At 41.5% G+C, this 72,089-nt stretch overlaps 2 protein-coding genes across 2 annotated transcripts; one reads left to right on the top strand and one right to left on the bottom strand.

Annotated features, from left to right (window-relative positions):
- The first annotated feature begins 22,929 nt into the window (after positions 1–22,929).
- On the top strand, positions 22,930–23,497 carry LOC131251662 (uncharacterized). The gene has a single exon (XM_058252525.1). It carries the CDS (start codon positions 22,972–22,974, stop codon positions 23,392–23,394), a length of 423 nt encoding a protein of 140 aa, XP_058108508.1. The 5' UTR covers positions 22,930–22,971; the 3' UTR covers positions 23,395–23,497.
- Positions 23,498–25,139: 1,642 nt separating this feature from the next.
- On the bottom strand, positions 25,140–45,802 carry LOC131251661 (DNA (cytosine-5)-methyltransferase CMT3-like). The gene is made up of 21 exons (XM_058252524.1): positions 45,391–45,802; positions 42,317–42,342; positions 40,933–41,032; positions 38,941–39,048; positions 38,732–38,848; positions 38,542–38,641; positions 38,212–38,429; positions 37,619–37,684; positions 37,263–37,505; positions 34,935–34,993; positions 34,769–34,835; positions 34,302–34,631; positions 34,163–34,231; positions 33,994–34,080; positions 33,831–33,918; positions 27,039–27,160; positions 26,825–26,929; positions 26,352–26,395; positions 26,200–26,269; positions 26,003–26,106; positions 25,140–25,602 (listed from the first exon to the last, which is right to left on the bottom strand). Exons 1-21 carry the CDS (start codon positions 45,688–45,690, stop codon positions 25,416–25,418), a joined length of 2,610 nt encoding a protein of 869 aa, XP_058108507.1. The 5' UTR covers positions 45,691–45,802; the 3' UTR covers positions 25,140–25,415.
- Positions 45,803–72,089: the final 26,287 nt, after the last annotated feature.

The following is a 72,089-nucleotide window of genomic DNA, read 5'->3' as shown; positions in this document are numbered from 1 at the left end:
TTGCTGCAGCAGATCAGGGCCTTTATAGCTCGGTACATCTTCTTGTTCCATTTCTCCTGCTTCCCTTGGTTCCTTGCTTGGGTTTCCTTAATCTCTGTCACCTCTGCCTTAAGCGCATCCAAGCGCTCACGTATGTCTAGGTGGTAAGTGGCTCCCTGCCAGCTCTGTTGATCTCGTCGACTCTTACCGCCTCTTCGCTTGATCCTCGCTATCATACTCATCACTTCCGTCACTATCCTCTTCTCCTTCAACAGGATCCCCATATTGGTCTATGTGGGCCTGTTTTTGTTTGGGTCCCACTCTCATAGAGTTTAGTAGCTTGTCCCCTAGGATTTTCGTTGGTACGGGGTCCCCATCTGATCCACCTATCCCATACTGTCTAGCTATGTAGCTGGCCAGTCGACCAAATGGGAGAGCCACGTCCTTCCATACTGAGTTTGCGGCCTTCATAATTTGGTAGAGCACGGTGCTAGGAGCGCACACATTCACTCCTAGGCCCACCTGATACAAGAACTCCACCATGTAACAGGAACATTCACTGCGGTTCTTCAACCTCGGGTATATATTGTGGGTTGCAATGCGATGGAGTATCCGAAATTAGGGGGCCAGGGACGTTGCGTACAGGCGGACATCCCGCGTCTATTGGGCAGCTTGACCACATAAAAGGCGAGTGCGCACATCACGGGCTTGACCCGATTCCAATTCCTTCTCATCGATTTGCACCTCCCCTAATGGCACTCCCATAAATTCAGTAATTTCTTCAACCCCCAAGTGGATGTTTTCGCCACGTACTAATATGTCAAATCCCAGGGGCTCGAATTTGGGGTTTCTAATTCGAGTGTAAAATGCCCTAGCCTGTACCACATCGGCCTCCTCGCTTTCATAAAACATAGGGCCCCAATCCTTCTTCATAAGTCGGTCGAGTAAGGGGTGGTTACCTAGCAAATGTTCTTCCATAGAGGCTTCAAAGGCAACTTGGCGCACGCGGAAATTTCCCAGATCTGCAACGAGCACTTCATCTCTTTGGGAATCATTCCGCCTCTTGGATCGAACCTCTGGGCAAGCTCTTGGCTCAGCCCCGCTCCCTCAGGAGCTACCCTTTTCTTCCCATGAGGGAAAGGATCATCGGAATAGTGAAGAATGAGACAATGGTGGCAAAGAATGCCATCACACTAGGAAAAGGGTAATGGGTCTTTAGAATCGGTTGTAGCTTGGGTTTTGAGGATGGATTTGTGGATGGATAGATGAATGTGAGTTGGGTATGAATTTGAAGGAGAAATGAACTTGAATAAATGGGTTTGAGGATGGGGTTTTTAAGGTTGTATTTAAGAATGGAATTTGAGATGGTGTTGGGGATGGGAGTTGAGAAATGGGGTTTGGAGTAAATAAATGAATGAGAGATTAGAGTGGAGGTTGGTGAAGTGGAAGAAGATGGGTTGGAGAGATGGAATGTAGTGATGGGATTGAGGAGGTAAAGAGTTGTGGGAATGAGTTTTCAAGAAGGGTTTGAGGTTGGGGGATGGAATTAATGAAGGGATTGAAGGAGTGTTGAGAGGAGATGTAGAAGTTGGAGGTTGTTAGTGATGGGTTTTTTTTTTTTGAAGAGGATTGAGTTGTTGAAGGAAGGGAAATAGGAAGGGAGTTAAGAGATTTGAGGTTTTGTGGGGTATGAGAGAGAGAGAGAGGGTCCCTTAAGTGTACAAGGCAGTGGGACCCACCCAAATTTCAAAAATTTTACAAGTAGGGCCAAGAAGGTGGCCCGGCGAGGTGACCACGCCGATTCGGCAGGGGCCACGCGCTCCGCTAGATGTGTGGCGGGGTGAGCACGCCGCTGGCGGGGGGAGCATGCTGGTTTGACGGGGTGGGCACGCCGCTGGCGGGGGGAGCATGCTAGTTCGGCGGGGTGGGCATGCCGCTGGCCGGGTGAGCACACCGGCTCGGCGGGGTGGCCACGCCAATTGGCAGGGTCCACTTTGAATCCCCTTTTCGGGGTGCTGGTGCGGCCCCCCGAGAGGTGTCATATATGATTTTGGGGTAGAAGGAGCTGATCTACGCAATGGGCCTAGTGGTTTCATGTGATTCCAGTTAGGATCAAAAATCCAATTTTTCCTCATTTCTCTCTATTTATGGTAAAATTTCATTTATGCTTACCTAATAACCCCCAAACGGGTCGGAACTAGCATGCTCGACCTAACATTAGTTCATTTAGACTTAGACGAGGGCTCCTACGGTCAAATCTTTCAGTCTAAGGCTCGTTTCTAACAATATACGGGGAAGTTCGAGAATAGAGCGATGACGATGAATATCTTAAGAAGATATATTGGAAAAGAATTTCGATCTTTGGCCTGCTTGGCTAGTGACCTTAAGTTGTACTAATTAGGATGGCCATGTTAATCCCAACTCGAGATTGGGAATGACATGCCTGGAATGAGTGTGGGACGGGATTTCCTAATTAATTGAATCGTTTCGTGCCGTCAAGTTCCCAACTCCTTGTTTGGGAATGGGGTGGTTCCTAATATTTTTGTGGTTTCTATTGCGTAACCTCTCAAGTCAGCAGACACGTTAGTGAGTTCATGACCCATGGCCTAATTGATTCCAAACTATTGCGCTCTGATACCAACTTGTAACACCCTGAAATTTGGGAGTGGTGCATGCACTCAACTCCCAAGTTCCCGAGAGTCACTTATAACCGACTTTCATTAATGAGTATTTAATCCGGTTTAATTTGTGCAGCCTGGAGTTTCCTGGAACATGAACATAACCATACAAGTCTACTGAGATGAAAAAGATCTATCATATATACAGGTCCAAAATATAAATGGGTCGCACAAGCATTGCCCAACCAAAACAACAAAAGAATATTATGCCCAAAAATAATACAGTTGAGCCCACAGCCCAGCAATCCCGATCCTACCCATCAATTGAAAATAAGATAGCTCGTCCTCCTCGTCGACGCTCGCCTCGCCAGGCTCCTCCAATCCTGAGTCACCTGCATCTATAAACGGGTCTGGTTAGTGTTTTAAAACACCGTCCCAGAGTGGGAGTGAGTGATCAACTCAGTGGGTGCTATTAATCTTAAGTTATCACAGGCATCAATGATAATATGACCTCAATGAAAAACAGTCAAGCATAAACGTCTAATTAATGTTATTGGTGCGCATGCACGCAGGATGATATGATGCATGCCCTCACCACAACGCTCCATCGAGCGACTCCATCTAACGATCACAAATGACAACACTCCCTCAGTGTGACCTCGACTGCCGAGTCGCCAACCTAACTAGTGCGATGTAATGCAATCGTGTTAGCCGAGTTATTAGTTAGGTCCATTCATCCAGCTGATTGGAGAATCTGGTCACTCCACGTATCAACGCCCTAAACGGCTTGCAGGCCAAGGCCCCCCAATATGTGAGGCCGAGACCCCGCGGTCCGTGATCCCGTCGGGTTCCTCATCCCCGACTTTGAGCACATAAGGAGTGCCGAGAGAAAGGGATCACTCACGGTCACTTCAGGGAGGCGCGGTACCCCAGCATACACCGACAGCTCGGACACAGTGTCCCATTCCATCATACCCGGCTCATGAGACTGTGGACTAATTACAAGTGGGTTATTGATGAGTTACAATGGTTGTAGGGTGTCCTAGGTTCTATACAAGTGTGAGCAAACATGGTTAACAATCAAGATTGGCCAGTGAGTAGGCTAGACCGCACGAGTCAAGCGAGCGTGCGACGGACGACATCGAGCGCAAGAGGCCCATGTAGTCGAACTACTGCCGCTCATGCACACTCACCCAAATCTGCGGGTTTAGCCTTAGGGTAGCCCTACCAATGAGGCTACCGTCTCTCCTCATAGTTCCTAACTAACCCAAAGGTTTGAGAACGGATCATTATATACCAACATTAAGGTTATCGACAAGTATAACAGTATCATGTTCACCTATATCACAACATATGATTTAAATACTCCTATCGAGCAAGCTACAATATCATGAATAAGGTGCAAGTGACTAGTGTGGATTAGGGAGGAAGTTAAGCGCATCCTACGCCTCAAGGGATCAAATACTCATGAGCAATGGATCCTACACACTAGGAAGCAAACACATATGAGGAAAATCAACTAAACATGAGTATGAAATCATCCATATACCAAATCATGTGAGAGGCAATATCAATCATCAAATGAGCACCAAACATGCAAATCCATACAATTCCAGCGACATGTCATTCCTAGGTTTCCTCTAGATTCTTTAATACAACATTCCAAACAAACAAAATCATTAAACTCTTACTATAATTGGTGCTAGGCCACCTAAGAGTAATAATCCGCACCTTCAGATTCGTTTAAGGCTTGGGAACGACCTAGGAGCGTGAATTTTTGAGATCGAATTGCTGGAATCCCTAAAGCATACGTTGTATGTTAGAATCTCATGTAAGTCTTTCCTCTACACAAGGGTTTCAAGCAAAAAGGGATGAAGGATCTTACCTAGACGATCAATGGACAATCTTTGGGGTTGTACTGTTGAGTTTTCCCTTTGGAAGAAGGATAGGGAGATGCAAGATTGGCTTCCTTAGCCCCTACCTCGATCTAGGGTCCACCTTGCTATACCTTCTTCTCTCCTGGTGGTTGTAACAATTGAGAGAGAGTTATGAGAGTTAGGGTTTATTCCCTAGACTTGGGCCCTTTGACCTTAAGTTTCCTCAAATTTCCAAAATAGCCTACTAGGACTCGCCTTTGGAGTTGGAGTGGCTCTAACACTCCTTTGGCCATCAAATTTGGTGGGTAGGTGCCCTATGGCCCGATTAGGGGCCATGTAAAATTTGGAAACAAATGGACGAACGGTTTGGGGTTTGAGTTAACGGTTCTAATCTTTAAATGGCCCTATGGGGTCCATTCTGGTGACCCTCTGGCTATGAAATTCATAGGATAGTTGCTCCATGGCCCGATGAAGGGCCGTGTAAAATTTGGGGACGATCGGGTCTGGGGTTTGGTCGTACGGGTCTAATTTGAGATCGACGGTCACCGCTCCACGATCGGGTCCCAAAGTTGGTGGACGGGTGTAGAAAAATTCATTAGACCTCCACCGTAAATGTAGAAGAGATCTGACGGTTGGATAGCCTGGTATTTCGGTTTCATTTGCAAGCGTCAGATTTCGTTCCTGGCATTAGTAGGGTTCATTTAGTCAATGTCAGATCCCACTTCTGGGTGTCCACTCGGTCCGTGGTCCGCGATGGTCCACAAGCGCAGCGAGATTTACAGTTCTCTTTATTTTTAGAATTTTCTGACCTTCCTGTGTCACGGTGTAGCTCATACGGGCTGTCGCTAAGGGCAAATGAGCCATCTGGCTTGGCGGCCCGCACCGGGTCCTGTCATGACCCGACCGGTTTATTTTAATGGGCTAATCCTAGGTTGATTTGCTTGTGGTATTTCACCGCGCATGGTTTAAATGATCGGTCCTGTGAAAAATCCTACGTGAATGCCCCAGGACACTGTACTGGTTGGACGGGTTATTACAGAGAATGAATTCATACACCTCCAACAAGGAGAGATGTCCATGACGCAATATGAAAACCGCTTCACTGAGTTATCGCACTACACTTCCCGAATAGTTGCCGATGAGGAGACCAAGATGCAGCGCTTTACTAAGGGCCTAAGGAGCGGCATCCGCTCCTATATGTGCAGCGCAAACATCGGGCCATTTAGGTTCCTCCTTTGCGGGCAATAGGGCCTGGGCAGCAGTTCTATCGCCCTCCTGTACCTCAAGTTAAGCCACCTCAGCGGCCTATGCAACGACAAAATCATCAATAGTAAGCTCGAGTCCACGCCTTAACTAAAGAGGCCCTGGAAGCAGTCACTCCCACTCCCACAACTTTCGAAGTGACCACCCAGATATAAGGTACCTCCATTTTTCTCTTGATAGACACCAGATCCACTACATCTCTCATATCAAATGCAACTGTCAAGCGTCTAGAGCTGCATTCCACCCCCATTGTAGGAGTAAGGATCATTGTCACTGTCAGGACCTTCTTGGAAGCCAAGGATTGTCATGACTGCCCCATAAATTTGAAAGGCAAGGTGGTGAACGTACCTAATTGCGACAAAGGTCTTCCATTACGACATTATCCTGGGCATGAATTGGTTGGCTGAAGAGAAGGCAGAAATCGATTGTGATGCATGTTCAGTATCGATACACGAAAGTGAAGGCGCCACCTTCATGTTTTCGGTCTAGGTCAGCTACTCACATCAAGTTTTGTGTTATGCTTCATGGAGGAGGGTTACAATGGACCCTTGCTAACATCCACCCCCGTGGTCTAAGATTTCGTAAAAGTGTTCAAACCTATACCTGGACTTCCTCCTCGAAGGGAGATAGATTTCACAATCTACCTGACTTCGGGGGCCACACCCATCTCCTTGCCAACTTACCGCATGCCCCCGTGTGAGATGGAGGAGCTTAGGACTCAAATTGATAACTTGTTAAAGTCATGCTTTATCCGACCTAACATCTCGCCTTGGTGAGCCCCAGTCCTATTTATGAAGAAGAAAGACGACAACTTGCGATTGTGCATAGACTACAGGAGGCTAAACCAAGTGACAATCCGGAACAAATACCCGTTACCTAGAATCGATAACTGGTTCGATCAGCTGAGGGGTGCTCAATACTTCTCAAAGATTGATTTACAATCAGGGTACCACCAGTTGCGAGTCAGGAAGGAGGATGTGCAGAAAACAGCCTTTAGAACTTATTTCGGGCACTACGAGTTCCTAGTCATGCCGTTTAGACTCACCAATGCTCCAGCAGTATTTATGGATCTCATAAACAGAGTCTTCAGGCCTTTCTTGTACAGGTTTGTCATTGTATTCATCGACGATATACCGGTATACTCGAAGAGTCGTGAAGAACACGAGGTACACTTGTGGGCGATCCTCGAAATGCTTAAGCAAAAAAAAAAATCAATTGTATGCGCTGTTTTGAAAATGTGACTTCTGGAATGAAGATGTCAAATTTCTGGATCTTGTGGTGTCCAAAGAAGGCATATCCTTGGACTTTGCAAAGGTAGCGGCTATAAAATATTGGAAGCAACCGGGCTCAGTTACAGAAGTAAGAAGTTTTCTCAGACTTGTAGGCAACTATCGAAGATTCATTAAAGATTTTTCAAAACTAGCCCGACCGTTATCCCAACTTACGCGGAATGACATTAAGTTCGCCTGGAATGAGAAGGCAGAGGCGGCTTTCCAAGAGTTGAAGGATAAACTGACTTCGGCGCCGGTACTCATGTTACCCAAGCAAGGGGTCAAGTACACCATTTACACTAACGCCTCTCGAGTGGGCTTTGGTTGCGTACTCATGCAGAAAGGCAAAGCGATTGCATCTGCCTCTCGGCAACTAAGGAAGCATAAGGAGAACTATCCTACCCAAAACCTCAAATTAGCAGTGGTTGTCCTTGCTTTGGAGATATGGAGATATTATCTATATGGGGAGGAGTTTGAGCTCTTCTGTGATTATAAGAGCCTCAAGTACATCTTCACTTAAAGGGCTCTGAACATGAATCAGCGTCGCTGAATGGAGACGTTGAAGGACTTCAAGTTTGAAGTCTCATACCACCCAGGCAAGGCAATTTGGTGGCAGACGCCTTGAGTTGCAAGAGAGCACTCAAATTTACGGCCCCGTTGATGGTGAAGGAATGGAACATGGTAGCATTTGTATGGGATTTCGACATGAAGTTAACCACGAAAGAACCATACGAGGTCATAGCCCACATTCAAGTCCAGCCGCTAATTATCAGTAAGATCATTGAAGCCCAGGAAGGCGATGAATTCTTGAAAAAGATGAAAGAAAGAGCAGGAAATAATGCGGAATCCGTATGGAGAGTCGATTCTAATGGAGGATTGCGGTACCAAGGCCATCTTTGTGTCCCAAATCTCCATGGATTACGGGTCCTCAATGCCGCCCACAACTCCAAATTGGCAATGCACCCGGGTAGTACCAAGATGTACCGGGACCTAAGGCGAAACTATTGGTGGGACAACATGAAAAGGAAAATAGCAGAGTATATGTCCCGATGCCTCACTTGTCAACAGGTCAAGGCCGAGCACCGCCGACCGCCGGACCTCTTACAACCCATACCCTTGGCTGAATGGAAATGGGACTTCATATCTATGGACTTTTTCTCCGGATTGCCCAAGACTAGGAAGGGTATGACTTAATATGGGTGATTGTGGACCAGTTAACGAAATTAGCCCACTTCCTTCCAATAAGGACTTCTAGCTCCGCTGATGACTTAGCAAAATTGTATATCAAGGAAATAATACGACTTCATGGCGTCCCATTAGAAATTGTTTCGGACCGGGATACTCGATTCATGTCGATTTTCTAGACGTGCATCCAAGAAGATATGGGAGTAAAGCTAAAATTTAGTACCGCCTTCCACCCGCAGACAGATGGGCAAACCGAATAAGTGAACCAAATATTGGAAAACATGTTGCGAGCTTATATGCTGGATTTTCAGGAGAGTTGGGACGACTGCCTCCCCTACGCCGAATTTGCCTATAATAATAGCTTCAAGGCTAGCATTGGCATGGCGCCTTATGAAGCTTTGTATGGGCGCCCGTGCTGGGCCCCACATTACTAGGAAGAAATGGGAGAGAAAGCTTACTAGGGCCGAACTTGGTGCGAATGACGACTGAGAAGATTGAGATTATCCGACACTGCCTCTTAACGGTCCAAAGCAGTTAGAAAAGCTACGCTGACATGATGCGGAGAGACTTGGAATTTGAAGCCGGGGACCATGTATTTCTCAAGATTTTGCCAATGAAGGGGGTTGTGCGCTTTGAAAAGAAGGAAAAACTCACGCCATGATTCATTGGGCCCTTTCAGATCCTAGACCGTGTGGGTCCAGTTGCTTATTGCCTGGCCCAACCCACGCCGCTTGCCGGAGTACACAACGTCTTTCATGTTATAATGTTAAAGAATATATCTCCGACCCTTCGCACATCATCAAGTGGGAACATGTGGAGCTCAAGGAAAATGTCACATATATCCTCCGACCTACATGAATACTGGATAAGAAGAAGCGAGTCTTACGCAACAAAGTTATCCCATTAGTCAAGGTATTATGGACGCACCACGATGAAGAGGAGGTCACTTAGGAGATGGAAGCAGAAGTCCGCAAGCATTAGACAAGCCTTCTCCAACAATACGAATAGGTATAAATTTTGAGGATGAAATTTATTTATAAGAGGGTAGATTGTAATGCCCAACCCATCCAGAATAGTGTCCTGAGGCGTCCACGTGCAAATTACCGCAAGACTGCTCGATTGAACCACTCGTGTGAGGGGTACTGCCAACAAATTAACCTGGGTTATCCCATTAAGGCGGTCAAGTCTGGTTGTGTTCGAACCAAGTGCAAGCCGTTAAGCCGGTTAGTCTGATAGTGATTGGCAACTGTCTGTAGGGGTTGTGCAATGGCCAAGGAAGGTCAGAAAAATCTAAAACTTGGGGAGACCGTGGACCTCACAGGGATTGTGGTCCGTCATGGACTACGGACTTAGAGGACACCTAGAAATTAAGTATTCGCACCATCCTGATAACACTTGCCAAGTGCAACTCACCCTAACCTTAGCCCAGGAATTAAAATTTTAAATCAATGGCCCTTATTTGAAACATAGATATGAGGTATTGCAGCTGTCGGATCTCTTCTAAATTTATGTCTAAGGCCAAAAACATTTTCCCACACCCGTCTACAAAATCTGGACCCCGAACGTGGAACGCTGACCGTTGATCGGAAATCGGACCTTTGCGATAAAACCCTGCATCCATTTGCCTTCAAACTTTACACGGCCCTTTATCGAGCCGTGGGGTACCTATCCTATAAATTTCATGGAAAGGAGGGTATCAGGACAACCCCAACAGTAAAAAAATGGACCCCACAGGGCCATTTAAATATCAGAATCGTACGATAAAACCCCGCGTCCATTTGCCTTTAAATTTTTCGCAGCCCTTCATCGAGCCATAGGACACCTACGCTATAAATTTGGTGGCCAAGGGGGTGTCAGGACAGCCCTAACAGCCAAAGAGGGGTCCTACAGGGCCATTAAAGGAAATTAATGAAACTTAAGTCATTTGGCCAAACATCCATGATATAAGATCCTTTAGCACCTACTCTCACAACTTTTTCAGCAACAAGAAAGAGAGCGAGAGAAGAGAGAAAGAAGAGATCAGGAAGAAGTGAGAGAAGGAGAATGTAGTAGGAGGTGGGGCCCAAGGAAACTTGGAACCTTAGAGAATCTCCTTCCTCTTCCCCATATCCACAACTACAAGCATAACTTTCAACCGATTGGGGAGGTAACCACTCATCTTCTCTAGAAATTTTTTTATTGAGTTAGGCCTTACATGTCATCCTAACATACAAATGCATTTGACTCAAGACCTCGATAAATCGACTAGTGATTTCGGCACCCCTAGGTCGTTTCCTCAAGCTCTCAACGATCCATAGGTGCGGACCATTATTCTTACGTGGCCAAGTACCAATTTTAGAATAATTTAATAATTGTGAATGTTAGAGTGATGTGTATGAGTGATCTGGGAAAAAATTTAGCTAGAAGCCTACATAATAGGTCCACCAACATCCATGCAACGATAAACTGTTGTTTGATTGTTCTTAAACATGTTTGGGCATGAAATTGGTGTTGCATGTTCATCTCACATCTGATTCTTGCATGATCTTCCTTGTAGCATGTATGATTGCATTATTTCTTATTGTAATTATTATGTACTATAAGTGATGCGTTGTCCTTGGTCTCTTAGGTAATTCAGCACCACACACACACACACGTCTAACTTATGATATTAAGAGTAGTTACATTCATTTTAATAACCTAAATTTTTATGCTAGATGTATTGTACGCATGATTCTACCTGTACTTGAAGATAAACTCATAATTGCTAGAAGTGTTATTGAATACAACCCATTTTCTAGGTTGGTCAGGGAACTGAGATGTGTGAAGGTGGTTCCATTGGTTGGACCACCCTGTGACTAAACTGACTGATTGAGGCGGATGTGAATGAGTGACGGTAGTTGGACTACATGGGCTGCTTGCACTCGATGTCGTGTGTTACATGCTCACCTGAACTTGGACGGTCTAATGAAAACTAAAGTAGCTTTCATGATGTTTGAATTAAGTTACTAAAGATGATCACAGTAATTAAACGTGGGATTAAGATTTTATTTGAAGCAATTATCTTACTTAGCTTGACTCTCTAAAAGTATTAATACTCTTGCTATGAATCGTAGATAATCATGTCAAAAAGTGAGCCTAAGAATGAAGTACCCTCAACTCCACCCGTGACGGGAGCTCCTCGACAACTAGATTAGAGTCAAGTTATTGAAGGGATGATGTATATTGTTGCTCAAATCTGGTCAATCATGCCCCACCTCTTGTAAGCCGCTAGGTACCTGCAATTTAATGGAGAACAAGGAGATACTAGGGGCACCGGTTGTGGTCGGGGACCCTTCGATGCCTAAGTCAGGTATATGAACTCATAGTAGGTGCAATAGAATCGGGATCGTTGTGTGTACCTTTTCTTTGAATAGGGCAATGCATTTATAGGTGTCCTTAGGTAATTTTCATATCCGAGTAGATCTATAAGATACATAGGAAGGGCACATATTAGAATCGGAATATGTTCTTAAATATTTCTCCGATTATACCTCGATTGGTATGATCCTCGGCTGAGATCTCGCTGGGCAGCCCTGTCCGTATATGGTGCAAGATTCTCTTTGAATGTTTCTGAGTCCGAGCTTGAGGTAAGCATTCGAGGTCGATATTTGTAATATCCTTGATTTTCACTGATTTGGATTTCCAAAAATCCATCAATTTTTTTTTTTTATTTAATTAACCTAAATATTACTTAATGACCATTAGCACTCAATGTCAGTGTATACAAGGGTGTACCAGTAAAGAACCGCACTAGTCCGATTAATCAGCCGTAGAAAGCCAATGAATCCGCCCAATCACTTGAACATCAGGTGTAGTATAACGTCTCACCCAACCAGAACAGTGTCCTGGGGCGTCCACGTAGGATTTGCCAAAGGACTGTTCATTTAAGCCACTCATAGTGAGGTATCACAAATAAATTAGACCAAGATTAACTCAATTGAATAGACCAGACGAGCCTTGATAGAACCTGGTGCGGGCCTCTAAGCCAGATGGTCGTTTACGCTTAGCAACAGCCCGTGCGGGCTATACCGCGACATAGGAAGGTTAGAAAATTATGAAAATTCAAGGGAGCATAGATCTCACTGGGCTTGGGGACCATCGCGGACCACGGACCCAGTGGACACCCAAAAGTGGAATCTGGCACTTGCCAGATGCGCCCCACCAATGCAAAATTGGAATCTGACTCGAGTAAATAAAATTGAGATTTCAGGCATTTCAGCCGTCGGATTTCTTCTAAATTTACCGTAAAGGTCTAATGTATTTTTCTATGCCCACCCACAAAATTCGGGTCCCAATCGTGGCACGGTGACCGTTGATCGCGAATCAGACCCGTGCGACCAAACCCCATATCTGATCATCCCCAAATTTTGCATGGACCTTCATCGGGCCATGGAGCACTATCCTATAAGTTTCGTAGTCAGAGGGCCACTAAAACTGCCCCGGTTATCCAAAAAAAGCTCTAGACCGCTCGTTGGTGGACCACTAGTTCCAAAACTATAGAATAATGTCCGTCTCATTGCGCTTGACGACCATCGCGGGAATCGGACCTAGGTACGGTCCAGAACCGGTCAACTTGAGCCAAAGGAAGAGTGCATGAGAAGTGCAAATACCCTAAAGGAATGAGTTAAAACTTAAGTGAATTGAGTTGTACACTCTTATGCAAAGTTAAGGATTTCGGACCGTCGATTTGTGACCAAACTTTACCCATGGAGTAAGGATATTTCCCTACTCATATCCGTATAGCCGTGGCCCTAATCGACTATCGGTGACCGTTGAACAGACTTCTTATCATATCTATCGATCGGCGCATCCAAATGGCGGGCCGATCATATCCATACGTAGATCATTATTAGGGCTAGCTATCCTACGGTGTATATTGACTTGTATACCTCATAGTGGACCCTAGAAGCTAGAAAGACCCTCTCATAGGTCTAGTATAGTAAAAACCCAACACTTGGGGCCATTGTCATCAAATCTGGCATTATTAAAGGGCCTCATTTGGGGCACCCCTCTCCCCATACGAATTTACCCTAAAGAAAAGAAAGAGAGAAAGAGAAAAAGAGGAGAAAAGAGGAGAAAGAGAGAAGGAGAGAAGGAAGAAGGGAGAGAAATGTGGGCCCAAGGGAGGTGAGATCTAGAAACCCCTCTTCCCTTTGCTCAAGAAATCCCACATCCACAAATACAAGTGATTTTTATCCGATTGGGGAGGTAAGCACCCATCCTTTTTGTAATCTTTTGTGTTGAGCTAGGATTTGTATGAAATCCTAACATGCAAGTGCATTGTCTTAGGATTCCGGCCGATCAACATCGAGTTTGGCGTTTCTAGGTCATTTTTCAAGATCTCAACGATCCATAGGTGCGGACTATTATCCTTAGGTGGCCAAGCACCAATTATAGTTGGAGTTTACTGATTTTGTTTGCTTGGTATGTTGTATGGAAGAATCTAGAGGAACTTAGGAATGGTATGTTGTTGGATTGTATGGAATAACATATTTAGTTCTCCTTGATGTTAAATCTTGCCTCTCATGATCTAGTGTATGGATGATTACATGCTCATGTTTGTTTGATTTCCTTTTGTCTCATATGTGTTGCTTCTTAGTGTGTTGATTCATTGTTCTTGTGTAATTGATCCCTTGAGGTGTAGGAAGTGCTTAACTTCCTCACCAACCCACACAACACACATACACCTTATTCATGATATTAATAGTCTGATTGCTAGAGAAATTCGAACTGTATGTTGAGCAACATGAGAACATGGTGTTGATTATGCTTGATGTTACATTGGTAGTTGGCATGCTATGAATCACTATTCCTACCCTTGGGTTGGTCAGGAACATGAGGAGAGTGGAGTTGGTTCCGTTGGTAGGACCACCTTGAGGCTAAACCCATGGGTTTGGGCGAGTGCGTGTAGGCGGCAGTAGTTAGACTACATGGGTCACTTGTACCCGATGTCGTTCCACCACATACTTGCCTGGGCTCATGCGGTTTAGTCCACTGGCTGACCCACCTGGTTTGTTAACCTTGTTTGCTCACATATGTATGAAAACTGGAACACCCTACCACCGTTGTAGCCCATCGATACCAGATGGAATATTGATCCACAGTCTCGTGAGCCGGGCATGGTGGAATGGGACACTGTGTCCGAGCTGTCGGCCTACGCTGGGGTGACGCGCCTCTCCGTAGTGACCGCGAGCGATCCCACATTCAGCACCCCCCATGTGCTTGAAGTCGGGGATGGGAGAAACCCGACGGGGTCAAGGATCGCGGGGTCTCGGCCTCACACATTGGGGGGTCTTGACGAGCCAAGTGGTGCGAGCATAGACGAAGAGGATGAGATATCCTACTTCCAGCTTATGGGCAGGTCACCGTAGATCGAGTGGGCTAACCATGCAATTGCTGAGTAGTAGACTCAGCACACTATTCTTTTGGATATCTCATTTTTTTTGTATTTTGTCGGGCGACGCCTCGTGCAGCCCGTTGATATTTTTTTTTGTAGACTCGTATACACTAGTCACTTTCATTTCAGTAAACCAGTTGTAATTGTGGTTTATGTTCCAATCAATTCCATACTGCTCATTAAATTGGATTATATGCAAAACATTAAAATTAAGCTATAAGTGACACCCGGGAACTTGGAGGTCGAGTGTTTGTACGACCCCCAAATTTCGGGGCATTACAAATGACTGCGAATCCCAAAAGTGTAAGAGCAAAAACGAACTCAATAGGAGTTTAAGCCAAATAGGAAAGTTCAGTTTCAAAACAAGTTGGGCATGTTGATTAGCCTTGGTTTTGACATATTGTCGTAGTCGCACGTGCACGCACATGTACTATGCATGGGTCCACACGTGCTGCTTGTGAGAAATCCAATCAGCATTTTATCTTCTTTAGACAATATTGGGTCTTGGGTTCAATTTTGAATTAGATATATTTCCTAAAGTGGGCTGCACGATGATGAGTAGAGAGGTTGATAGCTACCATTGACAAACTTCCTACTCTCTCTCTCTCATTTCCTTCTTTCCTTCCGATTCAATCTTCTTTATGTTCTTATCTTATCTTAATATATTAAAAGAGTAGACGGAAGTGTCTCACATCTTAAACTTTTTAAGGAATATTTTGATTTGTATGTAACCTTTTTTGGTACTGTCCGTTTTAAATCAAATTTCATCGTGGCTTATCGTTTTGCATGCCCTATCAACAGACTAAGTTTGGGTCTTGATCTGTTAAGGATGACTAAGATGCCTATTTAATGGCTTACGCCTATTTATAACTCAAAACAATGTCTACCGACATCCTATATAAAAATTAACTGGTAGTTTTAATGTATACCATATGATCTCCCTAATGAATGGTTCATTTAGACATTTAGATGGCCCAATTGGCAAATCTGTAAGTCAAGTGGCCTCACTAATGGATAGTTTGGATTGATGGCCGTCGAAGTTTAGATGGTTAAAATTTAAAAACAGTGGATGGATGGTGTAGTTTGGTTAGATGACAGTTTGATATGTGGCTGGGACTTTGGGATGGCTGGTGTTAGAAGATTGGCTTGGAGCATATCAATGGGTCCACCTATTGGACAGTTTGGATCATTGGTCCAGATGATGGATAGTGTAGATCCACCACAAAAACGTTTAGATGATGGGTAGTTTAGATTCACTGTAAAAACCGCATTTCAAAAGAAAGGAAGAGTTATAGATAGTATCAATGCGTGTGGCAATGCATCCAATCAAAAGTTGTGTTTTATTTAAATTCTAACTAACTATACACACACACACACGCACACACACAAAAGAGGGAGGGACAAGTGATAGTGTCTAAACACTTTGGGTTCCTTAACTCCTAATATATTCTCAAAATTTTGATCGTCAATAATCATATATTGAACCATCTGATTTGGGTGAAATTTGACATCCTACTTTAGTTTAACGTGCTCTATCTAATGAGCTCAATATTGACTCATGATCTTCAATGATGGGTAAAATGTATTTTAACAGCCCTCACTTACCCATGGTCCTTTAAAAAGTGTGCAAGTCCTATGTATAAACTAAACAAGTGAATTTGAAGGGTACCCCCACGAGCTTTAAATTGAATGGTTTTTTTTTGGTAAATTGGTGAGACAGTTGACGAATATGAGTATGATGTGTGGCTGGATGATTAGATACCATTGAACTAATCAAATGATTAGGACTCTAATTCGTATATAAAGTGATGCACACTCAATTTATTTTTTTTAATGAACACGCACGTAAAACGTGGATTTTAAGGTGGATTTCCACTTATATGCCTAAGCTAATGTAAGTGTATATATTCGGGTGCTTGTGTACACGCACCCAAAACCCTGGGTTGTTACAGGAGTTGTAAACATTAAGGTGTAAATCATAAGAGACATACATCGCCCCTATTAGCTGAAAATCACTAAGGACATACATTGGCCTCATGCTTCAAGAATCCTGTATAATTTTAAGTGTCAAATTATCAAGTTATCTAATCCATATTGAAGTAGTACAACTATGGTTCAAATGAGTATGTTTGTATCCATTCAACATGTACATTTAAGAATGGATTCCACACACTTTTCTTAAATAGATCAGGTCACGATTAAGCCCTTGATGTGGGTAATCCAAATCTACTTGCATCCATTTAAAGGCCATATTAATTCCTCCACAAATACCACACTACTTTTCTCGACATCATAATTCATTCCCCAATCCAACATAAGATTAAAACCACACACAAATGATTTCTAACCCATTAATTCTAACAAAGACAATTTCAATTTCAACATAAATGAATCTAAGTATGCTAGACATGTGGCAACATGAATATTAATGTAAACAATTCTAATAAGAGATGAAAGAGGATCAACATGTTAAAATGAAAACTAAAGTAGCTTTCATGATGTTTGAATTAAGTTACTAAAGATGATCACAGTAATTAAACGTAGGATTAAGATTTTATTTGAAGCAATTATCTTACTTAGCTTGACTCTCTAAAAGTATTAATACTCTTGCTATGAATCGTAGATAATCATGTCAAAAAGTGAGCCTGAGAATGGAGTACCCTCAACTCCACCCGTGACGAGAGCTCCTCGACAACTAGATTAGAGTCAAGTTATTGAAGGGATGATGTATATTGTTGCTCAAATCTGGTCGATCATGCCCCAACTCTTGTAAGCCGCTAGGTACCTGCAATTTAATGGAGAACAAGGAGATACTAGGGGCACCGGTTGTGGTCGGGGACCCTCCGATGCCTAAGTCAGGTACATGAACTCATAGTAGGTGCAATAGAATCAAGATCGTTGTGTGTACCTGTTCTTTAAATAGGGCAATGCATTTATAGGTGTCCTTAGGCAATTTTCATATCCGAGTAGATCTATAAGATACATAGGAAGGACCCATATTAGAATCGGAATATGTTCTTAAATATTTCTCCGATTATACTTCGATTGGTATGATCCTCGGCTGAGATCTCGCTGGGCAGCCCTGTCCGTATATGGTGCAGGATTCTCTTTGAATGTTTCCGAGTCCGAGCTTGAGGTTAACATTCGAGGTCGATATTGGTATCTAACCTTGAGGTCGGCATTCAAGGCCGAAATCATCATCTGAAGAAAAGGTCGAGGTTGGTGATTGTAGTTGAGATCTGTACATCTGTTGATGAGCCTTAATTTTAAACCGATTTAATTGTTTCACCTCGGCCATTGGGTCTTCTTACTTAGCTAATCTTCTCTAACCTCTTGGTAGTTCAAATGGTCCATTCTGATCGTCTTTTTTCAATATGTCTTATACGTCAGGGTAGCTCAATTTTATCCATAACAATTGCCCCTCGCTTTCAAGCTTCGTGCTCATGAGCTCAGGAAGTAAGAGGATTTGAACTGATGTATGAGTGGGAAGTTTTGATCTCCTAATTGGCAGTGGTCGGCATGTTCCATGAGTGTTCCTTGATTTTGTTGCCTAGTAGTTAATGCGGGAATTAGAAAGAGAATGTGCATGTTGTAATGATCAAGGAGGATATTATGATAGTGGTTCTGTATAAGGAGACGTGCACAGAGTGACGAGCGTCGCTTCGCCTTCGGGCAACTCGTAGGCGGACACCTGTCCCTGCTTTATTAATGTGAGCCCTGAGCGAACCCCGTGCTGCCATGTTCAACAAGTAGTCGGTGCATAGTTCAAAAAACACTTTAATTGACCAAGTACTCGATAAATTTTCACGAGTACAAAGATGTTTGACCAAGTACTCGATCAAAATTACAAGGTACTCCGTGAATTTTCACCAATTAAGTATAAAGATATTTGATCGAGTACAGAGATATTTGACCGAGTACTTGGTCAAAATTACAAGCTACTTAGTGAATTTTCACTAGATGTTTGACCGAGTACTCGATCAAAACTTCAACGTATTTACTGAGTACAAAGATGTTTGGCCGAGCACTTGGTCAAAATTATAAGGTACTCAGTGAATTTTCATCAAGTACAGATATGTTTAACCAAGTACTCAGTCAAAATTATAAGGTACTCAGTGAATTTTCACCGTTCAACATTCGAAATCACCATTCACCATCTACTAAACCCTAATCACCATTCAACATTCAAAATCACCATTCCCATTCACCATCCACTAAACCCTAATCACCATTCAACATTTGAAATCATCATTTCCATTTATCATTAAGAATTTTCATTAACCATTAACTGTTAGGAAAAATATCATACCCATGCGTGACTTTTTCAACGGAGGAGTCATCTTCTCCCTCTTCTCACACTTCTCTATCTTATTTCTCTTTAAAATCCTTTGTCAAGGGTTGGGGATGAGATTTGAATGAGGGCTGCCACTTCTCTATATTATTTCTCTTCAAAACCCTTTGTCAAGAGTTGGGGATGAGATTGGAATGAGAGCAACGTCGTTAGAGATCCGCGTAATAGGACTCTTAAGCTTGAGGGTATTTTAATCTGAATAAAAATGATCTATATAGATAGACTTTAGCCGTGGAAAGTAGGAAATTAGAGCTCTACTTTGGCTAGTGAGTTAAAAGTGAAGTCTACATGGAAAATTTTCTCAAAGGATAACAATTTACGCATGACCGTACGCGAAGATCAATCGGCACCGTTCATTCAGTGGGCCGTCTTTACGCATGACCGTACGCGAAGATCAATCGGCACCGTTCATCCAGTGGGCCGTCTTAAATGCCACACTTAAGAACCTATTAAATTCGGAGCATTCGTTTCGGCTCATCTTTTCTGTGCAGACTGAAAACCATGTTTTACCCGTCCGTTTCATGCTCACCGTGATAAACGGCGAGAAAGTCCCATGTAACCACGTGGGCTTTGCTGGGCCCACGGCATCGATTGCCATGATCCACGTTCCACTTTGCAAGTTGAAATAGGTTGTGCCCGCCGGACCCGAAATGCTGTGGGCCCCACTGTGATACGTATATTTTATCCATGCCGTTCATCCGTCTTAGGGCATGAGCCCAAATAGGAGGCAGATCCATGCCGTTCATCTGTTCATCCACACCACAGGAAACAATGACGTCAACTGCCATCAAATCTTTTCGGGTCCAACGCGATGTTTATTTGCTCCAACCTCTTCGTAAAGTCATAGAATTAAGCACTCCAGCCCCTCCACCGTTTCGCATAAATATTGGATATTTGTGAGAAATCCACACCGTCCATTTATTTGTCCATTTCATTTTAGGGCATGGCCCTAAAAAGAATCAACTGAAAGATCAGGTGGGCCAAGCTGCAGGAAGTAGTAGGGATTGAACCGCCACCGTTGACACATCTTGTGACCATCGCGGACACGTCTGAAAATAAGCAGGAGAAACAGATGGACAGGATGAGGCTGAATCAGAGTCCAATCTAGGACACGGATTGCATCCTGTCCCTGCTGGACGGACACTGTGGGGCCACCACGATTCATGGATCTCATTATCACCACTACTTCCTGTGGTGTGGCCCACTCTAAGGATCGAAAATGCCTCACTTTGTGGCTCATGCTCTAAAAATGATCTGTCAACATGGATGGACGGCGTGGATAAAACAGTACATCACGGTGGGCCCCACGGAGCGATACGCCGATACCTAGACAGACGCAATTCGCCCTCCATAAAAAGGGAGCGGTATAGGTGAAACCACGGCCTAATCCAAGAAGGTGCTGCCCTTACCGTGGGGCCCACCTAAATGTATCTATTCTGTATCCATGCCGTCTATAAGTTTTCCCAAATCATTTTATGGCACAAAAATGTAGAAGATCCAAGTCTCATGTTGACCATACGAAACAGTGGTGAATGAATGCCCTGCCATTAAAAACTTCTTAGGGCGTATCTGAATGTTTTATTAGTGTTTAATTTCCATCCAATCCGTTGATAAGTCCACCTAATACTGGATGAAAGGAAAAAAACAAAAATCAGTATGATATAAAACTTTTGAAGCCCACTAATAGTCAATCATAACTCTTTCCTATAGTATGGTCCACTTGATAATTGGATCTGTTTCATTTTATGGATAATGTATTGAAATTATGTTTAAAATATGATGGACGGCGAAGATATAGAATAGATACATCAAGGTGGGCCCCACGTTAAGAGCCGCACCATCCTGGGTGAGGCCAGGGTCTCACTGGCACACGATCCTTCGCGTAACATGCATACCAGACACGTCAAAATCGTACTTCTTACGTGTAGATTAAGAGATAAGGACACGAAGACGACGTTGATATTTTCCACCCAGGAAATATTTATTTCATATAGGCCGGCAGAATGTGATGAATCATACACATGCCTGTCCCAATTACACGTGGCCAGCATATAAATGAATCCGAACCGTCAAAATGGTGTGGTCCACTCTAGATGGTATACGTACCATGATTTTACGTTTAATTTCTGCTTCTGGATGTTTTCTTTTTGAATTCCAAATGGATGATTTCCACGACGACCTTCCACTGGAAGTCCAGGATCAGCAAGTCGTGAATATCCTTTCACTAGAAGGGCTTATGACCACCCGTTCTCAGTGGGACCCACAGTTAAGACTGCTTGAATTAAGACATATGTCCACTACGTGTCCACTGCACGAGCACATGCGCATGGCTCATCACACATGGCAGAGTATAAAAGCTTTCTCCTCAACGGTTGTCCTGTTCTGAGACGTGATACTCCCATCCGTAAAAGTGGATCAATTTCCATGTGATCGAGACCGTTGAACTATTAAGACCCCCAAAATTGACCGTCCGATTTGATATGGATGTATAAGACGTGCCAGCATATCAGACATCACAAACAAATGGTAGGTTTGTCCGAAAACTCCTCTTGTGCTAGTTTTGCACCACCTAAAAAATGCCATAGAGTCACTCTCTTCACATCTGGCCCGGATGTGCAACTATCCACTGGTTGTGGGTCCCGCTGGGAATGGATCGCATCTCTAAAATTTCGCTGACCATGCAATCTTAACCATCCAATTGTTGCTAGAAAGTAAAATGATCCAAATTCAGAGAAAAAATCAGACGTTTAATATCATCTAATCACTGCAAATATTCAATCAGGACCCGTCCCAGTTGCATCAGCTATTTCGATAGTCCAGATTGCCGAACATTTCTCAGGCCTACCGTTGAAGATTCACAACCATTTTTTAAATGGTGTAAGACTAACATAAAAGACTATCAATCCCAGGGATATTTTGGTAATTCTAACCGTGCCGACGGTGGACGCGGATCACAGGTTGGGGAGCGAGACCTGCTGCTCAAGTGACGTCACTAAGTTCTTGGGCCACACTATGATGTATGTGTTGTATCCACACCGTCCATCCATTTGGAGAGATCATTTTAAAGAAGTGACGCCACCGTTGAAACCTTCCTAAGGGTCCTCATGATGTTTATTTGAGATCCAACCTGTTCTTATGTTAATAAAGACGTGGATGAAGGGAAAAATACAAATATCAGCTTGATTGAAAACTTCTGTGGCCCCTGGAAGTTTTTAATGGTAATCGTTCAATATTCACTGCTTTCTGTGGTGGGGACTACTCGAGCTTTGGATATGACCCATTATTTTCATTTTGTCCTAAACTGATCTCTCCAAATAAATGAACGGTGTGGATACAAGACATACATCATGTTCTGGCCCACAGAACTTGGTGACGTAACATCAGTAGCGACTCTCGCCACCCAACTTCACCACATTATGTGAGCCCATCATGATATATTTGTTGCATCCATACCGTCCATCCATTTGGAGAGATCATTTTATAGTATGACCCAAAGAAAGAGGCATATACAAAACTCAAGTGGACCCAGTACAGAAAACAGTGGGGATTACCATTAAAAACTTCTCCAGGCCACGGAAGTTTTCGATCAAGCTGATATTTGTGTTTTCTTAACTTATAAACAGGTCAGATCTCAAATAAACATCACGTTGAGCCCTAGGAAGGTTTCAACGGTGGCCATCACTGTCCCCACTGTTTTCTGTGGCGGGTCCACTTGAGCTTTGGATCTTCCTCATTCTTTGTATTATAACTTAAAATGATATCTCCAAGTAGATGGATGGCGTGGATACAACATATACATCATGGTGGGGCCCAAATAATGTGGTGACGTCACTTTAGTATCCAGACTCGCTACTTTCGGGTTCAGTAGCTAATCCGCGTCCGTGATAAGGCCCGCTCGGCCGCACATCGGATCCTTTAAAAGACGAACATTTCGAGCTTTGGAGGTTGATTAGAGAGAAAGAGAGCGAGAGCGAGAGAGAGAGAGAGAGAGAGAGAGAGAGAGAGAGAGATGGGGATCGTGATATTGGACGGTTCTACGGTACGGGCCTTTGTATCGGACGAATCGGCCTTCAAGAAGAGCGTCGACGAGCAGTTCGCGGCCCTCGATCTCAACGGCGATGGTGTCCTCTCGCGATCAGAGCTCCGTAAGGCCTTCGAATCCTTCCGCCTGATCGAGGCCCACTTCGGTATCGACGTGGCCACCACTCCCGAGCAGCTGACGGCCCTCTACGATTCTATCTTCCAGAAATTCGACCTCGACAACAGCGGGACCATTGATCTCGAAGAATTCCGGTCCGAGATGAAGAAGATCATGCTTGCCGTCGCTGACGGCCTCGGAACATCCCCGATCCAGATTGCAATCGAGGACGATGATCAGAGCTTCTTGAAGAAAGCAGCCGATCTCGAGGCTGCGAAGATCGGAGGGTCCTGAGAGCTCGATCGAGAATGTGAGTAGATTATATCTGTTTTCCTGTTTAAGAAAGGTTTTGGGATTTAAATAAAAAGTACAAGAATAGTAGTAGTTTTGCCTGTCATTAATCTTTTCATCTCACCAATCTGATTGCGAATTGGGACCGTTCAATTTAAAGAAACCCCATTCTATGCGCCTTGGCCCCAAAACTAGCTCGATCCAATGGTTCTAATCATCTGATCAACAGGTTAGCTTTTGGTATGATGGTTTTGACCCTCGATCTCTGAGCTTGTCTTCATTTTGCTCAACAATAGCTGAAGTCGACACAGGAACGGTTCTGATTAATTGTCAACAACATCCAACTTTTTGGGCTGTGGCCCCTTCATAACACAAAGGAAGGTTCTTTGTTTCGAAAGGATGAGCACAGTGAAATAGAAAAATGAGCGATTGATGCCAAAAAAAAAAAAAAAACAGAGAGAGAGTGGGGCCTACATACTTAAATATCATGGCTATTAAAAGCATAGCTTCAAATGAATGACCATTCAAATCACTTACTCAAACTGTGGCAGCAAAACAGATGCAGATAAAAGGTAATATTAACCGTTTAATTTTTCCTTACAAATTTGGACCCATTCATCCCTGTGATAGCCAATATTTGAATGGTTAGGATTTCTTCATCTGGGTGATTTTGGAGATCTGCTCCATTAATAATGAGACCATTCACGGGTGCCGCCAGGACCACACCTGTGGAGGAGGTTGCCATGACCAGTGGCACAAAACTATGTTGTACAATTGTACAAATGCTATTGTATGTTGTATGATTGTACAATATGCAGGCTTAATATGTCCTATCCAAACATTGATCTGTATAAAAAATTGTATACTTGCCTGAACAATTCCTCCTATCCTAACATTGATTAATGGCATGTTGATTTGGATGTATTCTGAAAACCATCCAACGTATACATGAACAGTACCCGGATACAATACAATACACCCTATTACACTAATCCAAACAGGCCCTAATCGGAAAGCAGTTGAATTATCAATTGTACAATGTCCAATTATCATGTGTGTGGTTTTTAAATAATGGAAAGTTGTGGACCCTTGAGAGGTTGCATTCCACATTCGTAAGTATTTTAAATACACAGTTGGATTCATCCACATGTTTCTATGATTAAAATCATTTATATGATCTGACTCTTGATGGATGAAGTAATACCCAACAAATGTCCTTAGATTAGGACTATCTGAGACATTTGATCAGGGCAGCACTCGGGCATAGAAACAGGGAAAAGGCTAGGATTGTTACAGAAAATTTCAACTCTGGCCAACCGCTAAACTGGGGTCCACATCACATTGACCCACACCCCTCCAGCATTTTCCCGCACGCTCCGAAGACTGTTTGGAATACAGGATTAGGTAAATATTGAATTGCATTTGGCAGAATGTAAATTCCATTTGAAGTTATTTCGCAAAGAGATACGGCAGGATTTTGAGTAGATGCTCTACATATGCATGTATTTTATCCATGGCATCCATCCATATACACCCTTTACATGTAACATTCAAGTCACACATGTACATAAGTGACTGGCCTCAATTGTGAAATCTGGTCCATTAATAATAATTCCAAAAAGAAGAATTAAATTCCAAATATGGGATTGGATGGTCAAAATACCATGATATTTCCAAACAGTCCCTGAGAGAAGAACTAAATAATAAACTAAACATACAATCAAAACATTGCTTATCAATTTCACATGTGGCCCACCAAAGAAACCAAACATTTCTAAACAAGAAAACTAAGAAAAAAGAGAGGATTTCAGACTCTCTTCTTGCATTTAACAACAGCGCACATCTTCCACCCGAAATACAACTGACAATGAATTACGTGAGCTAAAATACATGTTCGCCATGAGCCATCAGCTTGAATCATAATCAGTTCAAAACACAAACAACAATTAGAGTTTGAATAAATCACTGCTGTACGCTCTCTATAAGCATACAAGAGCAGCTTAATAACAAATTCTGATAGCCAACTACACAACAACATCCTCTGCTTCGATCTGTGCTGTAGGAGACGAGACTTTCTGGAGACACTGGGGGAACTTCCGCGGGAGCTCCATCAGTGGCTCATCACCGCCCATTCTGCGGGACGCACAACCCAATGCATATCCCAGAGCTCGTGCAACGGGGACAGCAACAGCATTTCCAACTTGAATGTATCTGTAGTTTGTGTATACGATTAGAGTACTCAAACAAGGAGCAAATGTGGACAAGTTATCTAAAACCACAAACATCTGTGCCCATCTGTGGATGTACTGTTAATGGTCCATGTCTTATGTGTATGGCATCCAAGCCATTCAAATGGTGTGCCACTGTGATGGACAGGCACTCAAAAAATGAGGCCAACCCCAACATGAGGTTGGTCGCACCATTGAAAATAATGAAACATGGCCTGCAGAGCATGTACAAAAAATGGGGGCACAACTGATGGATGGACAGCAAGCGATGGGCTAGTAATTTTGTTCAAGACCTAGTTTTTGACCTACGTATGTTGCCTATCAGCAGAGTCTAAATGAACATTTTTGCTTCGATGAAAACTAATTTCATCTAAGGAAATTACCTCTCTTTGACTGGCCCAAACAACTTGTAATAATCAGGAAATCCCTGCAGCCTTGCATTCTCACGGATAGACAGAACTCTATCTTGATTTGGATGCAAGATCGTCTATCAAAAATAAATAAACAAATAAATTCAAGCATGAAAATTTATCCACATCTAAAAACCAAAATTATCCAAAGAAATATGAGCTCATGAAACCTGGTTATGAGGCTCCGCCCTCGTCACAACAGTAGGCACCGTCTCATCATACCATAGCCGACCAAATGGCCTGCATGAAACTCAAACAAGTGAATAAAGGCACAAAAACTAACTCAAGTGATAAAGCACTGCTCACAATGTCAAGGACTCACTTTGAGGACTTCCCTCTCACAAAACTCATTGCATAATCAGGGACCTGCAAAACAAGAACTAACAAGATCAGCGACACACAATCATTGACCTACTAGCTAGATTGATCGCAACCAAATATCCAAATTCCATAATCATGCATCATAGACAAGAATGGTTCATCAAAGATCTTAGCTGATCTGGTGGCTTTCATTGCACTTTGCAAACCCACAACTCATCTACGCTTGACAATATAGGTTATAAAACATCAACTCAACAGAAACCAATCCGACTGGCTTCCCCCAAATCAACCAAAAAAGCAGGCTTGAATGGGTATTTTATGGTTTCACAGCATGCTAGAAATATATTCTGCACAGTGGATGTTTTCAGCCAATTGAAAGACTTTGTTTGCTCCAAACGCATGTTATACATTGAACTAGCACAAGTGGAACATATAATGGTAGAGACATTTCATAATCCCAACCACAAATATTACCAGAGGTTTTCCAGAGGGCAGGTATACTCTCTCAACGCTTTCATCCCATTCCACAGCATTGTCCTCACGGACTCGAACTCCTGGAAGGTGCCGAAAATTCGCACCCTGAAAGAAAAGACACAATAAACTCAATCTGGAGAAAAGTCGCAAAATCCAAATGAATTCATACTCTGTAAAAAAATTCCATGGTAATTTTCCATAAACATTAGCAGACCTTTCTCTTTGGTATCTGGCATACTCGTTGGAAATCGTCTTCATTGAGCTGAAGTGGGCGGTGATCGAACAGCATTGTCTTTTCGGAGCTCTTTGGACCTCGGGTGAATGAATCACCTAGCTCTGCAAATATCATATATTTATTACAAAATAACACAATAGTACTGAATATTTTCCAATCTTACACACATTTAACACCCAATCAATAAGGAAACAACTAAGAAGGATATAAATCAAAGATGTATAGTTATTGTCCACACTGTTAGAGTATGGCGAATTAATCCATTTATCTCATAGCCTAGACCCCACATCTCATGGGTTAGGACCTCGGCCGAACCCCCTTCGTGGGCCCCAAATCACATGGGCCGCCCACCCCAAGGGTATCCCAGCATCCCACAGGCTACGCCAATCGAGCCTAGTATGGACTGTGCATTAATCACCCCCGGTGAGGAGTCTCAAACACGAGACCTCCTCCGTGGGCGGCACCCACCCCAAGTGTACCCCTACATCCCACAAACGACCCCACTCAAACCCAGTGTAAAAATGCCCCTGCATTAGTAACATTAGATAAAATAATTTGTAGCTTCTTGAAAATTATAATAAATGATCTTTCAAAACAACAAATGATATGTCCAATGCATCTTCATTAATAACCATGAACATCAGAAAATTACATGCAAACAATGTATATCTCCCAATATTTACAAGTCCAAAATGTGTATTTCTCATATATAATGGATTTCATGATGTCCAAAACATAGAAATCACAAGTAAACGCATGCAGACATTGTCAAACAAGTGTTACCCAAATTCTAGGGAATGAGCACAATTTAATAGGTTTCTTTTGTGAGGGCTTGTCAACACATTTTGGACACTGAAAAATCAACTAAAAACAGCGCATTGGATATCACACTCCTCCAGCATCAATGTGCCATAGTGGGGCCTGAAAAAGATTTAGTGTTGATTTTCCACTATTCAGGCTAAAAATTTAATACGCTACATCTAAACAGAAACTAATGCAATACACTCTGGTATAACTTAATGTGGTATGTAACCAGTCATACTAGGCCTTCTTAAATCTTAAAAGCACTCTGTATAGCAGGATTTATTGTATCATTTTGGCATTGCAACAAAGAGTTTAACATGCATTCTAGGTAGATATATCTAACTCAAAAGTTAGTTGAAATTGAACATTTAGGGGAAAAGTTTGGAGATTTTTGGGGATGTGAATCACACAACAGTCCATGGAGACACCTAATGAAATCAAGCACACCTCATTGTTAGAATCATAACACATGGATGGAATCCAATATACTTTTTGTTGTCAAGCAGACAAAAGACCCGTAGAGAAGAGACTCAAATTGAGGTCCAGATGCATCTTTCACACATACTTCAGGAAAAACAGGTAATATTGCTAAGAACCTGAATTATCGATGGCTAAAAGAATCTCAAATATTAATAGAATGACTATCCACATGATAGTATTTCAACACTAAACAGTAGTACTAATGGCAAGGAAAAAATCACAGTACAAAGCGACAGAAATCCACTATGAAATAGAAATTACAAGAGAGAGGACTTACCCAATTCAAACAACATCGAATCTCACCCTTACTACACCCTTTGATAACCCTAGAACCCTTTGGGAACTCTTAGAAAACTTTTAGAAAGCTTTAGAATACCTTAGAATAACCCTAAGGTCCCTTATTTATAGTTTATAAAACTTTACTTATGCACCTAGTCCAAAAAAATCCAAAAACTGCCTCAAATTTACGCAGTCTGCGCAGGATCTGCGTAGCCTCGACTAGTTGAGCAACCCGCTCGACCGGTCAAGCTATCCCCTTGACTGGTCGAGCAGCCCGGACACCAAAAAACATATGTCGCTGGACTTTCAGCCGAGCGGGTCTCGACTGGTCAAGTGGACCCTCGACCGGTCAAGCCATGGCCTCGACCAATCAAGCAAACCCTAAAAAATATGTCAAATTTAAGACATTCTTCTAACAACAATCTCCACCATGTCTTTAATTTTCAACCGTGTAGCTTCTTGACCTCTTCTCTTATCTCTTCATCGCATCATAGCTTCAATTAATGCTTCTCGTGCACATTTCGTCCTACTTTTACACCATATCCAAGCCCATATAAGTTGCACAGAACTTGAACTTCTCTTTAAGAACAACCTTGGTGAACATGTCTACTGGATTCACGCTAGTGTGAATCTTTTCTATTATGATGCCTCCTTCCTAAAGCACATGTCGGATAAAATGGTGACAAACATCAATGTGTTTAGTACGTGACTGATAAACAAAATTTTTAGCCAAATTAATAGCGTTCTCGCTATCACAGTTAACTAACATGACCTCCTGTTGAAGTCTCAACTGATTTATTATACCTCTGAGCCAAACACGTTTCGTAAACGCTTCCGTCACTGTCATATATTCTGCTTCGGTCGTGGAACGAGACACCACGGACTGAAGCTTTAACATCCAACTGATTACTCCACTTGATAGTACAAACAAGTATCCTGAAGTAGACTTCCTAAAATTTATACTGCCTGCGTAATCGGAATCCACATACCCTACCAACTTTGTCCATGTTTTCTCAAAAGTTAAGACATAGTCTTTTATACCTCAAATGTATCAAAGTAGACATTTTATTGCTTTCCAATGTTGCTTATCAAGGTTTGACATGTATCTGCTTACAACACCGACTGCCTGTGAAATATCTGGTCTTGTACAGACCATGGCATATATTAAACTGTCAACCACATTCGAATAAGTCACATGAGACATTACCTTTTTTTTCTCATCTGATTTAGAGCATTGTTTTAAGGAAAGCTTAAAGTGTGCCACGTGGGGAACACTCACCGACTTTGCTTAATCCATCCCATACTTGATTAGCACCTTTTCAAGATAATCTGTCTGTGATAACCAAAGTCTCTTCTTCCTATTTCTATAAATATCTATGCCAAGAAACCTCTTTGCAGCCCCCAGATCTTTCATCTCAAATGTCCCTGATAACTTAATATTCAGTACGTTAATTTCATACATATCATGATAGGCGATCAACATATCATCAACATACAGTACTAGGATGATGAATTTTCCATCACTTAGTGTCTCGTAATAGACACAGTGATCATATTCACTCCGAGTAAATTTTTGACTCACCATGAAAGAATCAAATTTTTTATATCACTGCCTAGGCGACTGTTTCAGGCCATACAACGACCTCATTAACCTGCAAACCTTTGTCTCTGCCCCTTTAACTTCGTAGCCCTCTTCATGTAGATCTGCTCTTCCATTTCCCCGTGCAAGAATGTAATCTTCACATCCATCTGTTCCAGCTCGAAATCGTATTGAGCAACCAACGCCAACACAAATCTGATAGATACTTAACCACCGGCATGAATATCTCTATGAAGTCGATTCCTGCTCTCTGAGCAGAACCCTTCGCTACCAACCTTACTTTGTATCTATCCTGTTTGCTTTTTGACCCACGAGAAGCTCCACCAGCTCCCATGTATGATTTTTGTGCAACAAGTCCATCTCATCATCCATAGTCGCCTTCCACTTTGATGCATCAAGCTCATCAAGAGCCTCCTGAATAGTAGACAAGTCCCCATCATCTGTAATGAGGACATATGTAATATTAAAACCATCCCTGTATCTTATCGTAACCTACAATCACGTAGTGGATTCCTTCTCACAAGTGACTGCTCCACCTGATCCTGTACCTTTGTCTTCGCATCTGTCTCTGCCTGAGTATTATCTGTGTCAATCTGGACGTCTACAATCACCCTTTTTGGTTCCTCTTACAAAATAAGGAGCTTTCATCAAATATGACATCACGGCTAGTGATGACCTTACATGTGACCTTGTTGAATAACCTGTAACCTTTCACACCAATGTCATAGCCAACAAAGATATATTTTTTAGCCTTATAGTCTAGCTTATCTCTCTCAACTGACGGTACATGAGAGTAAACCTCACAACCAAATATGCATAGATCTAAGTAGTCAATTTTCTAACCACTCCATACTTCCTCTGAAATTTTACATTCAATTGCCATTGAAGGAGACTGGTTTACCAAATAACAAGCCGTGTTAACAGCCTCAGTCCATAGGCCATTGCCCAATGCAGCATTACTTAACATGCATCTGGCCCTCTCTAGAAGAGTGATTAATTCGCTCAACCACACCATTTTGCTCGGATATGTGGCGCACTGTGTTGTACCTAATGATCTCTTTATCCTTGCAATAATCATTAAATTTAGTGGAAGTAAATTCTCCACCATTGTCAGTCCTTAAAACTTTTATTTTTCGTCCTAACTGTTTTTCCACAATTACCTTCCATTGCTTGAATATAATGAAAACTTCGAATTTACGTTTCATGACGTAAAGTCAAACTTTCCTAAAGTAGTCGTCAATGAATGAAACATATCATGACAACCCCCCAATGAAAACTTCTGGCGATAGCCCCCATACATCAAAATGCACATAATCAAGTACTCCCTTACAAACATGTTTTCCAGATTTAAAAGACGGTCTAAATTGTTTACCATATATACAATGCTCACATATATCTAAATCAGAATTTTTAAAAGCTGGAATCAAACATCAATCTGAAAGTACCTTCATGCCTCGCTCGCTCATGTGGCCCAGACGAGCATACCACATACGTAGAGACGTAAAGTCTGCAATAGCTGCTGCCGCTCCACTTGCCGAAGTGTTCCCAATCAACCTGTAAAGATTTTCATGCCTAACCACGAGTGCCCCTTTCAAAACTTTAAGGGCACCATCAATACCGATGAACTTGCACCCTATAGCCTCGAGTACACCAAGAGAAATTGAACTTTTCTTCATATCAAGAACATGTCTGACATCAATCAGGGTACACTCCATCCCATCAAACATCTTAACACTCACCGTACCAATAACCACAATATTACCGGCATTGTCATTACTCATAAAAATATGTCCACCATCGCATTCTTGTAACTGGCGAACCAACTTCGACGAAAAGTCATGTGATATGACGCTCCTGATTATCGTGAACATGTCTGATCATGGACACAGACAGAACTTCACCACCACTTGTCGCTTCATCAGATGTGACCACATTGGCCTTCTTAGAAGAAGCCACTGAATTTTCTTTTTTCATTTTAAGATTTCTACAATCCTTTTTCATGTGTCCAGACAACCCACAATTCCAACACTTTAATTTTCCTTCGCCTTTGCCCTTGGATTTGGATCTAAGCCTTGAGGATCCTGTACCTCGCTCAAAATCTCTACCCCTCGTAATCAGTGTCTCGGAAGATGCCCTCATGTCGCCGTTTAGCTTTCTCATAGCCTTCCCTTGAAGGGCTAAGATAAGGGTGTCAACACTTTGGATTTTATTTGTAGTGCACATCATGTCCCTGAAAGACTCATATAATGCAAGAAGAGAATTCAACAATATACATGCATATTCCTCATCTTTGACCACTTCCTCCATATCCAGCAATTTGCACATCAATTTATTAAAGTTGCTGATATGGACTTCTAGATCTCCACCCTCTGCCATCTTGAAGTTATAACACTGTAGCTTCAAGTGAAGGCGATTTTCAGAGAACTTCTTTATATAGATATTCTCTAACTTCGCCACAAACTAGCCACAATTTTCTCCCTGAAAACATTATAGAGAACCTCATCCGTGAGACATAAACGGATAGAGGCTAAAGCATTATTATCAAAGTTTTCCCATTCATCATCTTTCATGGTAGATTTCCGCTACTCAAGAGCCTTAATCTTACCTTGCTTGGTTAACAAGTTAATCATTTTAACCTTCCATAACTCAAAATTATTTTTGCCCAAGTACTTCTCAATATCAAGCTTGTTGTTTCCCATTATTATTAATCTTGCAGATTCAGATCTGTGCCCCCTGATACCACTTGTTGGGATTTGTGCTACAGAATCACACAAATCTAAATCTAGAATATCAATCCAAGAGCAACAAGCAATCACAAGAGAACACAAAGATTTAACGTGACCCTTGCGGGAAAAAACCACCGCACAAAGCAACAGAAATCCACTATGAAATAGAAATTACAAGAGAGAGGACTTATCCAATTCAAACAACATCGAATCTCACCCTTGCTACACCCTTTGATAACCTTAGAACCCTTTAAAAACCCTTGGAAAACTTTTAGAAAGCTTTAGGATACCTCGGAATAGCCTTAAGGACCCCTATTTATAGTTTATGAAACTCTACTTATGCACCTAGTCCAAAAAAGTCCGAAAACAGCCTCAAATTTACACAGTCCGCGCAGGATCTGCGTAGCCTCGACTAGTCGAAGGAGGGCCTCGACTGGTCGAGCAACCCGCTCAACCGGTCAAGCAACCCAGACACCAAAAAACATAGGTCGTTGGACTTTGATTCGAGCGGGTCTCGACTGGTCGAACAGACCCTCGACCGGTCGAGCAAACCCCAAAAAACAAATGTGTCAGATTTAAGACATTCTTCTGACAACAAATTAGTGGGCCCATTGAATACAAACAAAATCCCATGTTTTGTTGTGAAGATGGTAGTGTGCATGCATGACAATAGACACTTCAAAACAATGTTTGAAGCAACAGTATCGCTACAAGTTTAGCAAGATGGGGCTATGAAAACAATATTGATATCACTGATAACCGAAAATGCAACTACACCTTGCTCAAAGATCTCAAACTCAAACAAAAAAACAGTATAAGAGGGGAAAAAAATGAATATTATAGACCATGAGGAAGAAGCGAGATTAACTTCCATCAACTCACCATGCCTTTGTAGTCTTATATACTGTTGGAACTCAGTGGTTGGATCCTTCCCATATTGCATCTCATCTCGACCCTCATGATTTGTAACCTGAGAAAAACAACCAATTAGCACAAACCATTCAAAATTCCATTAAAAATCAACGAATACTTAGTAATATCTTACTGGAGGTAGGTCAGAGATTGCATCCCCAAGGAGTAGAGCCTTCTCAAGCTCTCGTGGTTGATCCTCATCAAAAGCAACTACGGACCGCTGTGAATAAGAAGCTAGTGATTCGCATGCTTTAAAAATAACAAAAGGATATTAACCATAACACATCAACCCACATTCATACCTCAAATTCAACAGGAACATTGCCACGCACCACCACATCATGCGTTGGAAGGGGATATTGAGGTAACTTCTACATAAAGAAGTTGGAACATCAAATACTATTCTTTTAAAGACTAGCATATTCAAGAGCACACACATACCTCAGAAGGACAAGCACCCCACAAGAAAACACGCAAGCGGAACTGTGGTAGGCCAAAACAACCAGCAGCCATAATGCCCAACCTCGCTTGATAGCTCATGGATACAAGACGGCTCACAGCATATCGTCCAAGAAAACCACCAGCAAATTTCAGTATGTCCACCACATTTTCCATCAACACATACTTTGGCTTCAAGTAGTCCACAATATCCATGTAAACTACCATCTGCCTGTTCTTAGGGTCCTCTAAGGGTGCGTTGGTATTTCTAAACCTATTAAATCCACTAATACCCTGACACGGTGGTCCTCCACAGATTACATCAACATCACCCTAAGTACATAAATAAACATTAAAAAAATCAATATATGCAAAATTATAGGAAACATTAGAACTACAACTTCTGATGTAAGGTCACCAACCAACTACTTAAATTCAATTTAATATAAATGGAAACAAGAACTACTCACAGGAAGAGGTAAGATACTGGACCTATACCCTCTCGTTACGAATTCCTTTATTCTCTCCTGACATTTACTGATACAAGATTGTTGATTACAAAATTCTTTTAGTATTTAACAATGCTAGGGAAAACAAAAAATAATTCATATATATCAATAAACAAAACTAGCTTACCTTAGACCTTCAATAGGCTCCCATGTGTCTTCACTAGACCCATAACCTTTCCAACGCACCTAAAAAAAAAAAACACATATGAAGAAGAAGGTTGGAAAGTAGTGGAAGTGACAAATTTAGCCAATTAGAGTAGCCTATGCAAAGGCAAATGGTAATATACAATGTTCAAAAATCAAAGCACAAGCCTATGACTTGTGTGGCAATTAATGAATGTGTTTTTTTCCTTTGGGAGGAGATAAATTGTTTAAACCATGCCTTCATTCATATGCCTCACGTATAATAATTGAAACAATGCATTCAATAACCATTTCCACTCATTTGAGGCTAACGACAATTCCCTTTTTGAGCCATGATATTTTTGCATTTGTAGACAACAAATTAAAGAGATTGGGTCAACGAAAATTGTGCAATTGTAGACGGTCCAACCACAATTATGTATCCACAACTTTTTACAACCAATGAGGAAAACGAAAGAGAAAAGAAAGGGAAAGTAGAGCATCATCCGAAAATGAGGCACACTCCATTGGTAACTACACAAGCTTCAATGGTACCAAGCAAAGGTGGGGTCAATTGACCCGCTCGACTAACCCATCTGAATTTTTTTAAAATAATGCAATCCCATACAAACAACATGTAGTCCTACACATGAAGTAATTTCTCAACAATAGAATTATTAGTGCCAATTCCAAATTCACCCTAATGATTTAACAATCAATATATCAAAAACTATTTAACGTGCCATGCTTTTAAAGACATCAAAAACTATAAAAGTCAACCAAACTCGCCGTCTAACAGGGTTGGGTAGACACAGAGACTCGAATGAGGGCTTACTTGACGCATTATGACACGTCTACACGTCAATGTACTCGGGCCAAAAGTGCCATTTATATGCTACTTTACCACTTCATAATGTGACTCCAACCAGATATAAAGGGAAAACACAAATATCATCCTCGTTCAAAATTTGGTGTGCATTAAGAAAGTTTCAATGTTAAGCGTCCACAGCCTCATTGTACTTCATGATACAGCGATCTTGAGTTTCAAATCTGCTTGATTTTTTGGGCCCATGTCCTTAAATGATTTGGTTCAAATTATGGATAGAGAGGAAGTCACGCACAAATTACAAGGGCCCAATAGAGTTCTTTTGTTGAATGGGTTCTATAGAACATTTTGTGGCATGAAATTCTCATCCAACTAAAAGGTGTTGTTGCCCTTGAAATGGAGTAGGAGAGCACAGACATAGAAGCAATCCAACATGCACACAGGCAATTGATGGCAACCGTAGGATGAGGGGCATCCAAACCATTCATTACGAAGGATCCTCTCTTCAAATGAGCCAAATAATAATAATAGGTAAAATAACTTATCAAATGTTCCACAGAGCATTTAAAAAATGGACCAAGAATCAGAGGTTAAGAATGTCAAACCAAACTAATTTTGGTATGAAGGATTCAGAAAAGCTACCCCAAGCATTTGTCCATTTTAGCAAACAATCATATATGATATAACTATTCCAAACAACATCTCACCCTTCCTCAGAAATCCCTACTACTTAATAGCGCAATAAATAGAATCACGTGCACATTGAAATGTATTAAAGTTCAAAACCATGGCAAAACCTTAATTCCCAATTATAAAGTCCATTTTAATTGCATTTGTAATCTGGAATTAGTACAAATAATATAAGAACAAGAGAACAAATTTAACAATGAATTTTATAAAAGACCTAATCCATGCTGCATGTAACAGATTACTTGCATTTAAAAAAACACCAACATACCTCTGGATTTATTATTACCGTAGCATGAAACGAGCCAATGCTAAAAATAGCTTTCTTTTTCTTCTTATTTTTTAAATTATGCCTTCCATTTGCAAATGTGGAGACATTAACACATGTCATCTTAGTGAATAACTTGGATGGCATGTGACGGACAGCCTGGTCAGGTATACTCGACTCAATGTGCCACTTTTTTTTGTTAGACTCACTTCCAGTAATGTTGAGTTGGCTCACCGAATCAGCAAGTTGACAACAATTCAAGGCTGATCAGGCTTACAAACAAGTTTCGCGATGCCTCAACTCAAAATCTTGCCACATTGAGTCAACTCACCCAAGATTCAAGTTGAGTTACTGAGTTTTAGAACAATACTTTTAAATATTGAAAACAGGGAAGATCTTATTGATACTTCTACATCAGTAGGTGGTATGTAATGAGACCAATATATCAAGGTAACAAAAACAAAATGATCAGATAACCACTGGGAAAATTATTAAAAGGGAACGAAAATGAAAGGTATGCACGGGACACTGATTTTTCTGCATAACCATACCTTGAACTTGAGCCCAGGTTTGTCAACATTATCTGTTGGACCAAAACAGATGCCAACAAACTTCTCCACTTCAAATTCTCCAGGAACCTTTGTCACATCTTCACCCTCTTCCTCATCTTCATCGTTGCCATTCACCATATTTTGTCTTTGTGTCTTCTTCGTTCCCAACAAAGAGAATTTCTTGCATAGTTTCTCCCACTCCTTTAACAAAGTCAAAAAATCATCTGCTGATTCATTCCTCACCTGAAAAACATTTTATTCAATCCACATACCTTGTGTCAAGCCCAATGGTCCAAAACAGACAACAAATGCAACAACAAATAAAGAGAAGTAAACAAATCATTCAACAATTATACCTCAGTCTCCGGGTGGTTGTGTTTAAGGCTTTTGCAGGCAAACTCATTCAGATCAACAGCCCACCTCTATGGAAAGAAATGCAAATAGTCAATTGCCAATGAGCAAACCTGAAGTAAAAGAAATGTACTTTGATACTCTGGGAAGGATTGTACACAGGCATTTAAAAATTGCTGAGAATTGCATGCATTGCATACAAATAATTCAAACTAAACTGTCCAAACTATAGGTACCAGTTTGTATGTATCATTAACCAAAAGTTAATTTTATTTGTCAATCTAATTATTGGACTTCTAGACATCTATTGCACAGTCAAAAATGAAAAATATCCAATGGTCTTATTTAAAAAAATCAAGCATCCAAAAATCAAGGGCTATGTATGTCCAAATAAGCCAATTTTCAGACCATAATCTAGCATGAGTGGATTCAACACTTTAGTCAGTTTGATGTGAGTTAAAAAACTACGTGCAAATTTTCAACCAGGAGCATATCAAGCATCAGACACAGCCAGAGTATCATAGAACTCAAATTGAAAATGCCAATAAAAAAAAAAGGAAAGAAAGAAAGAAAGAAAAAGAAGCAATTAGACACATACAGTGACAAGGTTTACACCAGCAAGATTTGCTCCAAGACAGAGACCAGTGGACATTCCCCCACAACCAGAATATAGATCCAACAATGTCATCTCAGACTTTTGAGATCCACAGCAATAGGAAGATTCCTCAGAATCAGATTTCACACCACTGGTTGCACCATCAGCAGCAGCCTCACTTGAAATAGTTGAAGATGTCTCGCTGCCCGCCCTTTCATTTTCTGACAAATAAAACATAATCAATAAATAAAAACATTATCAACAGCCAATGACTTCAAACAAAAACTGTGCAATCAGAAATTCTTAAAACAGTCTCACAAATTACAGCATTACCAGTTGGTAATTTCGCAAACGTGGAATACCCAATCGAGTACGACATGTCATAATAAAAATCACATGACGCAATTATCTTTTTTTTCTCCTCCAAATCCATCTGTCACAAATTTGCAATAAAAAGCTAAGCCAACATACAGCTTGCCATTAAGCAAGAACAAACGAACCAGCAAATGAAACAAGAACCTACAGTAGGAGATACTCGAACAATATTAATTTTTGAAACAATGCAGTCAAGGGAATTGGGATCTTTCAGCTCCGAAATGAAAACGCGCTTCCTATCATGACCTTCCTTGGCTTTGATGGCCTGAGATCATCAAGTCAAAGTGAATTATTACCCAGCACCAAAAAGAACAGTATTACAGAAAAGCAAATGGCAATTCATAAAAGCATTCTTACAGTGTCTTCGGGTTTGTAAAACCATTGGGCTGTGAAATGCAGTTCATGGCTCGGAGTTTCAAAGAATTCTACAATCCTGCCAATGTAATCAGGCTCCCCATCTCCAGCCTGAAATGAAAAAATGATCAGAACAGTGACCAAAGTACCCTTACTAATAAGCGAATCATTCTTCCAACGAACTAAATGATCCAGATTAATTATTTTGCATATAGCAATGCACATAGAATGATAACTGGTCACGACTCATAACTTAGGCAATATGAACTGTTCTATATTTCATGCAAAAGAGGGGCTCCACCATAAAAATTGCCTGGTATTATCAAAGTCAGGCATCAAAAGGGTGCACTTTTTGCATGGTTTGAACATCGAACACATGTGGGACAGGAAAATTGAAGAATGGGAAGAAGATGTGATCCATGAAAACTCCATTTAAGCCTCACAACAAACCAATTGAATGATAGTTCACCAGCCACCCAGCAAATAACTTCCAAGATGGCAATGGGCATGCCACATCCAAACCATCTAGTAGGTTGGCTCCACGATGAGGATCACCTTATGCAAACATGAGGCCCATCGAATCATCAGCCGGATCATACTCGTATTTTGCCATTTATCAGCAGCAATACATTATCTTCATTGGTGTGAACAACCTGATAAGGTGATCAGGCTGATTTTTATGGATGTGAGCATTTTTCAGCCATATTTAGAAATTTACAGATGTGCAGGGCAGAATTTTGGACCCCACCCATGCATTTGTCTGGCAATGCTTTGAGAAAACTGATCACCCACAGTCAGCAGAGCAAACAGTAGCCCCAGCCATGACAAGCACCTAACTCAAAAATCAAGCTGCTCAGCTCATAGTTTGGGCCACTGCATTGGAAAATCTATGTACAATCACCATTCAACCAAACATACAAGTGTGGCCCACCCAAGAGTAGATGAACACGATTTTCACACCATCATCGCCATGGACGGTACATGAACCAAAAATCACCCCAATCAGATGTTTCGGACATTCTCATTAAGGATACCCAAAATGGACAGTCAGGTGTTTGGAGCATTCTCATTAAGGATACCAAAATGGACAGGACAATTTTACATCTACTGCCATCTTATATGCCATTCATCACACAGTTGGGATCATTTGGCACCATGGATTTGGGAGGTTTGAGTGGATTTCAAATTCCCTGGCATGTTTGGCACCATAAAGAAACTGGGGGTTTCAAATACAATTTCAAATCCAAAATAAAAGCTTGGATTACATCTAAAATCCTTCCAAGAGCTGCATGTGTAACATGTTTGTCACTAGGTTATTAGTGTATTGGGCACATGGCCCACCGAAGATATCCCAAAACAATTAGATTATCAATTGCATCACTATAATTACTTTAATACAATAATCTGTGCCGTCCAAACTTTGTCCATGTAAATCAACAGTTAAAAATCGTTGGTTAGTCACTCGAATGTGATCGTGCTTGTGGCCCATCCGAGACTTGGCATTTCATCATTTTTGGGCGAAGTATATCTTTCCATGGGCTTATTACAACTATCGTGTCAAACGTTACATATGTATGCTAATTAGAGATATCAAAGTTAATTTAATAATTAAATTCAAACCCTGGCAAGATGGATTTTGGGGCAATAGTAACACACTGCGGCCCAGCCCTATCCAATGGTAAAGATCACTGTGGGGCAGGCAGATGTTCATGATCCGGGCTACTCGTCAAATGGGACCCACAGCGAACACACCCACCAATCTAGGCCTCTCATCAGTCGAGACCCAACATTGTATCCAAGCCATTAGTTACTTTCATCCCAACCATGGACTTAAAATCATAAGTGTGGCCCACATGACGAGAGAGATGCCACTTGTTTTTGTGGGAGATGGTTATGCTCAAAGAAGACTCCACGTAGATGGCCCAGATCTCATCATACATTATTCCCTTCGTAAATCGCAACAGCACTTAATCTGCCCACAAATCAAGGACTCACCTTAACAAAGGCACAATCGTTTAGATTATAAATGCAGCCATCGACGTGCGCTTGAGAGTAATGGCATCTCGCTGTCAAAACCACCTCTTCCTCTTCATTGCTACACCCAGCAAAAATATAAAAATCAATATAAATTTCATAAAAATAAAAAAGAAAAATGAAAGAAAAGAAAAAAGGGAAATGCCCAGGGACTATGTGGACAGTCTAGTGATGATCTGAGCCGCCCATTAGATTGGTCAAACTAATCATAGGCCACCATGAAAAAACATGATGATCAGGAGCATTGGACTATTCAGATTCATTATGGTACGATGTGTTTCAATTTTCATCAAGTGGGCCAAACCTAATTGATGGTCCAGATTGATGATCTGAGGAGAACCAGCTCTGCATGTAAGTGGAAGCGGATTGCCTGTATCCACGACCGCAGGAAAGCAAGGTAGGGCACACCGTAATGTTTCTAAGAAATCCACCTCGTCCATCCATTTTGCTAGCTCATGTTAAAAGATGGATCCAACAAACATGGAGCTGATCCAGAACGCAAGTGGGCCCACATGACAGGAAACATCAGGTATTGAACACCCACCGTTGAAAAAGTCACAGGCACACAGAAGCTTTAGATCAGGTTTTTTATGTTTTCAGTCCATCCAGGGAATGACTCTATGAACGGTTTGGATGGCGTACAGATATCAGTGGATCCCTAGAAGGTTTCAACGGTAGGCATTTAACTCCCCACTTTTTTTACGGTAGTGTGGCCCACATGGGTATTAGATCTGCCTCATTTTGGGCCATGCGCTAACATCAGCTCGCAAAACAGATGGATGGCGTGGATTCTCCCAAGAAAATATGTGTCTAAACTTTAAAGAGAAATGCTCCAGTGCCGAGGGAGGACTGCAAGTTATCGTCCTCCTGGTTGCAACACTCACAAAGTACAATCGATTGATCTAAACTGTTCATTAAGCCCAACATATATTTCATGGGCCACAGTTAAAATATCACACAAATCTGACAACTTTAATCATCTGATCTGTTGTGCAGGCTATGAACGGACGAGATCATTTATACAAAAAAGGTTTGAGCAGCGATTTCATCCATCGATTTGTCATGAACAATCATGGACTACCTAAGATTCTAAAGAACCATGTTCGTTAGGCAATAGAAACCATCTCATCCGTGGCTTGAGAAAAGGACGGCTACAGAAAATATGGCCAAATCAAGTGAGATTGGATTAACCAATCAGTGTGATTTCTGCATGTTAGACCATGAAGTGCATGCTGAACGCAACGGACGGTTCAGATCACTGCCCAAGAAAATAGGTGCAACTAGGAGCACTACAGAGCATTTCTAAAGGTTAAAAAAGAAATTAAATAATTTTACACGCATTTACCTTTTGGACGGAGTTGTAGCTCGGTTCTGCAAAAGAAAACAGACAACAAAATATTTATAATAATAATTTTAAAAAAAAAAAAAATCAGACAGCAGAAATAGGAAATAGAATAAAAAGAAAAAACAAAGGGGCTAGTTGACCCATTTTGAAAACAGTGGGCCCCACCTGTACAAACTAGGGGCCCACTAAGGAAATTTCCTGTTCTTTACAAACAAAGAACTAACCCTCTAAATATCATAGGTTAGCATTTACCGAGATTTATTTTTAATTCTCATCAAAATCCCAACTGCAAAATGTTTGCTTCCCTGCAACGAGAACACAAATTTTAAAATGCTAGCAAAACAAGGCCTATGGTTTTAGGTGATGTTGGACGATCCACATCGTTTGTCCTGCAAGATATTCAGTTGATTGTGGCTGCCTTGAAATTTTCGAATTTTGAAGGTATAAACGGCCTACAGAATAAGGCATCAGGTGATGTTAATGTTGAAAGGAACAGAGTGGAAATAGTCATTCCAACCCCAGAGATTTCTCTCAGTATCGTACACACACTGTGTGGCCCACCATATGAACGGAGTGGACTAACAAACATGAAACACTAATTCAACATCTAAGGCTATGTAATGGAAATCGTGTGGCTTAGATGGATGCAACAAGGCCAACCATGAATCAGGTCGAAAACTGTTTGGAAAACAAATGGATGGATATGGAAAAAACAGGACCATCTTCCTAATCCATCTATTTTTTGCAAAACTGCAGCCCACCTCATCGTATGAACCAGATTGATTATTACACAAGGACATTGATAGAATGCGGCCCACCTGGTGGAAGAGAAAATGAAGTGTACGAGCAAGATCTTGGGGTACAGAGTATGGCACGATGGCTGGTTTTAACCCACTAAGTGGTTTTTTAAATGATTATCAGCACTGTTCATGTTCTGGAGTCAGCACTGCCAAGGCCATGATAAGAAGCATTTGTGGAATAGGTGATTTTATATAAAGATGACTTTTGAAGGGCTCATATTCAAATCCAAGCTTTAAAGGTCAGCAAAATCAAAGTGGGGACATTTGGATGTCTGTATATAATGTAAGCCATAAATCATTTACAACTTATCATGTTTAGATTTAATCCATAAATGATTTATAAATAAATATTTGTTTGTTTGTATTTGGATAGCTTGTTGATTATTTAAATGAGACTGGAATCCAGATAGTTAAACGATATAAATCATTCATAGTCTTTAAACAATTCACGGGCAAATAAGAATATCCAAACACAAAATATAAATAATTTACCCATAAGTCATTTGCAACTTAGCCCATTTATAGGCATAGAAAGGACTCTTATGAAGTAATTATAACCATATAATTTCCATGTAAATGGAAATTTAGGGGTGTAAATCCACCACCACCAAAAAAAAAAAAATCAAACCCGCTCGTTGCTTTTACAGGTGAAATCTAATTCATTTACTGGGCAGTGACCATAAATAAAACCCATAACATCTTTTAAAATGTTTTCTCATATTTTTTAAATATTCAAAGTTTCCACTCCAATAAAAATTATAGAGTAGGATTAAAATGTCCAGAACCTCACTCATATATAATATAAATTTTGGGTGGTTCTATTTTTTTTGTGTTTTTAAAAGGTAACATTATATGTCCATTGAATCGTCGATCACCCACACACACTCTACTGCCTCTGCCAACTCATTAACTCATCTACTGAGTTGGGCCCTCAATTAATACAGATAGAAATAGGTAAATGCAGGTCCAGCTCAACGGCACGCAGAGCATTATTCAATATCATTGGATTAAGTGCCCATGTGATGTGGGTGTGGGAGTGTGTAAAACAAAAATTACTACTAAAGCATATGCAACGCCAAAATTGTGTTCACACTATTCAATATTTCTATCAAATGTGGAGCAACCCTAGCACCCAAAACTCAGCTTAATCAAACAAAGGTGGGCCCAATTAAAAAGATCAAGGTGGGAAGAAACACCCACTCTTGAATTTTGAAGGGGCCCACCAGCATTCAAAACAGTATCTTTGTCTAGCCCTTTATCCAGAATGGCTTGATTATTGAATGCCCACCATGGAAAACTTTGTAGAGCCCACAGGAGTTTTGGACAAATCATATTCATGGTTCCCCCTTTATCCTAATGGGATTCACCTTACAAACAGGTCGGATGGGACCTAGGAAGGTTCCAAGGGTGGGCATTTCAATCCACATTGTTTCCCGTCATGTAGACCTCTTGAGCTTTGCCTCATTTTTAAGATCACATACTAACCCGATACAATGAAAGCGATTAACGGTGTGGATCTTACACCAACACAACAGTACCCCGCAGAACTATTGATTTCAGGAAACTTGCATATTGCCACCCCCCAGATTGGTTCCTGCCTTACCCAATATTTCTCCAATCAAATCACGCCACATGGCAGTACCCAATCCCCAAACTCTCCCTCCCCACGTGCATTGCACGTGCCCGCCAACATTGGTCCAAAGGCACAAGCTTTTAGAAATTTTCAACAGAGACGAAATGGGTTGAATGCTAACAGCTAGTGACCAGAGGAAACACCGAAGAGCCAATTTCCAGCACGTGCGAACAAAGCATGTGTTAGTAAGATCCAGACCGTTCATCACACCTGGTGCAACCACGAACTTACCCAATCCGAAAATCAGGACGGTCAAAAGATAAGGTGGGCCACACGATTGTGAAAATTATAGGCGATGATGAAATAACATGACCGACGGCCATCGTCAACGAACACATATGATCCGCTGATGAAGGGACCTTTATCAACGATCCAGGACAAGTCTCACGTCGGCCTGCGCTCGAACAACGGCTAAGATCTAACAAACGTATTCTGTCTTTGCTCCTGCAAAATCGCTCAGCTCATCCCTTCCCTTTTCTAGCCATAAGACCCTAAACCTTGATTACTGAAGCATTCTTCTCTACTCTTAGTAAATAAAGCAAGCCTTTTGCCATACCATTCTAATACCAAAAGTAGTAAAATGTGACTACACGACAAAAAAAACAGGGCCTAAATGTCATTTCTCTCGATTGTAGTCTCACCTTCTTTTCATATCTTTCCGGCCATCTTTTCCTCGCTTCCAACGCCGGAATGGGCTCTCCGACGAAATAGCACTCGGAATCGACCTCCTTCTTCTTCGCCCTCTTCGGAGCTGGAGTTTTCTCTGTCATCAGCTCCTTTTCCCCCTCCGATCGCTTTGTCTTCTTCGAAGACTTCGATCCCTTTCCGTCCGACGATCCTGCCGGAATCTGACATCCCTCGTCGGCTTCTGATTCTATGGACGCCGCCGGAGTGGATTCGAGAAGCTTCTTCGACTTCCGGCTGCGCGTCGACGACGACATTTTGGCCGGAGAGCGCGCGGACGGAAGAGAGAGATGGAGGGAAGGAAGGAGGAATTGAGAGGGAGAGAGAAATTTGAAGAGGCGAAGTAGGGTTTGGTAGATTTTAAAAAGAAAGGAGTGAGCGGGAAACGGAATCGATAGGAAATTTTTAGCTGGATTTGAATGTATTTTCGGTATCGGACTGTTGTAAGCTAAAATGTGCGTTTCGCACACGTATTATCAGCTATGACACTGCAGACTCCTTCGCTAGCGTATTAGGCGCCGCCCCGGCCTCCCCAAACACGGTGAGATCCTGACCGTAGGGCCCACCTTGGTGTGTTTGTTATATATCCACGCCGTCCATCCGTTTTTTTCAGCTCATTTTAGGACAAAACCCAAAAATAGAACACAAAAAAATTCAGATGGACAATACCATAGGAAACAGCAGTGATTGAACGGTCACCATTAAAACTTCTTAAGGCCCACTTTAATGAGGACCTTAATGTTTATTTTTCATCCAACCTGTTGATAAGATCATACAGACTTGTTTATAGGGAAGAAAATAAATATCATCTTGATCCAAAACTTTGGTGGCCCACGAGAAGTTTTAATGATCAATCATCACTGTTTCATATGGTGTCGTCCATATGAGAACTTTATCTGCTTCATTTTTTGGTTCATGCCCTAAAATAAGCTGGAAAAATAGATGGACGGCATGGATATACTACATATACATCAGTGTGGGCCCCACTGTCAGCCCCGCCCCTAATCCGCTCCCACAGCCATCCGTATGCGCGGCAAAGGTGGCAGATATGGGACTTTTCTTTTGTCTTGGGCGGTGAATATTGCAAAAATCAGACAGGACTGACGTTTCTGACCTTCTTTTGGTTTGTTGAAATCGGTCCGTTCGCCATCTCATTCTCTGTCCATCTACGATTGGATTTTATCCGCCCCTTCTATCCACGATGTGGCCCACTATTTAGACTGTCTGGATTTGCATAACGATGGTCCAGTGACTAATTATGAATGGAGCATGATTGAAATTTTCACTGAAAAAATATATTGACCCATTCCATTCTTTCCTCAAATATTGACCACTCACATTTTTATTATTAACCGTTCATTTAACAGCCGGTAATTGGATGAAATTTGAAGTAACAAAATAATAATCCCCACTTAATTTTCCCTTCCAATGTGGACAACCTACAATTTTCCTCTTAATTATCCATTCCGTGGCCACTAATTATGATTATTTGATCGTTATGGCTTAGGATGTGCTTTTTCAATAACATAACTTGGGTTTAATTAGGCAATGGATCTAGAGAGAAGCATGTCTGAAAATTATTTAGTCAAAGGTTTGCTTGAGTCTATCTCTCTCATAATGGTGTATGTCCCAATCAAATCCTATCACGTTATTCCGTTGATTGTGGCGGAACTCAATTCAGCTCCATATGTACAGATGGCCCACCCAAAGCATGTTTGAAATTATTAAGTAATTTCATGTTGTCGCTTTCCCACACAAATTAGGGCCAAGATATAATGTTAATTTTCCATCATTTAAAAATAGTTAGGGTCTTCAATATTACCTATGGCAAACGCGTACTAAAATTTTAAAAGATTATCCAAATTGCTGGCCTGAGTGTGGATGTAGCATAGCTTAAAAAATTTATTGAATGATAATTTCAACCGTCTGATTTTTCCTGCTCCATCCAACGGCGGATCCAAAAATTGAATGGTGCTGATTGTTGTATAATGTCAAGGTAGGGAGCGGCCACTATCGCATAAATGATGGAAAACTAGCATAAGAGCCTACCGCCACGACCGCGGTTGGGTTATACCCCCTCCTGTTTCGAGCTCGGAACAGGCTCGGATACTGAAGTGCCCACCGTGATATATCGGTTTATCCACACCGTCCATCCATTTTTTCATATGATTCTAACATAAAAGACAAAAAATGAGGCACATCAAGGTTCAAATCAAACATATGGTAGGGATTAAACAGCCACCGTTAAAAAATTCTTGGGAGCAAAAGAAGTTTTGGATCAAATATTTCTTAATATTTCTGTTTTTCCTTCATCCGTACCTATGTGATCTTATGAACAGGTTAGATGGCAAATAAACATCAATGTGGGCTGTAGGAAGGTTTCAACGGTGAACATCATTATCAATGCTACTTCCTGTAGTGTGGTCCACGTGATCCTTAGATCTACCTAATTTTTTTTATCGTATCCTTAAATGATATGAAAAAATAGATGAACGATATAGATAAAACTATACATCATGGTGGGACCCTCAGAACCCCAGCCCATTTCGAGCTCCGTACAGGCGGGGTAGTACCCAATCCGTGTCCCCCACCCACGACCTACCATATCTTATCCCCTATGGTCAATAGCACCGCAAGCTACGGTACCATACCATCTTTCCTGTGAACGTGTACAGGAAATCAGTACCGAAAAACGATGGGGCCCTTAGCTAAGATCTCTCTTCATGAAAATCAAGCTTATCCGCTCATTACATGGGTCACATCTATATGTTGAGTAAGACCCTTGGTCGTCCATTGATTCGACAGTGTGGCCCACCTCATAGGTTGGGCAGTCTGGTTTTTGCAAGGAATGATCTTCAGTGAGAGGCCCAAAGTTTTAACGGTACTGATGTCCTGCAAAAGTGTAATCATGATAGAAAAGATGCTACTGTACGACAAGTTGCGGTACCTTAACTTGCCTCAGTGTATCGGTTCTCTTGAATTATTGCAAATGCAAACCTCTTCTCGGGAAACGGATTGGCTACTCCCCTGCCACCAGCCAATGTCTGCTGGTCGGTGGTCTGTGGGCCCCACCATGATGTATGTGTTTCATCCATGCTGTCGATATATTTTGATAGATCCTTTTATAAAATGAGACCAAAAATTAGATATATACCAGTCTCAAGTGGACCACATTACAGGAAACAGTGTTAGATGAACGTCGACCATTAAAATCTTTTTGGGGGCCATAAAAGTTTTGGATCAAGCTTATATTTGGTTTTTTTCCCTTCATCTGGGTCTGTATTACCTTATCAACAGATTGGATGTCAAATAAACAGTACATTGGACCGTAGGAGGATTTTAATGGTGGATATCCAATCACTATTGTTTTCTTATGGTGTGTTCCACATGAGATTTATATTCCTCTCATTTTTTGTACAAAGCTCTAAAATTATCTTAAAAAATGGGATGAACGAAATGGATGAAACACATACATCATGTTGGAGCCCATATATCACCGACCATCAGCCACGGGGCTAGTTGCCAGGGGAGTAACCAATCCGTTCTCCTCTTCTCGTGTCTTTGCGGGGTACGGATAGGTGTGGACGTGCGCAGACACGACTTGCCAGTAACCGGGGTTACCGGTCCTCTGTGACATGGAAGCAGCGATCCACCATGGTCGGTGTATCACTGACTGTGGGGCCCACCGTGATTTATTTGACATACATCCACACCGTCCATCCGTTTTGACAGCTCATTTTAGAACATGATCCAAAAGAGAAGTGGATCAAAGACTCAGGTGGACTACACCAAAGGAAACAGTGTCGAGTCATCATTAAAAACTTCTTGTGAGCCACAAAAGTTTTAGATCAAGTTGATATTTGTTTTTCCCTTTTATCCAAGTCCTTGTGACCTAATCAACAGGTTAGATGGAAAATAAACATTACGGTGGGCCCTAGGAAGCTTTTAATGGTGATTATCCAATCACCACTATTTCCTGTGGTGTGGTCCACCTAAGATTTGATCTACCTCATTTTTAGATCATACCCTGAAATGAGCTGGAAAATGGATGAAAGGCGTGGATTAAATACATACATCATGGTGGACCCTTACATTTCTTTACCACCAACGTCCATTTGGGCTCATGTCCTAAAATGTGCTGGAATGGATATAACAAATCCTAAAAATGATTCGGAAAACCGAACGGAGATAGTGGATGTAACAAAACCAGCGTGGTGGGACCCACATATCTTGGGTTTTACATGGAATTACTATCACTCCGGACTACAGGCGAGTTGCGTGCAACGTGCAAGGAGAACTCCGACGCGGCTTGGGTACAACCCCGCATGTGCCGAGCTCGGGATATGCTGGGATTCTGAGGGTCCATGGTGATGTATTGATTTTATCCATACCGTCCATTCATTTTTTTCATATGATTTTAGATAGTACAATACAAAATGAGGCATATTCAAACTCTATGGACCACACACTGATGATTAAGCTCTTGACGTTGAAATTTTCTTGAGTCCACAGAAGTATTGGATGTTGCTGATATTTGTGTTTTCCCTTCATCCAGGTCTATATGATCTTATTAAAAGGTTGGATAGCAAACAAACATCATGGTAGGACCCAGGAAGTTTTCAATAGTGGTCGTCAGTAGCAGCACTACTTCTTGTTGTGTGGTCCACTTGATCTTTGGATCTGTATCATTTTTGGATTAATATTATAAAAATGATATGAAAAAATGAATGGACGGTGTGGATAAAATCAATACATCATGTTGGCTCCTAGGAGGCCCAGACCGTCCCGAGGTCGGGACTGGTGGGGTAGCGCCCAATCCGCGTTCGGAGAACTCGGAGCGACGTGGAGCTTTTTTGGGAGGCAACACGAGACAAACGTCACACAGGCTTTTGATCCAAGCCGCTCATAGGAGGGAGGAATCCAACTCGGGTAAAAATCTTGCACTAGTTAGATGATCGCAACTGTTCTCTCTCCATTGAATGTGGACCTCTAGGTGGTTTCATTTTAATGGTTTGCTTGCCCCATCTAGCACTAGTTGGACGGCTATGATCAGCTGATCAATGGGGACTTTTGAATTGCGGGATTGTTGAACGTGGAGGTGTATATGGTAAGGAGTACAACTGTGTAGATGGCAGTATGGATTTGATAGGAAATGGTAAGACATTACATCTGTATTTATATATAGTTGCATACGTTAAGTAGGTGTTTTTATAAATGCAGTATTCTCAATGGAACGGTGTATGATGATTAGCATCATGGATTAGCCGAGTAGAAAGTGGACCATCTTGTGGCTTTTATTTTGATGGACTATATGCCGGCTACAAGAATGGCTAGACGGTTCAGATCATCCGATCAGTGTGGATTTCTGTAGTGCAGGATGCCTAGATGCTATGTTGATTCTGTAGTGGGGCAGCACCTGATGGCAGTTTTGAACGGGCGTGGATTGCATTCTACTCTCACGAGGACATAGCTAGAGGAGAGCGGATTGGGTGAGACCCCGGCCTTACCCAAGACGGTGCGGACCTTACTGTCATGACAGGAGCTCTTTGGAACCATCATGACGTATATATTTTATCCACACCGTTCATCCATTCTGAAAAATGATTTTAGGGAATGCAGCCAAAAGGGACGCAGATAGAAGTCTTGAGGGGACCACATTATAGGAAGCAGTGGCGACCATCACGTCAACGGTTGAAACCTTCCTAAGGCCCACCGTAATTTTTATTTTTCATCGAAACCTGTTAATAATGTTAGGAATAACTGGATGGAGGGAAAACATAACTATCAGCTTGATCCCAAACTTCGGTGGGCCCATGAGGTTTTCAACGGTCGGCATTCTATCCCTACTGTTTCATGTGATGTGCTCAAATCGAGTGTTAGATGTTCATCCTTCTTTTAAACAAAACTAAAATGATCTTTCAAAATGGATGAACAACGCTGATGAAAAACATACATCAAGGTGCCCTGCAGAACCCCTATCAAGGACCATCCGTGTCTGGAGAGAGTACGGAATTCACGTGCGCGGCTTGGGTTGATCCCCAAGTCCACCGAGATGAGTGGGACACTGACTGTGGGGCCCACCATAATGTATGTGACTATAATCACACCGTACAACCATATTAAAATCTCATTTTCCGGTATGATCCAAAAATAAAAATAAAAATTGAAGTTGATCCAAATTTAAGATGTACCAGGAAACAATGGTAACAGAGCATTAAAAACATCTTATGAGCCACAAAAGCTTTGGATCAAGATGATATTTGTTTAGCCTAGGCCAATGGACTCCATGATATTTTTAACAGTGAGGATTCAATAACAACTGTTTCCTGTGGTGTGTGGATTCAATAATGATGAGGGCCTGTTTGAGATTGGATGGGATTGGAAGATAGATCCCAAGATTGGCTAGGCGTGCGAAACAGACGCGGGATCCGGGATATAGCAATCCCATGAATCTTAAGACAACCCACTGACATCACCATCATTACCTTTAAATCCCATCCAATCCACCCTAATCCCTTCAAAATTACCTGGTTGGAGGGATTGAAAGGGATTAGAAGGTTTAATCTTGGGATTGGCGGGGCGTGCCAAACATACTGGATATAGCAATCCCATAGGGGCCCATTTGCCCAGGTGGATTGGAAGGGATTGAATGGTATTAGGGTGGATGGTATGGATTTCTAGGTAATGATGGTGTTGTCACTGAATTGTCTTAAGATCTATGGGATTGCTATATCCGTGGATTACTATATCCAGTCTGCTTGGCATGCCCGGCCAATTTGGGGTTAAACCTTCTCATCCCTTCCAATCCCTCAAACCAAACACGTCCTAGGCAAATTTGGCAAATTTGAAAGGATTACGGTGGATTGGATGGGATTTAAAGGTAATGATGGTGTTGTCAATGGATTGTCTTAAGATCCATGGGATTGCGATCAGATCACTCCGTTTGACATGCCAGGCCAATCCTGGGATTTAACTTCCAATCCCTTCCAATACCATCCAATTGGACCGGCCAAATGGGCCCTAGATCTTGCACCAATCCACTGACGCAGCTATCATTACCTTGAAATCCATGCAATCCACTCTAATACTATCTAATCCCATCCAATCTGCCCGGCCAAACAGGCTCTTAAGAGATTAGTCAGCTACGTTTTTTGGATCATGTCCTAAAATGAGCTGTCAAAATGGTTGGACGGTATGGATTTAAGGAACATACACCAGCCTGAATCCCACGTGGAGGGGTCCATCCATTGAGACATCATTTTAGATAATGAGTCCAGGAGGGAGACAGTAGACTGATGGAATGCACAAATGAACCACAATACAGGAAATATTAGGGATAATGCTTACCATTGAAACCTTCACAGAGGCGCAAAAGTTTTGAATCAAGCTGATATTTATGGTTTTCTACGCATATAAATACATTGGATGGCAAATAAAAATCATAGTGAGCCCTAAATAAGTTTCAATGTTGGAATCATTGAATCATTGTCACCAATGCTTTTTGCCGAGTGGTCCACTTGAGCTTTTCATTTGGCTCATTTTTTCACTCATGCCTTATGATAATCTGTAAAAATGGATGGACAGAGTAGATGAAATACATGCACCACATAACCCATATATAAACTGTCCATCTTTACAATAATATAATGACTTAATGGTTAAGTTTGATTTTGATTGATGGAATTTTTTTCTAACTATTTTTTTTTCTCATGCAAGTTTGACTTATATAATAATTAAATTGATGTTTTTTTTATATATATAAGGTGGATTGACAATACACCCCCTTCGATGTATGACTCAGATTTATGAATTTGCAGATGAGGAAACTTATTTAGTCTAAACCTTTTTCAGAAAAAAAGATTCTGTGTATCTTGGGAATAATAATGAAATTCAAAATTTGAAATTTGAAAAGCTGCAGTGGGCAATGAATAGACAAGCCCAGAACTACCATTAGAGTAAAATTTTAGGGATATGGTCCGAGTGGCACGTGCCTTTATATGTTGACACGTAACAGCCTGGGTTAGATATTTAAGCTGTATGCAATGTGGGAATGTGGTTGTTGACTTAGGGCTGGTTTGGATTCGCATATTAGGCAGGATTGTATGGTATTAGAGGCTTTGATTTGACATTTACAGTGTTTGATTTAGAGTGGAGATGCGTGGAAAATCATGCGTGCAAATACAGTGCGGAACCAAAAAAACACAGCCATTGTAATGTATCGTTAGACATCTCGACTGCCATATGTATAACCTATTCAAGGCACTATATTTTCACCAATTTTAATGCCTATCTCTTTCAAAAAGGAGTTTCTCTCTTTGAGAAAAAAGAAAACAGTTGAGACAACCATGGACAATAGAAGCCAAATGTTGTATTCTTTTTTTCTTTTATTTATTTATTTTTGCTTATTTTATGTTATGAAAAAGTACAATAATTATAAATTACTTTATTTATCTTTTCACAATATTTGCCTATAACAGTTGGTTCTCTTGTTTAATTTATCATCGTAGAATTACAATGATGACATTTATCTATTGTTTTAGGTAAGGGTGTCAATGTGCCAGGCTTGGGATGCCGAAATGAGAATTTTGAAACAGCCTGAAATAGTTCAAAATCTGGGCCGAGACTAACCCAAAGCTTGGTACATTAACAACCCTAGTTTTAGGGCTTGTTTGGTTCCATGTAATTACTTTTTTTTAAAAAGAAGAAGTAAATAAGTGATAATTATTTATTTTACTATTTCTTCCAACAAGATACGACTAATAAAAGGTCACTCGATTTGCATGATGTTCTTACCATGTCTACATGACAAAAATCTATTGGGACCATCAAAATGTATGTGTTTTATCCATTTCATCCATTCATATTGCTCGATCATTCCAGGAAATGAGCCAAAAAATTGAGCAAATCCAAATCCAACGTTCAATTGGACCTGACCAAAGGAAGCATTGGGAATAATAATGCCCACAGTTGAACTTCTTATTTTCTATGGTATAGTCCACTTGAGCTTTGGATTTACCTCATTTTTTGGCTTATGCCATAAAATGATATGATTAAATGAATGGACGATGCAAATATAACGAATACATCATGGTGGGGCCTATAAAGTTTTTACTTTTATGAGGTCACTTTTTACAAAAATTCCAAAATGAAATTATGCCAAATTTTCAATCAATGCCCTTACTCATTATCACGCTTCTACCATGGTTTATCAGTACTTACACCAAGATAAATAGGCCCTTAATATAATAAGGTCACATTTATACACTAACATTGTTGTTTTAACAAAATATTTCCTCATTAATGCCATGAAAAAGTGCAATTATTACAAATTTATTTATCATTCTCCTAAAAACATATGCATTTAATTGACGCTTCCTTGTTTAGCGGCGATAAATTTGTAATAATGAGACTTTTCCTTTTATCTTTCGGGGATAAATAGCAAAACAAACATGTATGGATTCTGGATCATTGGGAGATCGCGCTCACCTATGCCTTTTTAGAGGCATGTGTGATCTATTGAAAGTGCAAGGGTATTATATCTGACTAGCATCGCCACTAACTAGTTACTGTGTTTCTTCATTCAGTTAGGCCTTGTAGAAATGTTAGGAAGGAGAATTTGAAGATTCTTTGTCCTGCAATGACTTCTTGATCTACAACCAAAGATTCAAGGTAAGGGACTTATGTTACAAAGAGGGAAGGTGTTAGGCACCATCTCTGCTTGTATGAGTCAAACAATCTTTACTTCACAGGATTATACGAGCTATTAGGGATCGGGATTAGGTCCCGTGTACAGATGATATAAAGTGTGAGTAATGTCGTGTTAATGCACCAATGTTGTCAAGCGATAGCCTGAATCAAATAAATCTACCCTGACTCACCTACTTGCCGAAGCGATAAAATAATCGATCAAATTGAGCTTTTGATAGGCATGCTCTAATAAATCAACAAGCCATAGAGCATGCACTCGAGTAGACTTGGTGTGGGAATACTTTATATGAGATCTAATGCCGATGGATGTTATAAGCAAAGAGGTTGGGAAGGAAATGAATGTTGCAGAATGCTAATGCAAGTTTTGGATGAAGCTAAGGGTGAATGGGTTTGTCGCAGGGGTTAGATCGAGGTACTTGGTTGCTTAGGTGGCTAGGGATCAGAATAGTCTAGGTTGACCGGGGTAGGACTCTTCCTTTTTCACTCCTCACCACACCTTGGTGGAGTGATGGACTAGCTAAGATGACTAATGCTCAAGGGATTTCCCAGACTTATTGGAATGCCTATAAATGAGGAAGAGATGGGCTATTTATAGCCATTGGGCTGATTTTTTTTTTGTAATTGTTGGGAACCTTATGGTTAAAAAGAAGCTAATGGTCTGGATTTGAGATTCCCATGTGGCACAATTTCGATAGTTGGATTGGTCTGTAATATTGTAATTCGGGTCAAAGGGGTAAACAACGGGGTCATTTCTCTTCTCCACATGCTTGTGGCTGGATTTAGAGCGCAACCTCGCATGACTTACACCCTCTCTTGCCAAGGCAGGAGAGTTGCCACGTGGTAGGCGACGCTCGTAGGGGGGCTTCTAAGATGGTGAGCAGCCCTCTAATTCTTGTTGGTTTTGCTTTATGACGGTCTTAAATATTAATGGACGAAGGTTTGGGCTAATCCAGGCTTGGATTTGGATTGGAAAAGGGCTTGGTTTTGGGCAATCTTTGGATTTAGACTGGCTGGGTTTGAGGCTGGGGTTGACCGAATGAGTCGACTAGGTGAGTTAACTAGGTTTAACTAGGTTGAGTTAATCGTGTGAGCTAAGTTGGGTGAGTAGGGTTGATTGGGTGAGTTTAATTGAGCAAACTAACTGGGTTTGACTGGGTTGAGTTAACTAGGTTTGACTGGGTGAGTTGAGTGGGTTTGATTGGGTGAGTTGGGTTAACTAGGTTAATTTGATCAGCCTATTAGCCTTGGGTGGGGTACCTACAAGAAGCCCTTGGCTTCCTCGGTTTGAAGCTTGTTTGATAGCTTGTAGTTGGAATATATTAGGATTCAAATCATAATTACACTAAATCGACGTGACTTAGAATCTTTAGTTGTGTTTGAATTTTGGCTAAAGATGAATTTTATAATATATTCATATGATAATGAATTTGATAAAAGAAGGAAATCATATTTAATACTACGAAAAGGCATACATTCATGATATATTAGTAATTATTGTAATAAGTCCATTAAAAGATATACTTTGGATAAAAATGACTTTATTTCGAGCCACAACTGGCCCACAAAAGTGAGACCACTAATTTTATAGTTTAAGGTCCATATACACATATACAATGTTATTTTATGCCACCCATAATGATCTTGGTGGGTCTCACATGAGCCACTAATAAGTTGTTTAGTTCAAATTCGAACATTCGTGTGGTTGTACCTAGTGTGCATGATAAAATCAAATGCGGGTTGAATAAAACCAAATGCTTTGTGACCCCAAGCATTGAGATAGACCGATTAAGATCGGATGTGTAGATCGGTCATCTATCTAGCCGTTAATTACAAATAATCAAGCAATTGGTGAAAGGGATCGCTCATCATTCTAATAAGTTTTTTATGCCTTTAGAGAAATGATTATCAATTAAGCACGTGATAACTTACATTCTTCAATGATAAAATAGTATTTGTTAAAAGAAATAACACAAGGTTAAAGATGATGACATTAATGTATTAAAAGTAACTACAATCAACTAAAAAAGAAAAAATAATAATAATTGACAACTAATGATAATCCATTCGTCGCCTGCTAAAATACCAAGTTTCGTACACAAGAAGGTCATCAGGCACAAAAAGTTCAATCACCTACTTAGCTGGCTTCATTGTAAGATGGTTGTTGGAGACAACAGTTCGTTCATCATGTGGCTAAGGTTCATTATGTGAGACTGTAACGTCATGGATTTTCGATATTTTGAATTTATAAAAATCCGTGAAAATTTTTGATATAATTATCCCACATTGTCACTTATTGGCCCTTAACGCTCGAAGTGAGCCTATACACGGGTGGTACCGGTAAAGAATTGTACAAATTCAACAAATCAACTGTAGAAAGCTAATGAACCCTCCCGATCACTTAAGTATCGAGTTTAGCCTCGTGATTTGTTCACATATGACCCAAAACTAACCGACCTATCACTAACTAATCAAAACGACTACAACTAAATTAAAGATCTACCCAAAGTTGAGACAACTTAGGGTCAGATCGTAATTAACAAATTAAAGTGACCCAATTATCCATATCCCTATGAACCAATGGTTTAGAGTGATTATGATTGAATTGCCATTTTCACTAATTGTGAATAGATCACACTATGAACATAGTTAATTCAAATCCTAATCATTACGCACAGAAAATCTTGCTACCTAATTCATTCAAGAAATGCCTTGATTTTCCAAATGAGCTATGGACCGCTCATTAGTGGGCCACTAGTTCTGAAATTATAGAGTAATGTTCATCTTACTAGACTTGACATCCATCGCGAGACATCCAGTCGAGATCGTGACTCCGATTGCTCTACTTGGACTTACAAGGTCGGTGCATGAGTTATGTGAATATTCTTGAAACTAACTAAGAACTTAAGTCACTTATCTGCATTTGGTCTTTGCCCAAGTTATGGCTTTCGGACTGTTAGATCACGACCAAATTTGGGACGACAACCTAGAGTAATGTTGTAACATCCTGGATTTTCACTATTTTGGATTTTCAAAAATCCATCAATTTTTATTTTTTTTATTTTTATTTAATTAACCTAAATATTACTTAATAACCATTAGTACTCAATGTCAGTATATACAGGGGTGGTACCAGTAAAGAGCCGCACCAGTCCGATTAATCAGCCGTAGGAAGCCAATGAATCCGCCCGATCACTTGAACATCAGGTGTAGTGTAACGTCCCGCCCAACCAGAACAGTGTCCTGGGGCGTCCACGTAGGATTTGCCACTGGATCGTTCATTTAAGCCACTCGTAGTGAGGTATCACAAATAAATTAGACCAAGATTAGCCCAACTGAATAGGTCAGATGGGTCCTGATAGAACCTGGTGCGAGCCTCCAAGCCAGATGGCCGTTAACACCTAGTGACAGCCCGTGCAGGCTATACCGCGACACGGGAATGTCAGAAAATTATAAAAATTTAGGGGAGCATAGATCTCACTGGGCTTGAAGACCATCACGGACCACGGGCTCAGTAGACACCCAGAAGTGAAATCTGGCACTTGTCAGATGCGCCCCACCAATGCCAGAATTGAAATCTGACACGGGTAAATAAAACTGAGATTTCAGTCATTTCAGCCGTCGGATTTCTTTAAAATTTACGGTAAAGGTTTAATGTATTTTTTTACGCCCGCTCACAAAATCTAGGTCCCGATCGTGGCACGGTGACTGTTTATCGTGAATCAGACCCGTGCGACCAAACCCCATTTTCGATCATTCCTAAATTTTGCATGGCCCTTCATCGGGACATGGAGCACCTATCCTATAAGTTTTATGGCCAAAGGGCCACCAGAACTGCCCCGATTCTCCAAACAAGCTCTAAACCGCTCGTTGGTGGACCACTAGTTCCAAAACTATAGAATAATGTCCATCTTACTGGGCTTGACGTCTATCGCGAGAGTCGGACTAGGGTACTGTCCAGAACCGCTCAACCTAAGCCGAAGGACGAGTGCATGAGAAGTGCAAATACCCTAAAGGAAGGAGTTGAAACTTAAGTGAATTGAGTCGTCTACTCTTATGCAAAGTTGAGGATTTCGGACTGTCGGTTTGCGACCAAACTTTACCCATGGAGTAAGGATATTTCTCTGCTCATATCCGTATAACCGCGGCCCTGATCGACTATCGGTGACCGTTGAACAGACTTTTAATTATATCTGTCGATCGGCGCGTCCAAATGGCAGGCCGATCATATACATACGTAGATCATCATTAGGGCCAATTATCCAATGGTGGGTGTCAACTCCTACACCCCATGGTGGGCCCTAGAGCTTAGAAAAACCCTCTCATAGGTTTAGTATAGTAAAAACCTAGGACTTGGGGCCATTTGCACCAATCTGACATTATAAAAGGGCCTCATTTGGGGCACCCCTCTCCCCATACGAATTTTCCCTAGGGAGAGAGAGAGAGAAAGAGGAGAAAAGAGGAGAAAGAGAGAGGGAGAGTGAAGAAGGGAGTGAAGATGGACCCTAGATCGAGGTGGGGCCCAAAGAATCAAACCCCACAACTCCCTACCTTTTCTTCAAGAAGAATCCCTCCTCTATGACCGCCCATTCATCCCATTGATCGTCTAGGTAAGACTCATCACCCTTTTTTTTCCTTAAAACCCTTGTGATGAGAAGGGATTTCATGAATTTCTAACATGTAAATGGTTGTTTTAGGGAATTCGGCCATCCGACCCCAAAAGCCCTCATTCCTAGGTCGTTTCCAAGATCTCAACGATCCATAGGTGCGGACTATTACTCTTAGGTGACCTAGCACCAATTTTAATACGAGATTAATGATTTTGATTGCTTGGATGTTATTTTTGAAAGCCTAGGAAATCCTAGGAATTGTATGTTGGTTGAAATGGTATGGATTTATATGTTGACTCTCTCTCTCATGATGCCGTTTATGTTTCTCACATGATTTGATGTATGGATGATCATATGCTCATGCCGTGTTGATTTTTATACGTTGTTGCCTCATATTACGTATGATTTCATTACTCTTGTGTACATGATTTCTCAACATGGAGGAAGTGTTAACTTCCTCACTAACCCACACCACACACATACACTTTATTTATAATATTAATGGTTTGCTTGTAGGAAAATTTGAATTGTATGTTGAGCAACATGAGATCAAGGTGTTGAATATGCTTGATGCGGCATTGGTTGTTGGCATGCTATGAGTCACTGTCTCTACCCTTGGGTTGGTCAGGAACTTGAGGAGAGACGGTAGTCCCATCGGTAGGACTACGCTATGGTTGGACTTGTGGGCTTGGACGGGTGTGATCGGGTGGCTGTAGTTCGACTACATGGGACCCTCGTGCCCGATGTCACACGCCTCACGCTCGCCTGACTCGCAAGGTCTAACCTACTGTCTGACCAACCTTGATTGTTAACCCTACTTGTTCACACTTGTATGGAACCTGGGACACCCTACAACCCTTATAGCTCATCAATAACCCACTTGAAATTGGTCCACAGCCTCGTGAGCCGGGTATGGTGGAATGGGACACTGTGTCCAAGCTGTCGGCCTATGCTGGGGTACCGCGCCTCCCCGTAGTGACCGCGAGCGATCCCTTTCTCACGGCACTCCTCATGTGCTTGAAATCGAGGATGAGAAACCTGACAAGATCACGGACCGCGGGGTCACGGCCTCACGCATTGGGGGGTCTTGGCCTTGCAACCCTTTTAGGGCATTGATACGTGGGGTGTACCAGATTTTCAAATCTACTGGATGAATGGACCTAACTAATCACACGACTAACACGATCGCATTACATCTCACTAGTTAGGGTGGGGACTCGGCAGTCGAGGTCGCACTGAGGGAGTGTTGGCCTTAGCGATCGTTAGATGGTGTCGCACGAGGGAGCGTTGTGGTGAGGGCATGCATCATGTCATGCTGCATACATGCGCATTAATAAGATTACTTAGACATATGTGATTGTCTGCTTTTCATTAAGACCATATTATAATTGATGCCTGTGATAACTTGAGGTTAATAGCACCCACTGAGTTGATCACTCACTCCCACTCTGGGATGATGTTTTAAAACACCAACCAGACCCATTCATAGATGCAGGTGACTCGGGACTGGAGGAGCCTAGCGAGGCGAGCTTGGAGGAGGAGGACGAGCTATCATACTTCCAGCTGATGGAGGGTTCTCCGCCAGCTTGATTGGCGGGATTGGGTCACTGAGCAGGGGGCTCAGTCCTATTCTTTTGGACTCGCTATTCTTTTGAGATATTGTTGGGTAGCATCATATGCGCCCCTTTTGTACTTTTGGTCATGTATATGAATGTATGTTTGTTTTTCGCTCATTTCAGTGGGCTGGTGTGGATATGTTTCATGCTCCAGGAACCTCCAAGCTGTGCAACTAAACCTGATTTAAACGCATTAATGAAATCGGTTAAAGGTGGCTCTCGGGAACTCGGAAGTCGAGCGTATGCGCGACCCCCGATTTTCAGGGTGTTACAAGTTGGTATCAGAGCAATAGTTTGGAATCCCTTGGGCCATGGGTCATGAATTCACTAACGCGTCCGCTGACTTGAGAGGATATGTATTAGAAAACGCAACAGGAACTTAGAACGCTAGGAAGCATCCCAAACCCTGAACCAACAATTGTAGACGGAGGGTAGGACTTCTAAGGAGTTGGGAATGGGTAGCGAGAGAGGGAATAATGACACTAGAGAAGGAGATTCGAGAGTCTTACGGTGCCACAGCTCATTCTCGGGCAAGAAATTGGAAACTTGATGGCAAGATTCGATTCGATTAACTAGAAAATTTAGCTAGTAGTCTACCAGGTTCCTAGGGCCCGTTGGGCCAACTGAAATAGGTGAGATCAGGGTAAAATGAATTTTAGAGTAACGACAAATGCAGGTAAGGTATTGTCCCTAGGATGAGTGCATCCCATGTTCTATAATGCTCCGTCGGGATGTATTCAATCAAGGGTAAATCCCGGGTCTTCCTTCCCAATTATGCTTAGAAATTCGTCATCCTGGGATTTGAAAATCCTACATTACACTTCCCAACACAAGACTCATTTAGCAAAGCTTGTGAAGTAAACTTGAGTCCATCCCACACTCGTTCCAACATGCCATTCTCAATCTTGAGTTGGGATTAGCATTGCAATCCCATTTAGTACCGCTTAATGCCACTAAATAAATGTGCCTAAGTCTAAATTTCCTCTCTCCTATCTATCTCGTTAAAATCTTCACTTGTCATCACTCTGTTCCTTAATACCCCCAGTACATTGTTAGGAGCGAGCCAAAAATCAAAAGATTCGACGGTCGAGACCCTTGTCCAAGTCTAAATAAGCTAATACTGGACCAAATTTGATAGTTCCGACCCATTCGAGGATGAAGACATAGAGATGAATGAAATTTACCAAAATTAGTGAAACTGTAGAAAAAAATAGGATTTTAACCATTAACCAGGGAGAATCTAGTAAAACCAGTAGGCTCATTGTGTAGATCGTATTTTCCTACCCCAAATTCATATATAGCATGTTGAATAACTCATTCCGGTTTGCGAGATATGGCTGTGGCAAGTTACCCCCGCCGACTGTCTAGCGGACCGCGTGGCCCCCGCTGATTCCGCGTGGCCCCCACCCATTCCGCGTCGCCCCCGCCGCAGCCCCCGCCAACAGTCCAGAGGACCACGTGGCCCCCGCCGATTCCGCATCACCCCCGCCGCAGCCCCCGTCAACAGTCCAGGGGACCGCGTGGCCCCCGCCGCAGTTTCTGCAAATTTAGGTCAACTTCAAAAATCCATATCTCCTTCGTTATAATTCCGATTTAGGTGATTCAAAATTTATATTGAAACTTGATGAGTCTAGTTTTAGATAAAAATAATAAAATAATAAAATAAAAATTATGATATAGTTAAACTTAAGATGTTTCACCAACCATCCAAAAATTATTAATTTCGGACAGCTGTTGCTCCTAGAATTTTAATAATTTATCTACTATTCAAAATGATATGAAATTTTTTTGAATGGCTTAAAACTTGATGGTAAATCATCATAAAAATTTTAAAAATAATATAATTACTAAAAATATAATAAACATTACAAGATGGGTCCCCTTCTCCCTTTCAACGTACACACGAGTGGGGCCCATTTCTATTGCATTTTAAGGACCCAAACCCTTCATTCCTCCCCTCTCAGTCCCCTTCATTTCTTCTAAACCCCTAGGAAGACCTCTACCTCTCCCATTCTCAAAACTAAATCCCAAAACCACATTCTTCTTCTTCATATTTTCCTTCCCTTCAACCACACATTTCAAATCTTACATTTGTCAATGCATGTGGATGATTTTAAATAAAAGAAGTGTTCGTTGATGTGGAGATGGATGGTGGAGATCATGTTTAAGAGACTTCTCTTGAAAAAAAAAATCTGTTGTTTTGAGTCTTCCTCAACTGATGTTGATCCTGTTGTTTACAAGCCTGTTCGGGCTGAAGGTGATGGAAGACTAATGCCTGCTACAGATGACGAGGTTATGGAAGTTGAAGATTCAATTGAAGATGATAGGATAGAACCTCCTCTAGTTAAAGACCCTGTGCACACGGAAGGATACATTTCAAATGATAGGTTTTCCTCCAAGAGGGCTGATTTAGAGAGCTTAGAAGGTTTTCTTTCACAATGTTTCTCTCTGTGTTGTTTCCTTGTGGTTAGTTATGATTTTGCACATATTCTAATTATGAATTATATGTGTGCACTTCAGTGGATTGGGTACTCAAGGTCCTATTGTGTTTCATTCCTAGGCATTTCAACCATTTCCTCCAATCACTGCTTTCTAGAATCTTCTACTCTATGATGCATTGTCCCTTAAGAAATTCAAATATCTAGATGCCTTAGAACAAAAAAAGAAAAAAAAAAGAAAAAAAAAAGGGGGTGCTTGCTCTTTTCCTTCAATTCCTGCTGCAACATCTAGTTGCTTTTGGAGACTAAGGTTTTACTTATTTTCATTAGGTAAGAAATTATATGGAATGATTAGAAAATAAAAAATAAAAAACAAAAATAAATAAATAGATAAAATTTAGCTTACTAAAAAAAAAAAAAACTACAAAATATATTCTATAAAATAACTAAACATTTCAGTTAAGATAGTAACTGTCAAATGCATGGTCATGTCACTTGGAGTGCAATTCTAGTAACAATAGGAGTGGGAATAAGGAATTTGTTAAGATTGTTGGCCAGGAAGTTTCCCAAATGATCACCATGATATATTGGCTTGAAAATTCATGAGTGGAGAGATTGAGATTTGAGAAGGATGTTGCCTATAGATTTCAAGCGAGGTGGAAGAAATGGAGAGGTGCATATGGAGTTTTATGTGATCATTAATGTGCCACTCAAATTAAAAAGGAAAAAAAAGAAAAAAAAAGGGGGGGGGGGGGAGATTTTATAGGGTGGATATAAGACCAACCATGCTTCATGGAATAGAATGTGGGGCAATTAAAGAACAACATGTTCATAGGATTAGTGTAGCTAAAATGAGGATGTTGAGATGGATGAGTGCCAAGACAAGGAAGGATATAATTAGAAGTGGATGCATTCGAGGGAATTCAGGGGTAGCACTGATCAGTAATAAGATGAAGGAAAGTAAATTTAAATGGGTTGGTCATGCACAACGGAGACTAAGGACTACACGGGTTAGAGTGAGTAAATTTATATGGACGCCTATGCTGAGCCCCACATTGTTGGGTGGAGGTCGACAAGAAAAGTTTAATCAGTTTAGACTTGGTTTACACGACCTCAGAAAAGATACATATTACCAGGTGTTGACTCCTAGCGACCCGGAGTAGACAAAAGAATTATAACGATTCCGGTTGGCGTTCGACGCGACCCCATCGGAATCTTCTGCGTCCTTCTTAGCGTTATCAGCACTTCAAACCTCTGAAATACCTTAGAACTTTCGATTCTTCCTTCCCTCTCGAAGTTTAGGAAACTGAAGTGCAGTCTGCTCCTAACCCAAGTAGACATTGAGTGAGTTTTCATTTATTTATTTATTTCTAAAACATGTGATGGATTAGGCTAGATATTGGGATCTAGGACTAACATCTGAAGGCATCTAATGGACGAGTTGGATGATACTTACATGTCATGGTGGGCCACACATAGGTTTTTTTTTAAAAAAAAGGGTTGGTACTTATCATACATGCATGCTTGTTTTAAAAGACCCTGTAGACTTTCCTATATTAACTAATAAATAGTTTTCTTAGGTTCGATTTGGGTCCTGTCTAGGTTTAGTTCATTATAATATTTGATAAGATGGAACCACATGTGGTAACTTGTCATTTATTGATTGATGGATGGTGTGAGCTGGGTAAGATAGGAGTTGCATTAGACATTTTGCTGTTGATAGGTGAGAAAGATATTTTGCCGAATGGGGTTAATTATACTTCGTCGATTAAAGCCTATTGTAAAGAAAGTGAGATTTAAAATATATATGTATATACATGATATAGCTCGCTTGACTCTATCGCTTAGTTTGCTTGCTCGGCTTCACCATTTGAGGTGTGCATGTAATAATTGTGTTGGGTTTAATACTGGATGAGACCATGTCAAGATGCGAGTGTAGTCAATGTGAGGCTCCACCGTGGCCGGTTCTTGGATCCTAGTATCATATCTGGAGTACTTTCCTAAGTGCAGACTATAAAGCACTCGCACACAGCCTTGTTGCGAACGAGTCAGCCTACCACTATAGTGTAGTCACGCTATTTTGGAGTGGAGAGTAACATAAGAGAGTCTTCAAGGTAAGTGAATTTGTTACACTATAACTCAAGAATGAGGTCTATGTGGTTAGTTATAAATGAGGACCTGCCTTCCTTATGTAGACCTAAGATTCTTTTAGCTACCTTACATGGATAGTTAAGATAACGCTTACGATGTCATCCTGTGGCTAAGAAAACTTTAGAAACCATCTAGATAATCCTACGTAATCTCTATAATACATTCTTCTACCACTCTAGAATTTTCTATACATGTATGAACCTCTTAACCTACAAAATGTGTCAAAATGCCCAGTTTCATGGAATAGCCTCCTTGAAATTTCTGGTATATCCATGACATCAGTTAACAGATGAAGATTGATGCCCTGTGGGTTGCCAATGAACCAAGTGTATTTTTATTTTATTTTTCATATTGAATTTTTAGTATTTTGTTTCATTTTAGAAATTACTTCTAACCATAAAAGAAATCGTCCGGCATGATTAAATTAGATTATTTTTAGTATATTTTTCTACTTCAAATAGTTTCTAGAACGGTTGAACTATGACTCTTGAGTTTAGTTGTTTAATACTTTCTAAGTTCATATTCGATGCGGTCTTCACTAAAATATTATAAGTTTTCTTATTTTCTTATGGAATCAAGATTCATACCACATTGAGGAGATGATGTTCTTCCTCTTTCCATTCCCGCGGCCTTTCTAGGGTCACCATCCCTTCAACCCTCTAAAATATCCTAGAACTTTCGGTTCTTTTATTCTCTCTCGAAATTAACGACACCTAAACATGGTTTGCTCATATCCCATTAGCCATAGGATCGAGATGATAACATAAAGATACAATCATAGTCCATTGGAAACATTGTTAAGATAATTGTTTGACCATAAGCATAGTAAAGGATTTATTGATCACTAATTTGGACGTTAATTAAGGCGAGAACTCTCTTTGCACAAGACCTGAATGATAATTTTATGAATAAGAGATTTTAACTTTTTAATGATATGTGATTTTCCTAAACATTTAGATTGATCGGACTACGGAATTACGGAAGTATACACCTGCGAAGCATTCGCGGCTTGACTCAATTCTCAATCCTGAGCGACTACCAATGGACTCACTGCTTTGACCGACCAGAAGACTAGGATCCACCAGGATGAAGAAGGGATACGATGAGCCTTCTACCCTGGTCAGGTAGATGATCGACGTATTGGGTCAACCGTCTCTCTGTATTAGTCTAACATTGAAAATAAATATTTCACTCTAGATAGAGGAAAACCGTTGCCATGAATCTAGATCTTTATAAATAAATTTTAGTTAACCATCAGGGTGAAAAAGTTTTAAGGGGGGTAGACTAAAATGAGCCAGCCTAGCATAGATAGTATACACCCTACCATGCATATAAACTTGAAATCAACAAACCTGGGCAAATGAAATAAGGAAGCCTTTACTTACTACCCTTAGGTAATTTCGAGAACGAAATTATTTTTAAAGGGGGTAGATTGTAACATCCTGGATTTTCACTATTTTGGATTTCCAAAAATTCATCAATTTTTTTTTATATTTAATTAACCTAAATATTACTTAATAACCATTAGTACTCAATGTCAGTATATACAGGGGTAGTACCAGTAAGGAGCCGCACCAGTCCGATTAATCAGCCGTAGGAAGCTAATGAATCCGCCCGATCACTTGAACATCAGGTGTAGTGTAACGTCCCGCCCAACCAGAACAGTGTCCTGGGGCGTCCACGTAGGATTTGCCACTGGACCGTTCATTTAGGTCACTCGTAGTGAGGTATCACAAATAAATTAGACCAAGATTATCCCAACTGAATAGGTCAGATGGGTCCTGATAGAACCTGGTGCGGGCCTCCAAGTTAGATGGCCGTTAACACCTAGCGACAGCCCGTGCAGGCTATACCGCGACACGGGAAGGTCAGAAAACTATAAAAATTTAGGGGAGCATTGTCACGCCCCAAACCCAGAAATCGGATTCGCAGGAATCCCGATCACCGAATCCGGTGCCGACAGCCTCCGTAGTACCCCATTCTCCGGTCCTAGCGTCCATACGCCAAATTTCGATTCTGGGATCCTACAAGGAGGATTTCTTTTTTATACATTTAACTCATAATAAGCATAACCACAAGATTACCCAATTCACAAAGGTAACATCATCATCATATATCCACTAATATAATCATTTGAGTACAATGCTGAAAGAAAAAAATACACATATCGAAATCAAAGCTCCAGAATACAACTGCACGCTCCAAGCTCAATGCTGCTGCAACCTAATAACACCTGCACGCATCTATCGTGCATAAGCTTATAGGAAGCTTAGAGGGTGGTGTAAGTATGTACACAAGGTAAGTGCCAAGTATTCAATACAATGTCATTATCATACAAACTGGAAGTACTGGTAATCCATAAATTGTACAATATCGGAATAAGCAAGATACTAGCAAGATCATGAATTATCTAAGTAAGCAGAAATACTGACAAAGTCATAAATCACACGATAACAGAGTAAGCGGAAATATTGATAAGTGCATAAATCATACAATATTAAAATACACAATACAAATCAGTATGCAAATGAAGAGTCGTAAAGAGCCAAATATCAGATGCAGAGGATGCAATGCAATATACATTCCTGATAAGCAGAGACGCAATAGCCCAAAATGCCATATATGCGAATGTTCTGCAATATGCGGTGCGAATGGAATAACCATGCTGGAGTGTGAAGTCGGGATGATGGTACGTAGTATCGCAGGCTATGGGGTCCATCACAAGGGACTTCTATCCAAACCAGTCCCATACCTAAATTTGGATAGTTATACTCAATGTGGTAAACTCCTGATCTCAGGTTAGTCGCGCGCCCCAACCGAAATCCTGGCCATTGCGAAAGCACTCGTAACAAATAGTTGCGCACCACCAACCCAAGTGGATAGTGAATGAATGAATGCATGAATGAGTATGCAACTCCTACTCACTAAATCCACATATCAGTACAGTTCATCTCTAGGATCATCACCGGGGTTTAGTACACTCCAAATGGCACCGCTGCTCTCCCAGCCGCACAGTCCAAGTGAGCATAAGAAACCTCACTATCCGCCTTGCCAATAGTCCGCCAATACCTATCCGGCACGTCGATAGCGGACCCATTCACGAGCTGGTTAAACTCAGCCTAGTATTGCCCCCTACCCTCGGGCGAGTAAGGCCATACCCCCTCCCAACCGACCACGACACAGTGAGAGACGCGGCCTCCTGGTATTCGGCACTCGGGCGCTCATATATCCACTCGGTCTCGACGTTGGGGCGTCTCCTAGCCACGGAGGTTTAGGGATTTTCACCCAGGGACATCTATGGCCCCCGTATGCTAGAACCAAACATTTTCGATGTCCTATTTGGCCATCCACGATATGTCTGTGGAGGCTACGGCCCTGATGTCGCTAGGGCATACAGTAATCATAATGCGAGATGCATGAGTCATACAATCCAGTCATGCATCAGTCCTGCACATGCTCATGTGAGATAATCTCCACCTATCAGGGAGTCTTATAACAACATGCTCAATGACATATGCAATGATCAACCACCTCTCATAACAAACATGCAGATGATGCGTATGGGCATGTATCATGATGCTATGCCGCCACATACTCACAACCTGTATCCACAACCAGCATCGATAATCGACCTCGACCATGTGGACATTTAACCAACATTGCCCCCAAGGAATGGCCTACATAGAGTCAAACATATAATGGGCCCACGGCCTCACACAAGGGCCTAATATACAACACAATGGGTCTTACTCAAGGGCCACATATACACAACAGGTGGACCCTGCTCATGGGCCTAATACATATCACAATAGGCCTTGCCCATGGGCCATGAATACATCACAATGGGCCTCAAATACAGGATATGTGGGCCCTACACATGAGTCTTGAATACATCAAATGGACCATGCATCATAGGCTTAATACATATCACAATGGGCCTCAACTACGGGTCACATATACATCACATAGGTCTCGACAATCGGCCTTGGCAATCGAATTCGATACTCAGAATCGGCCTCGACAATCGGAACCGGTCAATACAATCGACCTCGACAAATCGACACCGATAATCTACATCAATAATTGGCACCGACAATCAGCATCGATAATCAACACCGACGACCGGTCACATAGACAAGACTGGGTCCATAGACGAACATCTGATCAACCATAATATAAAGATCGGCCCTCGGCCGTGGTTATATCAAATCTGGTAGCATGGAGCCATCCGTCCGTGGTAAATGGGGCCCACTTATTTGGGTTAACCCACTAAGAGAATGATGAGAATGGGCCTGATAAGGCCTAAGGAAGGGTCACAATGTGGATATCTAACCATCACCGCCCAGCAATGTGGACATTTAACCAACATTGCTCCCAAGGAGTGGTCCACATAGAGTCAAACATAAGGTGGGCCCAAATATCCAACAAGTGGGCCTCAAATAGTCATCACAGGTGGGCCTTACACATACAGCACGTAGGCCTACACATCACAGTGGGTCGATACATTGGGCCGCACCATTGGGCCTAATATACACATCACGGTGGGTCGTATCATCGGGCCGCACCAATAGGCCTCATGCAAATCAAGTCGGGCCTCAATAAATGGGTCGGAAATATATCATAATGGACCATGACATACGGGCCAGAAATACGTCACAATGGGCCGCACTAATACATCAAGGTGGGCCTCTTTATATGGGCCGCACAAAAAAAAATCATTTCACTAGTTGTAGGTATAACATGTGTATCACTACACCCATGGCTCACGTATGATGATCAGCACTTGTACAAACATATCCATGTAAATCGGCGCCAACCAAACATTGTTCAGCACTATCCCAACATTATGGATGGGGTGGATACAAAATACGAACATCTAGGCGGGCCGCACAAGTGGACGGTGTGGGTGAAGTACACACAGCATGGTGGGCCTGTACAGTGCAGGCGGGCCTAGCACATGCAGCAAGCAGGCCCTGCGCCATCAAGACGGGTAGATGGTGCGGATATACAATACATTTATCATGACGGAATCACACATTGAAAGGGGCCTTATATACATCATATTGGGCCTCGACCCATGAGCCCCAAATACATCTAATGGGCCGCATCACAGGGACCTCATATATAACAAGGTGGGCCTTAACAATGGGCCATAAATATAGTAAGTGGGCCACACCACATGGCCACGTGTATATCAAATGAGCCACACTCAAATATAAGTGGTGATAATGATTTCCACTACTAAAATTTCCAAGGCCCGCCATGACATTTATTTCTCATCCAATCTAATCATAAGATCTCAAGGATTTCAAAGATGGTCGTTCAATCCTCACCGTGCACTATGGTCTACTTGATAAATAAATCTGTCTTATTTTCGTCCCAAACCTTAAAAAAAGGATCATTTCCCAAAAAAAAATGGTTGGACAGTTGGATGAAACACATGCATCATAGTGGGTCCCATAGGGGTGGAAGGTATAGATAAGTCACATGTTCCATGATGGAGGTCCACAATTGTGGACACAACACATACATAAATAGGTCTTAAGTAAGACCCACCAAAATGTTTATTTTCCACCCAACCTAGGGCCCAACATACTGTCCATCCAAACTGGGGCCAACATGGTGTCTATCTTCCATCCAAACTAGTCATAGGGTCACATGGGCCTAGGGCCCACTGTAATATTTATTTGCAATCCAATTTATTCATAAGGTCACGTGGACCTTGGGCCCACAACAATATTTATTTATCATCCATCCTGTTGATAAGGTCTTATAGACTTGGGGCCCACTACAATATTTATTTTTCTTCCAACCTGTTGATGGGGTCACACGATCATGGGACCCACTGCAATGTTTACTTGCATCCAATCTGTTGATAAAGTTACATGGGCCAGGGGCCCACTGCAATGTTTACTTGCCATACAACCCGTTTATAAGGTCACGTGGACTGAGCCACCGTAATGTTTATTTGTCCACCATACTTTTGGTACAGTTATGTGGTCCTGGGGTCCACCATGATGTAGTTCACAAATCCATCCCATTCATTGTGTGTGTCCCACCAATTTAAGGGTCCAAACCAAGTTTCAGGTGGATCCAAGCTGCATGTGGACCCCAGCAGTTGATTCCATGTGGCTTG

This window comes from Magnolia sinica, chromosome 7 (genome assembly GCF_029962835.1).
Source record: "Magnolia sinica isolate HGM2019 chromosome 7, MsV1, whole genome shotgun sequence".
Classification (NCBI taxonomy): domain Eukaryota; kingdom Viridiplantae; phylum Streptophyta; class Magnoliopsida; order Magnoliales; family Magnoliaceae; genus Magnolia; species Magnolia sinica.
Note: the sequence above shows the minus strand (reverse complement) of the source record. Positions and strands in the feature narration are given on the sequence as shown.

Coding starts and splice junctions, on each gene's coding strand:
- LOC131251661 (XM_058252524.1), bottom strand. CDS start 45,690: ATGTCGTCGTCGACGCGCAGCCGGAAGTCGAAGAAGCTTCTCGAATCC. Junction 26,930..27,038: donor GCCAGATACCAAAGAGAAAG/GTCTGCTAATGT, acceptor CTTTTCTTTCAG/GGTGCGAATTTTCGGCACCT. Junction 26,107..26,199: donor GGGCGGAGCCTCATAACCAG/GTTTCATGAGCT, acceptor TATTTTTGATAG/ACGATCTTGCATCCAAATCA.
- LOC131251662 (XM_058252525.1), top strand. CDS start 22,972: ATGGGGATCGTGATATTGGACGGTTCTACGGTACGGGCCTTTGTATCG.